The sequence below is a fragment of the Chrysemys picta genome, chromosome 6 (assembly GCF_011386835.1).
Source record: "Chrysemys picta bellii isolate R12L10 chromosome 6, ASM1138683v2, whole genome shotgun sequence".
In the NCBI taxonomy this organism is placed as follows: domain Eukaryota; kingdom Metazoa; phylum Chordata; order Testudines; family Emydidae; genus Chrysemys; species Chrysemys picta.
Genome location: NC_088796.1, coordinates 92,506,208 through 92,578,296, shown reverse-complemented (window position 1 = coordinate 92,578,296; position 72,089 = coordinate 92,506,208). Strand labels below are relative to the sequence as shown.

General features: G+C 42.1%; 1 protein-coding gene and 1 long non-coding RNA gene across 5 annotated transcripts; one reads left to right on the top strand and one right to left on the bottom strand.

The window, feature by feature from the left end:
• Positions 1-39,859: 39,859 nt before the first annotated feature.
• Positions 39,860-46,458, bottom strand: LOC101947947 (uncharacterized). The gene is made up of 2 exons (XR_255964.4): positions 46,319-46,458; positions 39,860-43,126 (listed from the first exon to the last, which is right to left on the bottom strand). It is a non-coding gene; the product is annotated as an uncharacterized LOC101947947 (long non-coding RNA).
• Positions 46,333-70,219, top strand: VLDLR (very low density lipoprotein receptor). 4 transcript variants are annotated; one of them, XM_005296773.4, is made up of 19 exons: positions 46,333-46,851; positions 53,477-53,596; positions 55,805-55,927; positions 56,947-57,069; positions 58,270-58,641; positions 60,805-60,927; positions 61,031-61,153; positions 61,701-61,820; positions 61,899-62,024; positions 62,652-62,823; positions 63,342-63,566; positions 63,876-63,994; positions 64,660-64,799; positions 65,178-65,319; positions 65,696-65,842; positions 67,369-67,458; positions 67,917-67,994; positions 68,575-68,747; positions 69,596-70,219. In XM_005296773.4, the coding sequence occupies exons 1-19, from the start codon at positions 46,773-46,775 to the stop codon at positions 69,629-69,631; spliced, it is 2,631 nt and encodes an 876-aa protein (XP_005296830.2). In that variant the 5' UTR covers positions 46,333-46,772; the 3' UTR covers positions 69,632-70,219. The 4 variants fall into 4 exon arrangements, with proteins under 4 accessions (XP_005296830.2, XP_005296831.2, XP_023959112.2 ...); XM_024103344.3 differs by lacking the exon at positions 46,333-46,851 and adding an exon at positions 47,194-47,410; XM_005296774.4 differs by lacking the exon at positions 67,369-67,458 and having other exon boundaries at positions 46,343-46,851.
• The last annotated feature ends 1,870 nt before the right edge of the window (positions 70,220-72,089 follow it).

Sequence of the window (72,089 nt, the reverse complement as noted above, 5' to 3'; positions counted from 1 at the left end):
TGTATTGCAAATGTGGTTACACCTGGGTGACACCCACTAAGTAAGATGCTTCCAATCTAGACAGCTGGTTGTGAAGGGCCTATTCAAGGCAATGGGCCATTAAGGAAACAAAAGGCCTTAGGAGAAGCTTCCCCCACCTGGTAAGCCTTCCCGAGAATGCTCCAGACAGCCAGGGCCAGCTCCAGGCACCAGCTTAACAAGCAGGTGCTTGGGGTGGCCAAGGGAGAGGGGCGGCACCTGCAGCAATTTGGGGGCAGCAGGTCCCTCACTCCCTCTAGGAGCGAAGGACCTGCCGCTGAACTGCCGATCGCGGCTTTTTTTTTTTCCCCAATTGCCGCCGCCGATCGCAATCGCGGCTTTTTTTTTTTTTTTTGCTTGGGGCAGCAGAAATGCTGGAGCCGGTCCTGCAGACAGCCTATAGATAATGGCTGCTATGACTCAGCAAGACAGGAAAGGGCATGTGACCAGACCACATGACCCTGAACTCCATTTTGGTACCTGCATTTTCCCATTAACTGGTCTGGGAATTTAGCTTGGAACAAAGTGTGACCACCGTATGAAAACACTATATAAGGTGGGGAGTGACATCATCTCTTGACCTCACTCCCCAAACAAGAGAATGAACTTCTGAGACAGCCGCATTTCTCTAGGACAATGCAGATCACTAAGGCCAGGACAAAGTGTGTGAGAGCTGGGGGGAAAGCATTCTCAGCGGAGGAGATCTGGCTATGGAATAAATTGCCAGAAGAAGGTAGGTGAATCCAGAGACTGACTGCTTTTAGGCAACATTGCAAAACCTTTACTCCTAAGTGGTATAAAATGCACTTAGTGTAAATGAGAATCAGGCCTAATATATTTATATAGCATCTTTCATTCAAAAACATCCCAAAGCCCTTTACATCCCAAAATACCGTCACCTCTGAAATGGAAAGTGGCAGCTATTTTGTACTAGTAATACTACAAGGTTTTTTCAGGAAGGAAACCTGACTAGTTGAAACTTCATGGACAATTTTAGAAGGGCTGAACAAATATAGGTGGGTAGAATATAATTATCTACATTGGGATACATCCAGGGCATTGTTACAGTCTCCTTGCCCCGATAACTCAGTGGTATGAACATCCAGGGCTAGCCAATATATGGGCCAAGCCTCTGAGATATTATGCCTTGAAGGCACTCAGTATCATGCAGGATCAGCCTTATGATGCAGACTAAAACTTTGAGACACCCACAACAGCACCCCGTGCTACAGTTTCTTGAGACCAAAGGTTTAGCTATGTGCCAGGATCTATGACTCAACTATGTTACTATCTGCACAGCTGGGGATGAACCAGAAAATACAGGTTGTTTCTTGGCTAATGTGCCTCTAGGGCTAGGAGATGCTCTGAGTGGATACACCCTTCCAATGGGTGCATTTGCAACACACGGGCTATTCTTCACAAAAAGAATTGGGATTCTTAGAGATCCTAGCCTGAGGAGTTTGTAGTGTGCAAGGTGTTAGAGAAAATTTTGAAGGAGAAACTAGTTGAGGACCTGGAGGGTAGTGGCAATTGCGATAATTTACAACATGGTTTTACGAAGGGCAGATCGTGCCAAACGAATCTGATCTCCTTCTTTGAGAAAGTAACGGATTTATTAGATAAGGGAAATGCGGTGGACCTAATATACCTGGATTTTAGTAAAGCGTTTGATACTGTACCCCATGAGGAATTATTGGTTAAACTGAAAAACATGGGGATCGATATGAAAATCCAGAGATGGATAAGGAATTGGTTAATGGGGAGAATGCAGCGGGTCATATTGAAGGGTGAACTGTCAGGTTGGAGGGAGGTTACCAGTGGAGTTCCCCAAGGTTCGGTTTTGGGACCCATTTTATTTAATCTATTTATAACTGACCTCGGAACCGACTGCAGGAGTAGGCTGGTAAAGTTTGCGGATGATACGAAGGTGGGAGGCGTTGTAAATTCGGAAGAGGATAGGGATATCCTGCAGGGAGACTTGAATGAGCTTGTGAATTGGAGTGTCAGAAATAGGATGAAATTTAATAGTGAAAAGTGTAAGGTGATGCATTTGGGGATGACCAATAACAATTTTAGTTACAAGATGGGGACGCATTGGTTAGAAGTAACGGAAGAGGAGAAGGACCTAGGGGTCCTTGTAGACCGCAGGATGACTATGAGTCGACAGTGTGACGTGGCGGTGAAAAAAGCCAATGCTGTCTTGGGATGCATTAGGCGAGGGATATCTAGTAGGGATAAGGAGGTCCTGCTTCCGTTGTACAAGGCGCTGGTGAGACCTCATTTGGAGTACTGTGTGCAGTTCTGGTCTCCCATGTTTAAAAAAGATGAACTTAAACTGGAACGGGTGCAGAGAAGGGCCACTAGGATGATCAGAGGAATGGAAAACCTGTCGTATGAAAGGAGACTAGAGGAGCTTGGGTTGTTTAGTCTGACAAAGCGAAGGCTGAGGGGGGATATGATTGCTATCTTTAAATATATTAGAGGGATTAATACAAGGGAGGGAGATGAATTATTCCAGCTTAGTACTAACGTGGATACGAGAACGAATGGATATAAACTGGCCGTGGGGAAGTTCAGGCTTGAAATTAGACGAAGGTTTCTGACCGTTAGAGGGGTGAAATATTGGAACAGCCTTCCGAGGGAAACGGTGGGGGCGAGGGATTTGTCTGGCTTTAAGATTAAGTTAGATAAGTTTATGGAGGGAATGGTTTAATGGTAAAACATAGTTGTCAAGGAAAACCAAGCAATGGTAGGTAAATAGCATAATGGCTAAAAGGGGTCAGGATGGAGACTCTTGCCTATATGCTCGGGGTCTTACTGATCGCCATATTTGGGGTCGGGAAGGAATTTTCCTCCAGGGCAGATTGGCTGAGCCTCTGGAGGTTTTTCGCCTTCCTCCGCAGCATGGGGCAGGGATCTCTAGCAGGAGGGTCTCTGCCGATTGAGGTCACTAATAACAGGATTGGGGACTTCAGCAGCAGAGTCCAGGGAAGGGGCGGGGACGGTTTTATGGCCTGCAGCGTGCAGGGGGTCAGACCAGATGATCATAATGGTCCCTTCTGACCTTAAAGTCTATGAGTCTATGAGTCTATGAGTTTGCAGACATGCAGAAGTCTGTGTGAGTAACTCACAGTGACTGACTCTGACCCTTTTATCTCACTGTGACAGGGGTGGTCCATCCCCTTTAAGGGCAGTGTGGACTAAGGGTCAGCCAACCCCTGTTCCATGGCATGGCCCTTTAAGGTTTCGCGGGTTTGGATATACATGAATTGTAGGAAGGGGCAGAGGCAGATACTGGGAGAGAGGAAGTGGTCCCAGGGGAATAATTAGTGCTTGGGGGGGGAAAACCCATGATACTGTCTGTTTAAGGGTCTAGAACCAGGATCTTTTTAGTGCCGAGTGGGTGCAGTACTCCTCTCTCTCCCAGACAGCTGGGACAAATCCTGAAGTGGAAGACAGCATATATGCTGCCTCCTCCCTTATAAAAGAGACACACCAGCAACAGGAGGAAGCCGGGGTCTGGCTAAACTGGTAGGTGAAAGGACTGAGTTAAAAGGAAGAACAGGAGTACTTGTGGCACCTTAGAGACTAACAAATTTATTAGAGCATAAGCTTTCGTGGACTACAGCCCACTTCTTCGGCTGCTACTCTGAAACCTGAGTTAAAAGGGGCAAGCTGGGGTACAGCTGGCCTGAATTATAGCCCAGCTCCAGAGTGTAGGCTCCAGATGTCAGGAATTGAGTCTTTTGAACTATAACACAGCTCCAGGAGGAAGCTTCTGCACTCCTGATCTAAGGAGAATGAGATTGTTTGTTTGTATTATAGTGGTGGCGGGAGGCTGGGGACTGCTGAACTTGGGAGAAGATAGTTGTCAGCCTAACGAGGAGCATTTTTTGTACTCCATATAAAGAGTTAATAAATGGGACCCCACCAAGAGTATCTTGCTCTCAGTATGTGGGTCTGAGTAAACGACTGTAAGCATCCAGTGGGAGCTCAGGACTGTGAATCTGCAGGGCCACGAAGGGGTATGTTCAAGGATGGTGGCCTGTCCCACTCACATTCCTAACTCTACAAAGCTATTCGCTATGCTCTCTCGAGGATAAGATTGTCCAAACCCCTGACTGCCTGTCCTAGCAGACTTTACATTCCTCAGCTGGCATTTACAGCTTTATGAGGGAGTCTGTAGATACCTTTTCCACGGGCTTCAGGAAAGTTACATCATAAGCCAGTCTCCTCCTTCCATCCAAGAACTCTACAAAGAATTTTCATCTCAAGCCCCAGACAGGGACCTGTCATTAAGGGAGTTCTTGCCCTTCTGTCTGCAGGTTACAAACGCAGTGCTACACAACAGTTAGAGGCTGAGATAATGTCAGACTTCTTGAGAGCACTATCTTCTTGGTCAGATGTCTGTGGAGGTGGTACCTGAAACCCCTTCCCAACAGTGGAGCCAAACCTCCCCTGCCAAAGCCTATGCCCAGCCTTTCATCTCTTTGTCTGAGATCAGAAACCAAATTAGATGTAAAATTTAATTTCTCAATCTAGATATAATTAAAAAGAAAAAACTCACAAAAGCATTTCATATTGCTTCAGACTTCTGTTCTTGCAAACTGTAGCATCTTTGATGGCCATGAGTTGTCAGGACCTTGGTTTTACGTCTCGTGTGAACGACGGCACATCTAGAAGCAGAGTGCTCAGGAGCTGAATGTTTTACTTTTCTTTCTGCCTTTCACTCCTCGGTTAACACTGTTTCCTTTTGCCTTTTTAACTCCCTTTTTGTGTGTCCGCATTCCTCGGTGCTTGGCCTATATCTAGTCCTTCCAATCTCCCCTCTCTTCTATTTCCAATTTAATTTTTCTTTGTTTCAATTCTTTCAAGTTGCCCTGCCTTCAGCACAAATTTTTTAAAGGTTTCCTTATATTTTGACTTTGTGCTGTCTTTTTCCTTGTCTTAAGCCTTTAGGCTTCCATTATTGTGTTTTATAAACTCTCCCATCCTGCCCATCTCCTATTCTAACAAGTGCTGTAGCCCATACAGTGTATTACATCAATGCATAGCACATTGCACAGCCAGCAAGATGTTAATACGCATAGAATAAATAATGTCATGAAAAAGTCACAGTGCCTGCAGGCTCTAATTTTCACAGCTTGCTAGCAAAGTTCTTTTAAATACTTTTAATATTTTAATTTTAAAGATTACTTCTAACTAAAAGCAAAATAAAACAAAAACCACCATACCAAACTGACTTAAAGAAAATTAAAATCAAAATTCTGGAGCTAAAACTTGCAGGACCAATAACTTCCAAGCTGAAATATATACCTTGGTATGTATATATTGTCTTGTCTGGTATATAACCCCCTGAAAGCAGTTTATAATGGATGGCTGCAATAGCACCATTATTATATATTCACAAACATGCAGAGTAATATATTTAATACAGTGTGAAGAGTCTAGGCCTGATTCTCCTTTCAGACAAAGTAAATTCATGCCACTCCAACTCAGTTGATATACATCAGGGGTCGGCAACGTTCGGCACGCGGCTCGCCAGGGTAAGCACCAGTTTTATTTACCTTCTGACGCAGCAGGATTTGTCCGATCGCGGCCCCCACTGGCTGCGGTTCGCTGTCGCGGGCCAATGGGGGCGGTGAGAAGCCACGGCCAGCACATCGCTTGCCTGCGCTGCTTCTCGCCACCCCCATTGGCCCGGGACGGCAAACCTGCCGTGTCAGCAGGTAAATAAAACTGGCCCGGCCTGCCAGGGTGCTTACCCTGGCGAGCCGCGTGCCGAACGTTGCCGATCCCTGATATATATGAACTTAACTCTGGATTTAGCCCAGTAGATGCAGGAGAATCAGGCCCTATGGACCAGATCCTCAGATGCACCCGTGCTCCACTGGGAGCACCTAAGGAGAGAGTATAGCTGGTTTTTCCCCAACTCTCCTCCAGCTCCCTATCCTGAGGGCAGCGGGGGCCCACTTTTTACCTCCACCCCAATGCAAATTAAAGCACCCTGAAGGCTTCCCTAATTTGTGATCTTCTGCTGGCCCAGGATACCTAGAGTGCAGCATGTTCTGGCCATGCCCCCTCCTACCTGTGGCAAACCAAGAACACCCTATAGTCCAGGGAGGCTAAAAGTGTGGCGTGTAGAGTCCGGTACATCAGCCATACCCCATCCAGAGATTCTCCCATGCAAGAAGAGTCCCTACTTCTATCTGGTCATCTCTCTATAACTCTTGCATCATAGGAGCAGTACAAAGGGTATGGAGCTGGGGTGAGGAACTGGCCCAAAATGTTCCGATATACAGCAGGCACATTAACAATGTGAATCTGCAAAGAAAGAATGATCTCTAGCTAATGGCCTAGGTGAGTGCTGTGTATATTTTCACTCTTGACCAACTGTTTTAGATGGTTCTCTTCCAGGTTTTTAACATGCTTAGTGCTGAACTCTTGCAGAGGGTTGTCTGATGGAGATAAGAATATTTAAGCCAACAGATTAGGAGGGGTGCATTCTCTTCTTCAGTTAATAGTTTGAAAAAAAAATGGCCAGTTTGCTCTCAGCAACCTGCTACAGTTGTAACCAATATTAAAACAGAAAAATCAATGGCTGAGATAACCCAGCATGTTCAATGACTTTAGAGCAGTCCTATCCCGCCTCTAGGATCACCCGCCACAATACATTCTCCAACCAACTCTGGCTTCACCACAACCTCTACAAAGGTCCAACCTCTTCTGCCTTCTCTCATTTTAGAAAGAGCCTGAGTCTTCAGTCAGGGCCAAATCCTAGTCTTTGCACACAAGCTGAACAAATGCACTATGTGCATTTCAAACAGCGGAAGATGGGCAAGTTTTGATCAAGGAGGTTGGGGCTCGGTTCAGCAGAGCTGTTCTGCAACTGCTAATACAACCAACTAGCTTCTGCAGTTGTGGCATCCCTTTCTCCTTAGTGAGAGATGTGCATGGATGATCCAGTTTTAAAAGCGGGGTGATTTCACAGTCTTGGGCTGAGGAGCAATAATGCAGTTTTACAGCACTCCTAAAAACATCAGCAAGTTCGGAAGAAACATTTAGTCTGTAGCCAATATGACCAAACTGGATATGCAGGAAGCCTATGTTTATAGTCTGAAATGCAGGGTAAAATGGCATTGGTGCAGGTTCCTTTGCTCTGGTTTGAGGTAGGTATACCATAACCCTTCTCAGCCATGTTGTGGCCACAATACCAGTTCTTTAAGTACCTCTTCTGTAAAATTTAATTAGAATCTTTGCTTTCTTCCTCACTATTTGCACTTCTTCTTGAACAAAGAATTGTTGAACTTTTAACTTTGAGCTAGCTGAAGTCTAGCATGTGCAATGAATACCAGTGTGTGCCTCCATACCAAGTCCTCTGACTAAGTTGAAAGCCTTAAGAACCTTATTCCAAAAGTATCAACTTCACATATTAAAGTTTATTTACTACAAATTAAAAAAAGGAAAAGAAAGAGTTCTCCTTTGGGTTGACAGCAAGCATGCAAACTTCCAGCCAGGAAGGAGAATTTTTCAAAAAGTTATGATGTGAAAAGAGAAGGCTGTAATGAAACACCTGGGTTAGCTGAGACAGGCATTATCAGGCACTCACTGTAATGATGTACTGTTCTCGAGATTATGGGTAAAATAATTTAAAACAATTTGGCCACTGCTTCCCAAGGAAATATTCAAAGCCATTAGAGTACATTATAATCACTTGCCAACATTTATATTTCAAATCAAGGGGCAGTTTCTGGAACTACATGAAAAGGTGCTCAAAACGGGCACACAAACAGTATATAGTGAAAACAGCATTAGTATGTGTCCCGTATCCTAGCCAACAGCAGCCCCACACATAGCCCATCCTTTTCACACCAACACACAGGAATAATCTATGCCTGGATGCATTCTCAGAGACGGGTGCTTAGTCCAAAGACATTCCCTTAAGAACCTCACCCAATGCCCCCAAGAATCATAGACTCATAGAATCGTAGGACTGGAAGGGACCTTGAGAGCTAATAATAATAATAATAATAATTAATTAATAATAGCTCTTCTAGTCCAGTCCCCTGCTCTCGTGGCAGGACCAAGTATTAACATTTCATTAGAATTTAGAATTAGAACCAAGAATCTAGAATTAGAACGTGTTCAGAGTGGCTTTTCTGTAAGCCAAACTGATCTCAATGATACCAGTGTAACTGAGAGCAGAATTTGGCCCCACGTGCTTTGGAATAGGAAGCCAGTTTCCACCATGTGCTCAGCAAAAGCTTTTGGGTGGCACCTAGCTCTGGCCCTTTCACAGCACATGGAATGACTGTCAACTTATTTTTTAACCCTTATTGAATGCAATTATTAGTGTATGTTGCTAATTTATTACAAATTTAGTTCAGTTTAATTTTAAAAATATCTTAGATTCTTATTATTATCCAGCTCATGTCTGCTGGGAGGGTAGCATGTGTCATGTGTATAGGAGGGTGCTTGGAACCTCCCATTTTTGTATATTCTGCACCCAGGCTAGTCACAATTGCAGTGTCTGACCCAGAGAGCACAGGGACAGTTCCCTACCTGTGCCCTAAGTCATCCCAATGAGGTTTAGGAGGCAGAACCATGGCCCCATTCAACATGAAAGTGGTTCAGCCTGCACAACCATTCTGTGCCCCAGGGGTTTCATGGAAGAATCACGTCCCCTGAAAGATTTTACTCAATGCTGAGCCTGAGACAAAGAGCTGTGAGAAAGGCACATATGGTATTACATCTGCATGTACAAAAGATCAGCTTGGTGCATACAAACAAGCATTATGCATGCAGTGAACTGTTCTATGGGTATGGTTATTGCAGGTGGAGTTTAGGAGAGTCTTTTGACATTTTAGGCCCAGATTATGAAAGGTATTTAGGCCCCTAACTCCCAGTGATTTACATGAGAGTTAGGTATCTAAATACCTTTGAGGCTCTGGGCTTTAGTCTATAGTGTTTTGGATCAGGACACACAATACTAAACATTCTGCAAGTAATGAGTACTTCTTTTTGAAATGGTATTTATTTAATGATTTATCAAAATGTACACATTGTAAGGTCTCTAGCTCATGTACAAAACAGCGCAATCTCTAAATGAGGCATGCATGTGAGGTTTAAAGGAGACCTCAATGGTAAATAAATATACCAAAGTACCTAGACACTGTTATGGTAAAGGATGTTATCTCTGCCCTTTCTCTCTTGTACCAGTGTGCACTTTGGCCATTGATCTGTAATACTTGAAGAGATCTAAGGTTTTGAAGTTCTATATTACATGAAGCCTTTGTTTCCCATCCGCCCCATGAACGTATTTCCCATAGAATGCTGACTTGTAAAAGTTTTACCCCACCTTGTCTCCATCCCTGATAATGGGCAATAGGTTCAGTTAGGGATGGAAGCTGCAGATGGAATGGGAACTGAAGGAATTTCAGGGCAAGGAAGGAACAAAACAATGAAAGCCTGAAGTAATGGAAGCCATCAGAGTTTTATGATATGGATAGAATGTTACAGAAGAAACAGAGAGCAGGATCAGTTGAGGAACTTCTGCACCAAGTGGGAGTAGCACTGGCAATGGGCTCCATTGAGAAATTGTGAGGGGAGGAAAAGAAATGGGAAGGGAACAGCGGGATCTGGTGACATAAGACACCTCATGTCCAGCTTTTTTTTTTCTGTAATGTCTACTCGCCAACAGGGCTGGAGAATGGGAGGTGTTGCAAATACGGTAGTTGAGTGAAGATTTGGCTCTCTCTACTGGTAGGGTTTTCATTTTGTTATCCTTATCACTAATTATTGATGGGACCACTGTATTGTATTTTTAGGAGTAAATTGTAGGCAAATAGAGGGGGGTGTTGACAATGTTTTTGTGTGCAGGTAGTGTGTATTATTTGTCAAATACTGCCTTTTCCTGAAGCAGGCTTTTCCCCAAAGACAAGAAAATTACTAAGTGATGTGTGTATATGTTGGACCAGTGGGTGGTAAAGTTGTCTTCTACATATCTCACAGGCAGCAAGGTATCCCCTTGAAAAATATCTTCACCAATAGGACAGCTCCTCCTCTCAGGAAATTCCCATTATAGCGTTCAACCTTTTGAGCACTTTTGCCTACAGGCTCTTTTCACCTCATGGATGGAAAAAACAAAATATTTTGGCAGTGTGTTGGAAATATGAATAAGATTAAAAAAAAGTCTTATTTACTGTGATAACACACGAAGGTCATTTTGATGCTGCTGTTTCATCAGTGATTGACACTATTCCATGGATCACATTAACAGCACTGAAACAGAGCAATAAATAGTGCTTGAGGCTCATTAAACATTGAAGCAAAGATCAGATGTTTGATGAACTGCAAAAACTGTTTATTTCAAGCACAGTATAGCCCTGTTTTTCCTAAGGGTTTCAGAGGCATGAGAAACCTTTAGGAAAAAAAAGGTTTAGGATAGAGAAGCATGACTGATCCTTAGTTCACCAGGAATTTTGGCTAACTGAAGGTTGATTAAGTGAGGTTTATATAAATGCCATAAACAGCGTTGCTGTGATACAACAGTATAAGCAATGGCTGTGAGGGAAACTTTCTCTATTTTAATTAAATAATATGGATATTTAGCCAATGTTGTTCTTCGGTTAGGGCTTCAATATGTTGTGGCTACTGTTGCCATCAATAACCAGACAGAGAATGAGAAGAAGGGGTAACAAAGGCTGCCTCTCCTATCATTCCTGAAGATCTGCACGATAGCATTATTGAGCATCCCGCCCTGCAGTGAGTTATATAAGCAGCTACTGAGTGGCATGAGATCACAAGCCCTACACCTCTCCAGAACTTGCAGGCAACCCTCTGGCCTTGAGCTAAATGGAGGTGACGCTCTGTCCTTGCTCAAAAAGAACTTAGCTGGCTGGCCCTACAGAATTCTGCTGCCTGGAGTTGTACACTTCCCTATAAGGGTGTGTAATTCACATGATCATGCCCTGAATTCAAAGCCATGTGACTCTCTTAGAAGTCAGGGGAAGCTGCAGATGTTCAGTCCCTCTCAGGACCATCCCCTAACTCTCATGCATGTGTATACATTTTTAACAGCTCATGTGGTGAATGAATAGTGTCAGTACCCATTTTAGTTTAATTCATAAAAGGATAATAATAACATAAGAACAGCCATACTGGGTCAGACAAAAGGTCCATCAAGCCCAGTATCCTGTCCTCTGACAGTGGCCCCAAAGGGACTGAACAGACAGTTTCTCACCAAGTGATCCATGCCCTGTCACCCAATCCCAGCTTCTGGCAAACAGAGGCTAGGGACACCATACAAATGTAGGGCTGGGAGGGACCTCAAGAGATCATGTAGTCCGACCACTGTGCTGAGGCAGGACCAAGTAAACTTAGACCATCCCTAAGAGATGTTTATTCAACTTGTTCTTATAAACCTTCAATGATGGGGATTTCACAACTCCCTTGTAAGCTTATTTCAGAGTTTAACTACCCTTATCATTAGAAAGTTTTTCCTAATATCTAACCTAAATCTCCCTTGGCGCAGATGAAGTCCATCGTTTCTTGTCTTACATACAGTGGACATGGAGAACCATTGATCACAGTCCTCTATATAACAGCCTTTAACATATTTGACAATTATTTTCATTTCGCCTCCGTCTTCTTTTCTCAAGACTAAACATGCCCAGTTTATTTAACTTTTGCTCATAGATCAGGTTTTCTAAACTTTTATCGTTTTTGTTTCTCTCCTCTGGACTCTCTCCAGTATCCACATCTTTCCTGAAGTATGGCACCCAGAATCGGGGCCTGTACTCCAGCTGAGGCCTCTCCAGTGCCAAGCAGTGCAGGACAATTACCTCCCAGGTCTTACATATGACACTCCTGTTAATACACCACAGAATGATATTAGCCTATTAGAGAACTGCATCTCATTGTTGGCTCATATTCAGTTTGTGATCCACTATAACCCCCAGATCCTTTTCAGCAATACTAACACCTAGCCAGTTTCTCTATGTGGTAGCTGGGCATTTGATTTTTCTTTCCTTAGTACTTTGCACTTGTCTTTACTTAATTTCATCATATTGATTTCAGACCAATTATCTAATTTGTCATGGTCATTTTGAATTCTCATGTTGTCCTCCAAAGTATATGCAAACTGTCCTCCAAAGATACATAGACATCTAAAATGTTGAGGCGATTCCTCCACTGATTTCTCTCGTTGCTCCTACGACCCTGCTGTAATTTTCCGTGTCCTCCCCAATATTTAGCACTCTGTTAAGGTCATCTTTTTTTTATGCTTACCTATGGACTTTTGTCACCTGCCCCCCTTTGATCCTGGTTTAAAAGACTCCTCACTAGGTTGGTGAGTCGGTACGTGAAGATGCTCTTCTCTTTTGTGGTGAGGTGGACACCATCTCTTTTAAGCTGTCCTCCTTCCCAGAACAGCATCCCATGGTTGAGGAAGCTCACCTGTCGACATGGTCTGCACAATCATACATTCATCCCCAGGATGCACATGTTGTAATACTATTATTCATTTGAATTTATATAAAATGTTAAACACCTCCATGCCTTTGCCAGATATTAAAAAATACAATCACACTCAAACATATAACAAATGCAGCAGCCTTCCCAATTCCAGGATGGGGGAAAAAAAGACATCCAAACCACCAATCCTAGCCTCTATGCATCCTAAACTGCCAAAAAGCATAGGAATAGATGTGGTCTTTATAATGTCAATGGATTAAAGGTCAATGGATATGGGCTATTTCAGATCAAGGTGCAGGGACAGAAGACCAAAGTACAGGGCCCAGATCCTCAAAGGTATTTAGACAACTAACTCCTCTTGATTTCAATGGGAGATAAGTGCCTGGCTATCTTTGAGAATGTGGGTTTGGGTTCCTAGCGGAGAGGATGAAGAAAAATGTCTGCTTCTTATGCAATGCTAGCAGCTGAAAGCAACCTCTTGTCATTCAGACAGACACATTCTTTCATGAACTAAACTTAGTTCTGAGGTATCTGCTGAACTTGAAGATGAGACATAGCAACAAGTCAGATTCTCTTGAAACGTTGGGCTTCTTGGCCTTGCAATGTAAATGACATTGTGGTATGAATACCTGGATTTATGAATACCTGTAAGTTTTGGCTCAAAACATCCAGTTTCAACCACATGCTTCCACAGCATTAGGCAAAGTTTTTCTGTTCTTTCCCATTTTCAGCATCAACTCTGGGGGACTCTTTATTAAAAACTATTTCAGTAATGCATCCATTTCCTGTGTAAATTTGCTTTGAGTTGCAGGAAAAAAAAGTTAAATTTGAAATTAGTCCTCTAATTTAGATTTTGTACATAAACAAACAAAAATAAGTATCTAGTAAACACTGAAATTTTTTAACTGGGCGAAAACCCTGTGTTCCCTTACTCAGTCTATTTGAGTAAAAAACTGAGATGGGACCTCAGGATCTGGACTACTGAAAAGAGTTTTTGGACTTGTTTGGTTTGGCTGGCTGTTTGCCGGGGTGGGTGGAGGGACCAAGGGTTTAAAGTTCTCCTGCATCGTTTGCAACCCAAATATCATACCATTGTGCTGAGGTAATATAAGAGAACCAGAAAGTTTCACCAGCTAAAAACACACCAGTTTCGTTCTTTTTTCTATTAATTTTTCATTTTTGCCACTGTAATAATGGAATTTCTAAATGCAATGCCATTCTTGTAATGATGACAACTCCCCATCCATTCCACCTATAAAACTTCTCAGAGTTGCAATGAAAACATGGCAGGGAGCTAATTAGAAATAGTAAGAGTTTTAATTGAAGGGCGCCTGGCCGTTAGAGCATTTTCAATTTCCAGCAGCATCCCAGGTGACATTGTTGTAGGAAGGCATAAATGAAAAGAAACAGAGACTAATTGGAACAATTAATTGAAACAACACACAGTTAATTTCAATTATGGCAATCCTGATGACTCTCCTATCCCTTGTTGTGGGGGCCTGTTGCCTGGGGATTCTATCCCTGTGGAATGCTTCAGCTAGAGCACCTATTAATTATTATTTTTAATATTTATTTATTATTTTTATTACCCTAGTGTCTAGGAGCCCTAGTCATGGAGCATGGCCCTATTGTGCTAGGTGCTGTACAAACACAGAACAAAAATGCAGCCATGGCCCCAAAGACCTTATAATCTAAGTAAATTAAGACATATGCATGACTTCAAGCATTTGAGTAATCTCATCCCTATTCAACAAAGGTAAAAGTTAAGTCTGTGTTTAAGCGCTTTGCTGAATTGGGCCTAAATGAGGGAGATGTGAACATCAAGTACCCCTCTAAATATGAAGTCACTTACTGAATATGCAACTGTCTCAGCTACTCACCAAATCCTGGCAATATCCCACAAAGCCTGTTTGGTGCAGGCAGCAACATGTACTTTGCTTTTGTATTCGCTATATCCAGTGCAATAGAAATCCTGTTGTCATAGGCCAAGATCACATAAGTTGGGCTGGCTCAGAGTCATCACATCACTCAGCACGATGCAAGTTCCTGCAGCTACTCTCATGGCAGCTTGCATGTGGTTAGTGTGGCTGCTGGTCATTTTTAGGGTAATTTTTCCCCTTTCCCATGTGACCAAATGTGAAATCCTGGCCCTATTGAAGTTGATGGCAAAGCTCCCATTGACTTCCATGGGGGCCAGGATTTCACCTTATGTCTTTAAGCCCATGCATAAATGTTTCTGCAGAGTAAACAAACCTATATTCACCCAAACACCATGTACACTGCTATCGGAGAATTACATTTAAGTAATATACATTTGCTTTCAACTTGCATAGGCCTGGGCTGGATTTAGTGCCAAGATTTAACCATGCTGTAAAAACTTTGATTTTGTTACCAGCTTTCACTTCATAGGTCATAATGGCACCAAAGTCTGCTAGGTGGATGGTATATACACTGCCTAGTCCGTGAGCCTGGGACATGAGTAATTATAATTTTCCATCATTGAATGAACCAGGGATGGTATCCTTCAGGAAAGGGTTGACTAGAGTCACATGCATTCATTACATGCACCGATATTTTATCTTGCTTTGTCATGCACTGTGTTCAATGTAGCTTGTGACAGAAACTATTACTACTCACTTGCAATGAGAGCTCTCAATTTCTCTCCTGGATGGTTACGCTCTCCCTCTCCCTTCTCTTCAGGGGCTTTCACAATGCCCTACTACTAGGCAGATGCAGGGGATAGATTCTGAGGCTGAGTCCATTAGTAGCCCCCCCCCCCCCCCCCTACTGATGGAACCGCACCATGACTGTGGCAAATAAGTAAAAGTTTGCAAGCCTTTTTTAGTGTCAACTGCTTTAACAGCTTCTGGATCTTTGAGACACGGTGAAGACAGGATCTGTGTAAGAAAAAATTCAGAGACTTCAAGTTACAGGTAATAAACAGTACTGATAGTATCTTAAATGTACATAGTATCCTTTACCCTAAAAATAACAAGCATTTTACAAACCATGAACCAAGTTTCAGCCTAATGCATCAATGCCACCATATACTGCAAAAGTAGCCATAAGGTGTGAATGTATTCTGGGCAGATAGGAATACTCTGAGGACCTGCCCTGAGACGGAATCATCCCGCTTGCGTGGCAGTATGCATCGGTTCTATTGCCAGGCCAGGGGAAGTACATACACCAACATGTGGACAACACACTCTAAATCTTAGAACCGTGCCAGATATGCCCTTCCTTAGTTCGTGTGTTAGACGACATTTAGAGCAGCCTCGCTGTAGGTTTTTGATGGGAGTCATAAATGGGATGGAAACCTTTACCCTAATCTTTCCCCAAAGTATGTGGATTTTCAGGCAGTCATCCTGCCAGAATTTGGTCCTTTGTATACATAGAGAAAACACTGCATTACTAAAATGAAGCCACCTTTGGGATTGAGAAAGGCAGATGGATGGATGGACACCCAGTGCCCACCAAGATGAACAGACAATAAGTTGAAAGGGAAATTCTTGAGTAAGGACATCAGGATAAGCTACTGCTTTTACTAAAATACCTCAGAGTCTTTAATGTCCAAAGACAGCAGGCAAAACCCCATTTCATAAAGTCTTGTCCAAAAGACTCAACTAAGTAAGCTTTGTGATATCAATTTATCACCTTGGGAGAATGAAAGATTATGGAACATTCAAATCTAGGGTTTCTTTAAATGCAAGTATTTCATACTTGATGCTTAGGCCACTAAGCCAACCACCCAATTAACTGTGGGCTCCCTCTAGCAAGATAGTCACCACAGTGCAAGTTCAAAGCCAAAGTAAGGAAACCAGCATTTGTTTTCACTCCTTTGTTTCCTAGTTTTAATAATCATTCTACATGACAGTGGTTCAGCCTGCATAACCACTCTGTGCCCCAGGGGTTTCGTGGAAGAATCACGTCCCCTGAAAATAATATGGAATCAGCTTGTAACAAAGGAGAAAAAGGGGATCATGAATTAAAAACAACAGACAGGAGAAAATTCTCTGTATTTTTCCTGTTTGAGAGAGGTAGTGAAGGTGGTGGTAGGAGGAGACCATGTGGAGTTCTTAAGTACAAAAAGTATGTATTTTACATTTGTCTATTAAAATATTATTAATTATTTTAGTTATCCAGCTCAATCTAATTGTCTGTTCCAGAGATGGTGGAACATTTAATGCCTCCTGGTGGAACATTTAATATGGTGTTTCAATGGAAAGACTCCCATTAACTTTAACTCAACTTGAATTAGGCCCCTTATTTAGTGTTTGTTTTTTTTCTATTTCTATACAGATACTAAAGAATAATAATAAAGCTAATTATAGGTTTTATTTAGCTTACTCTTCTCCTTCCAGGGAGATAACACCAAATTGCAATCTCTAAATTGTTCATGCAAGCTAAAATGATAAGTGTGATAAAAATTTTTGCTTCACGGAATAAATTGATCATGTGGCTCAGGAAGGAATTTTTCCTCCTATCTACAAATATTGCACAATTAACTATGCATTTTTGTAGGCCAGTGTGGTTACCTTTCTCAAAAGCATCAGACATTGAGTATTGCTAAATGCTGGACACTAGATTTGAACCAATATTCTAATGTGGAACATCAAACCATCTGTTCTTATATTTCAAACGTTACATTAGATTTTGAAGACCACACTATGAATGACATGCCTACATATATGCTAGTAAGATGATATATCGTGTGCTTATTCTAAATAGTTATTTTTCAAAGCTTTTAGTAATCTAAAATTTTTGTTGTGTATTCTCTGAGTTTAGTCACCAATGCCTTTTCCTGCCTAGCAGTCATCACATCAGAATGTGATCTCTGGAGTTATATATATTTACAAAATCATTTTATAGGGTCTAGTTCCTCATCATCATTCATAATGGTCTTTCGTAACTCCCATTAATCTTAATAGAAATTGTGTATGTTCAGCCAGTGGAGAGTGTCAGCATTTTGACCTTTAATCATTATTTTTCTAATCAAATGTGTAGACTTAGACATATTTTCAACACTGCTTGTGTAGGAAGCATAGCCTGCACTTTAGGTAGGCACAAAATATTTTCTGATTAATCCATACTAGAACAAAATGTTGTGACAATAAAAGAACATTGCACTTAAACTAATAACAAAGCTTAACACTATAGAATCGGACCTTTAGGTTTTGTTTTTTTTTAAAGTCTTCTACATTCCCCCTTCTGATTTTTCAGTAGTGTTTGATACTAGAATTAAGGTTTACACTTTGTGAGACTGTGTTTAGTTCAATTTGATAGGAGCTCACTATTGGTCAGTATGCAACTTAATGCAGTCCATGTTCCAAGTGTTAACCAAATGTCTAATTGCTAAATTACTCAGTGTTTTAGTTGCTGTGGGCAATTGCTAATATCCCTCCCATTCTCCACCCCTTTCTTTGGGGCATTTTATTTCTTCTCCGTGAGCCTTAGGGTACATCTACACTACAGGGGGGAGTCGATTTAAGATACGCAAATTCAGCTACGTGAATAGCGTAGCTGAATTCGACGTATCGCAGCCGATTTACCCCGCTGTGAGGACGGCGGCAAAATCGACTTCTGTGGCTTTCTGTCGACGGTGCTTACTCCCACCTCCGCTGGTGGAGTAAGAGCATCGATTCGGGGATCGATTGTCGCGTCCCAACGGGACGCGATAAATCGATCCCCGAGAGGTCGATTTCTACCCGCCGATTCAGGTGGGTAGTGTAGACCTAACCTTATTCTTCTTCTAACCAAGACCTCTTTACACTGCTCTGGCAACATAAATGTGCCTTAAAATGGGTGTAAATGTAATTTAATTAACTTTAAATGAGGGCTGTCAATTAATTGCGGTTAACTCATGCGATTAACTCAAAAAGTAATCACGATTAAAAAATTAATCATGATTAATCGCACTGTTAAATTTCAATTGGTATTTTATTGTTTATTAAATATTTTTGGATTTTTTTTTACATTTTCAAATATATTGATTTCTATTACAACACAGAATACAAAGTGTACAGTGCTCACTTTATATTATTGTTTTTACTACAAATATTTGCACTGTAAAAATGATTTTAAAATAGTATTTTTCAATTCACCTCATACAAGTACTGTAGTGCAATCTCTTTATCATGAAAGCATAACTTACAAATGTAGATTTTTTTTATTACATGACTGCATTCAAAAACAAAACAATGTAGGCTCTAAAGTTTTACAAGTCCACTCAGTCCTACTTCTTGTTCAGCCAATCGCTAAGACAAATAAGTTTGTTTATATTTACCGGAGATAATGCAGCCTGCTTATTGTTTACAATGTCACCTGAAAGTGAGAATAGGCATTTGCATGGTACTTTTGTGGCATTGCAAGGTATGTATATGCCAGATACGCTAAACATTCATATGCCCCTTCATGCTTCGGCCACCATTCCAGAGGACGTGCTTTCATGATGATGATGCTCATTAAAAAAATAATGCATTAATTAAATTTGTGACTGAACTCCTGGGAGGAGAACTGTATGTCCCCTGCTCCGTTTTACCCACTTTCTGCCATATATTTCATGTTATAGCTGTCTCAGATGATGACTCAGCACATGTTCATTTTAAGAACACTTTCACAGCAGATTTGACAAAAGGCAAAGAAGGTAGCAATATGAAATTTCTAAAAATATCTTCAGCAGTCAACCCAAGGTTTAAGAATCTGAAGTTCCGTCCAAAATCTGAGCGGGATGAGGTGTGGAGCATGCTTTCAGAAGTCTTAAAACAGCAACACTCAGATACAGAAACTAAAGAACCCAAACCACCAAAAAAGAAAATCAACCTTCTGCTGGAGGCATCTGACTCAGATAATGAAAATGAACATGCATCGGTCCACTCCGCTTTGGATTGTTATCGAGCAGAACCCGTCATCAGCATGGACACATGTTCTCTGGAATGGTGGTAGAAGCATGAAGGGACATATGAATCTTTAGCGCATCTGGCACAGAAATATCTTGTGATGCTGGCTACAACAGTCCCATGAGAACGCCTGTTCTCATTTTCAGGTGACATTGTAAACAAGAAACAGGCAGCATTATCCCCTGAAAATTGTAACCAACCTTGTTTGTCTGAGTGATTGGCTGAACAAGAAGTAGGACTGAGTAGACTTGTAGGCTCCAAAGTTTGACGTTTATTTTTGAATGCAGGTTTTTTTTGGGTTTTTTTGTACATAAGACTACATTTGTAAGTTCAACTTCATGATAAAGAGATTGCACTACAATAGTTGTATTAGGTGAATTGAAAAATACTTTTTTTACAGTGCAAATAGTTGTAATCCAAAATAAAGTGAGCACTGTACACTTTGTATTCTGTGTTTTAATTGAAATCAATATATTTGAAAATGTAGAAAACATCCAAAATATTTAAATAAATGATATTCTATTATTGTTTAACAGCACAATGAATCACAATTAATTTTTTAAATCGCTAGACAGCCTTACTTTTAATGTAATGTACACACACTTTACACTGTCCCAGTGGTGTAAAGGGGCCTAAAGGTATGTCTACACCACAAAGAAAAATCCACAGCACTGTGTCCCAGAGCTTGCGCTCCAGCCTGAGCAGGAACATCTACATTGCTATTTTTAGCCCCTCAGCCTGAGCCACAGGAGCCCAAGTCAATTGACCCAGGCTCTGAGACATGGTACCATGGATTTTTCTTTGCATTCCAGACCTACCCTTATGTAAATGAAAATCAGGCCCCATGTATTTTTATGTATGAGGGCATGTCATGGGTTAGAATCATAGAATCATAGAATATCAGAGTTGGAAGGGACCTCAAGAGGTCATCTAGTCCAACCCCCTGCTCAAAGCAGGACCAATTCCCAGCTAAATCATCCCAGCCAGGGCTTTGTCAAGCCGGGCCTTAAAAACCTCCAAGTAAGGAGACTCCACCACCTCCCTAGGTAACGCATTCCAGTGTTTCACCACCCTCCTAGTGAAATAGTTTTTCCTGATATCCAACCTGGACCTCCCCCACTGCAACTTGAGACCATTGCTCCTTGTTCTGTCATCTGCCACCACTGAGAACAGCCGAGCTCCATCCTCTTTGCAACCCCCCTTCAGGTAGTTGAAGGCTGCTATCAAATCCCCCCTCATTCTTCTCTTCTGGAGACTAAACAATCCCAGTTTCCTCAGCCTCTCCTCATAAGTCATGTGCTCCAGACCCCTAATCATTTTTGTTGCCCTCCGCTGGACTCTTTCCAATTTTTCCACATCCTTCTTGTAGTGTGGGGCCCAAAACTGGACACAGTATTCCAGATGAGGCCTCACCAATGTCGAATAAAGGGGAACGATCACGTTCCTCGATCTGCTGGCAATGCCCCTACTTATACAGCCCAAAATGCCGTTAGCCTTCTTGGCAACAAGAGCACACTGTTGACTCATATCCAGCTTCTCGTCCACTGTGACCCCTAGGTCCTTTTCTGCAGAACTGCTACCTAGCCATTCGGTCCCTAGTCTGTAGCAGTGCATGGGATTCTTCCGTCCTAAGTGCAGGACTCTGCACTTGTCCTTGTTGAACCTCATCAGGTTTTTTTCGGCCCAATCCTCTAATTTGTCTAGGTCCCTCTGTATCCGATCCCTACCCTCTAGTGTATCTAGAGGTTGTCAGAGTCAGTCCGATTCGCTACTTGAGACAAATCAATATCCATATACACATGACTAATCATGCCTTTTTGCTTCCATGTACTATAAATATACATGACATTAGACTGAGAATCACAGTAGAAACTCAAACCTAGTTAGAAAAAGAACCTGATGTGGAATCTGGGGCACTGATGCTGATATGGAATGTGGGACACTACTCTGAGGCTACTGTGTGTTGCAACTTTCATTCTTCTTGAGTTTATACAGAACTATGATCCATTTCTGTTCCCACTGACATCGACAGCAGATTTAATAGGTGCTTTTCCCCCCCATTTTAATCAGTAGCCTATTTATAGATAAATTATAGCTAAAAACTACAAAAATTCTAGTTTTGCTTCATCTCCTACTTCTCAAGGGATATTTTTATTTAACTAAATCCTAGTCTGTCAATTGTAATAGTAATTGTAACAGTATATGGTGCCTGATTTGCATATCATTTAGTATACCCATGAACTAGGGAACAAGCTTAAACAGAAGTCTCTAGGCATTTTTGATGTCACAGAAGTAGCTCACAGGTAAAGCTGTAACTGATATTGACAAACATTCCCTTTTCTTCAGAACAAAATCCAGCTGACTGATATTTCTCAAACTTGGTCTTCTGCCAAAGGAATTTGGGGGGGCGGGGGGAGTTTGAGGATTATCAGAAAAGGCATTCATGAGACATGGGAGTTAGGAAATGTAGAGAATGTGAAATGCTTCTAACCTTTTTTAAGAATGTCATATGTCAAAAATGGATTGGTCGACTCCAAGTTTAGTTTTTTCAGATGTTCTGAGTGATAACATATTCTCCTCTGAGCATATTTTGGGAAAGTAGAGATGGGTAATTCTGGAGTTACTTGACACCATTTATTTGAATCCTTGACAATCTGTGACTCCCTTATGGAGTGCCTGGAAGATTAGAAGAACCTTAAACATGTATTACAATAGTTTCTAGTATATATTTTTAAAACTTAATTCTCAACATAGAGTTTCTTGGCCTTCAAGACTTTAATGGTATTTTTATTACTTATATTTCTTTATGTATGATTGGAATTTAACTTCCCTGTCTCTCTACCTCCCAGCACTATTGATAAGGCCTTATTCTTCACTGCCTCCTTAGTCATTTGTACTTGTGCAAGCTGAGAGCAACATGGGTGCAAAACATTTTACACATACTGTGCACAGGTGTTAAATGACTACAGAAGATGCAAGGCCGTGACAAACTAGGCCCATTGTTTTTATAGGTTGGGTACAAACCTGAAAATGGATTCACCAATGTAGCATCTGTCTATGAATACAATATCTTACAACTAAATAGGTGTTCTTGTTAACTCGTGTCTATCTGGCAAGTCCCATGTATGATATATTTGGTTTTGAGTGCAAAGTATATTTAACAGATACATATCCAATATGCCCTCATGAAGTTCAACAACTTTTCCACTTGATTTATGGAACTATGCTATACATATACTATACAGTATCTATACAATATTAAGAGATGCTTACTTTTTAATGTGATGCCAATTATTTTAAATTGAGTTAGAAAGTGTGACTCATAAACCAGATATACTAAGCAAAAACTCTTTATTTTAAGAGATGCCAGTACTAATGTATCCTTAAACAGCTGGAACAATTCTACTGGCACAATAAATGTATTTAAGCATTTGAATGGACACAATGAAATTGGAAACCTTCAACTGATTTAATTAAGCAGTGAAATTAATGAGTAAATGTGGTTTCCCTGCAGTGAAGGAGACAGCTCAGTTATCCAGGATCCAGTAGAGGAAAGGAAACAATCAATATATTTTTCTCTCTGACAGTGGAACTAACATATGAGCTAGCAGCAGTTGATACATTAAATTAGCAAGAAAAGGTATTAAGTTTTCACTAAAACAGACAAGGGGTACATTTTTTAAAGTGCCTAAGTGACTTACGAGCCTATACTGATTTCAACGGGAGCTAAGCTAACCTGCCTAGAGACTTTTGAAAATCCTACTACATATCTATCTGCATCTTTAGGCACCTAAATACCTTTGAAAATTTGGCTGTAAAGGGGCAATGAGAGAAGGATCAAGCCTTAAGCCAGTGTGGACCTAATCCAAGACCCACTGAAATCAATGGACTCCAGATCAGGTCCTGAGTGTGTATGTATGTTACATCATATCCTTTATATTGCTTGCAAGGTTCACACAGTACCATTGCATTTTTTACTAAGAGGCACTCTTAGGCCTTGTCTATGTTAAGGAAATTCACATCAGTGCAAGTACATCAATATAGTTACACCTGTGAAAATCCCTAATGTAAATGCACTGCATTAGCACGAAGCAGGATTTATGGAAGTATAGTTCATCTGGTAACAAACCGGAATAAACTGCATCGATGTAAACCCTGCTGGGTGCCATTTTGCCTACATCATTGACAGAGGAAGGATAGTCGAGCGGTTAGGGCACTAGCCTGGGACTTAGGAGGCTCAGATTCGATGCCTTGCTCTGCCACAGACTTCCTGTATGACCTTGGCCAAGTCAGCCTCTTGGTGCTTTAGTTCCCCATATGTGAATAATAGCATTTCCCTACTTCAGAGGAGAGGATAAATACATTAAAGATTGTGATGTGCTCTGATGCCCCAGTAATGGGGCGGAGGGGCACTGACCATTGTAGTCACACCAAATTTCCTTAACATAAATAGGGTGTTACTAATATGTCATAAGACTTGTCCTCAATGTTCAAAGGAGTGGGGGGGATATTCTGTAACTGGCTAGTTTAAAAGCTAAGCAATGCAAGTAAAAAAAAAATTGAGTAAGATACTGAAACTCTATGCTAATTAGAAATGGCAATATAAATACTATTAGAATTCAATTACTTTTTAAAAGAAAGAGGTCACAGATCACAGTTTCTGGTATTACAGAAATTAATTCAACTCTAATTCAGCCATTTCACTGTGCTGCATTTACTATACAAGTTTTTTTTTTTTAAACTCAAACTAGATTAGCATGTTAGTAGGTCATAATGGAGCTATTGTTCTCATATCACATACATTCCAGTGCAATTCTATTACTGATAACAACACAGTCTGTGCAATTCAGGTTGAAAGAGAATGCTATACTGTTACATCCAATTATCTCATAAATGAAATGTAAATACAACACACGTTTTAAAAATGTCAAGTGCTGACAGAAATATTTCCTTCTTAGTATAAAAATATTAACAGTAACGGTGGAATCTACTGTCTTGAGGATGAATTTGGTAACCAAAATTTTGGGCAGGCATGTGTACATCCAGGACCTAACTCACCACGCCTACCACAACTAGCTATCCAAAGTAAAGACTCGGTATTCCTTCAGGGTTGGGGGTGGGGGGCGAGAGAACTTATTGGACTACATTTTAGTGACCTCCATATCTAGCCTTTAAAACTGTGCAGCCAAGTAGCTGCACATGCAGTTTTGGATACTCAAGTTTGAGCAAGCTCAAGAACTCTAACAGAAAATCTTGTCCCCACAAGGACCTTGAACCACTTGGAACTGGAGCAGTTCCACTGATTGTGGAGGGAAGGATTTGGGGAAGTCCTGAAGAGGTTCTGCACCTCACCTGGGGGTGTCCTGTGCAGCAGGAGATTTGTGGTAAAACAGGATGCGGGTAGTATATCTGTGACTATGTAGGTACCACCCAGCTCCCCCAAAATGGTGATGTAGCAGCTGATGAGTTGCCTGCAACAACAACTATTATATGACTTCACTGTCGCTGCTGCTAGAATTGCACAGGTGTAATGGAATGGAGAATTTTGCCCTGTAATTGAAACCTGTAAACAATTAATAGAATTCAGTTCACTCTCCCCCAGCTGTGTTGGGAGCTGCAGGTAGAGCAAGTCTGGAGAGGGGACTAATACCATGCAGGCATACACAGCATGGACCGACAGATGCTGCTATTCCAGCCTATAAGCCAGACTGCGATCACAGAAGCACTGCACCCTGGCCCCAGGTTGGGTGTGGGTGGTAGATTTCACACCCATCTGCGCCCTGTGAATTTTACCGGTATGATGCAGTGTATTTCACCCGGAGGGAGTAGATCTGTTGCGTTAAAATGTGACACATTTTGCATAGTCACTTTTCAGAGAAGAAATGCACTTTAATGCATAAGAGGAATCTGTGTATAATCCTTGTATTTCTTCTGCCTCACACAACAGCTGAGACTGAAGATTTGAACTCTGTTAAGTGTCCTTGAAAATATTCCATACACAAAGATAAGAGCTTTAAGCAGCAGCAGGCTTGTTTAGCCATGAATAGAACTGCAATTTAAATTTGTCAACTACACCCAGTGCATCCTGTCAAGGTTGTATCTTGTGCTTATACAACTAATAGATACAATTTTTGTTGTATCATATACACCTCTACCTCGATATAACGTGACCCGATATAACACGAATTCTGATATAACGCGGTAAAGCAGTGCTCCAGGGAGCCGGGGCCGCGCACTCCAGTGGATCAAAGCAAGTTCGATAGAACGCGGTTTCACCTATAACATGGTAAGATTTTTTGGCTCCCAAGAACAGCATTCTATCGAGGTAGAGGTGTACTGTTAATTTCAACAGAGCCCACAATGTGTTCACACATGGGGGGGGATAGAGTCTGTGTCCCAAAGAGCTCAACTCAGGCTGCACTGAGACAAGAGTCCAAATGTAAGGACAAGTTCTGGAGTCAACATCAGTTTCTACTCATTTCTCACTCTGGTAAAACTGCCAAGGGAGTTGACTAAAAATGGAGTGAAGACCTTAGAATCTGTCCTATAATCTACAGTTAAGAATGATTCATACAAAAGGGGCAAATTGGTGCTACTAAAATGTGAATCTTCACCCTAATTTGTAACAATATGCCCCAAATAAACTTTTGGGTGGGGACGGGGGGTGTCAAAAAGTTTCAATAGCTTTTTTTAATATTTCATGTGTTTCCGTGCTTCCTGATTTCAGGCATAAAAATGAAGCAGAAATTCCGAATCACAATGAGAAAAGTTATTGTTGTGGACCAAGCTATTCTTGTGAACCATTCAAACTCAGAAACTTTCAGGAGAAAATCTGTAATTGCAAAATTTCCAGTCTGTTTTCATGACTAAAGAAGTTTAGATATTTGCCCATCTCCAGTGATATTGTTGCTAAATCCTACCTATTTTTCCCCTCCAATATCTCCAAAGTCTGCCCCAAAATCCTTGCTCAGGCCCTGATCATCTTGAGGTTTGACTACTGCAAACGCCTCAGCTCTGACTTCACTGCCTCTCACCTTGCTCACACCTTTGCCTTACCCCTGTCAAAATGCTGCTGTGAAAATAATCTACCTTGCTCGCCTCCTCTGTCAATGTCCAATCCCTCTTTAGTGCCTTCACTGGCTTTCCTTGTTTTCTGTGCCTTATCCTTAACGCCAAAGCCATCCACTTTAGCTCCTGCATACCTATCTATCTGCTCCATCACTTCACCTTCCTTTTGCTCTCTCCACTCTGCCCAAGCTGCATGACTAACCAGTCTTTTTAGTTCCTTCTCCAATTCTCCTTTTTGTGTGCTCTTCCATTCCACAAAGATCCCTCTCCTAACCAAATCTGTTCCTTAGAGACAGTGAGTGAGTTCTTGAGTGTGTTTGTGTGCTTGCTGGTTTGTTTTCATTTGCAAAGTCTGGTAGGGCCAGCATGTTGTAAGAGAAGTAGAGCCTTTGGTCACAGTTGAACCTTGATTAGGGAGTGAGGTTTCCCTAGGCAGCACCCAGATAAAGACAGTAGCAGTCCAGCCAGTGGCACAGGAGCACGAGCCATCAAACAGCTGAAAAAGGGAAGTTTGAGTGGGAGTTTAGGAGACAGGGTGTGTGTGTGTGTGTGTGTGTGTGTGTAGGGGGGTTGTTTGTTTTTTGTTTTCTTCTGGATAGGAGTTTAGGAGGAAAGGCTATGACAGCTACAGATTCCTGAAGAATGGAAGAGACAATGAAGATGACTGGAGGTGGAGCTGTGGGATGTACGTTATTCTGGAGAGGGTACATGAAAGGGGTTTCATTTATGCAAAGTGCTGCCTGACAGATCCGATGAAAGAGAAGATTCAGGGTTCAGAGATGCAGCTAGAAACTATGGTTGAGTTTCAAAGGGGATTTGAGTGAATGATGGAGGGAAGGAGAGAAGAGATTGAAGGGAAAACTCAAGACTTGCAGATCTATGCTGGACAAGAAACTGCTGGATGAAGAAAGTGGTCATGGAAGCATGTAACTATGAGAACAAAATGGAGGAAAAGATGGGCCTATGAAGAAGAAACACAGCTGAGGAACAGGTTCGCTGAGTTGGAAAATGAAGGGGAGAGGCAGGCAATAACAAAAGATGGGAGAGCAAGGAAGACGAGAAGGGCAAGAGACAATGGAAATAGCCAGAGTTCGGAACCCCAGGAGGATAGAGGATGACTCTCAGAAGTTTGCAAGAGAGAACAGAAGACAAGACAAATTTGCAGCCAGAAAGAACAGAAGGTGGAAGGTCAGAGAATAGCACGAAGAGCTGGAAGAGACATGTCTACAAGACTGGGGACTACCTACTAAGAAGAAGCTGATCCAGAGAACAGAAGGGTGTGTTGTCTGCCAGGAGCTAAGATACAGAATGTAGACCTGAGGTTGCAGAGGATCTTAATAGGAGCAGGAAAGAATCCACTGATTGTCCTTCATGTGGGAACAAATAATAGTGCTAGATTCTTGCTGGGATGCATCAAGGAAGACTACGCCAGGTTGGGGAAGATGCTTGAAAAATGGAGGCTCAGGCGATTTTCAGTGGGATTCTACCTGTCCCTAGTGGAGGAGAGCAAAGGCAAGACAAGACTATGATGATCCACAGATGGCTCGGGCAATGGTGCGATAGGGAGGGCTTTGGGATGTTTGACCACTAGGATATAGTCACTGTTCTCATGAGATGGATTCCACCTGACTAGGGTGGGGAATAGACTTCTGGAATGGAGGTTGGCTCAGCTGATTAAAAGAGTTTAAACTAGGAATTGAGTGTAAGGACCCAGGGAGGGAGAGGAGTTATTTAAGTTAAGGGCCAATGTTGGCACAAAGAGAAATGGATATAAACTGACTATCACCAAGTTTAGGCTTGAAATGAGATGAAGGTTTCTAACCATCAGAGGAGTGAAGTTCTGGGACAGTTTTCCAAGGGGAGCAGCGGGGGCGGGCAGAGGAAAGTAAATTGTTTCAAGACTGAGGTTGATAAGTTTATGAAGGGGATGGTATGATGGGGTTGTCTGCAACTGCTATTAGCGAATGTCTCTAATGGCCAGCTATGGAACACTAGCTGGGGAGGGCTCCGAATTACTACAGAGAATTCTTTCCCGGGTGTCTGGCTTGTGCATCTTGCCCACATGTTCAGTGTCTAACTGATCACCATATTTGAGGTTGGGAAGGAATTTTCCCCCAGGTGAGATTAGGCAGAGACCCTTGGGGGTTTTCGCCTTCCCCTGCCACGTGGGGCCACTGTCACTTGCTGGTTTGAACTAGAGTAAATGCTGGATTCTCTGTAATTTTAAGTCTTTAAATCATGATTTGAGGACTTCAGTAACTCAGCTAGAGGTTATGGGCCTACTACAAGAGTGGTGGGTGAGGTTCTGTGGCCTGCGATGTGCAGGAGGTCTGATTAGATGATCATGACGGTCCCCTCTGGCCTCAAGGTCTATGAGTCTCTGGTTCATCTCCTCATTTAACTCTTACTTAAAACACACATCTTCCACAGGGCCTACAAACTTTTGTTTTCCTTTCTTAGGTCCCACTTCAGGAAGGCACTTCAGTGCATGCCTATTAATTGTGTGAGTAGTGACACTGACTTCACTAGGACTACTCACATCTTTAAAGTTAGGCATGTGCAGCTTGCTGAACTGGGGCCTTTGTAACAAAATCATGTAAAAGGTGTAAGGGGGTCTACAAACGCCATACTGAGCACAGATAGAGTGGGAAGGAGAGTCTCTCCTGTTCACAAGCAAGCAGCTCGATCACACCACAATGCAACTGCCGGAGTTGCCAATCATGGAGGCAGGCAGGGCCAGATTACCTCTTCTGGGCCCGGGGCTATTAGATTTTGTGGGGCCCCTGTATAAAAGTCTTTTTCCTAATTTAAAACAAAATGATCACAATTATGGCATCGAGGCTATTAATGCTATACTAAACTTGCCTTTTAATTAGCATAAAGCTGTTCTGTGGTTACATTTCAGTCTTAAAACATGTAGAATATAGTTAAGTTAATTCAAAATAGCCTACTTCTTACCTTAGAATAGCTGTTATATTAGTTTCTTTCTGGGAGGGAGTTTGGGTGCAGGAGGGGGCTCCAGGCTGGGGCAGAGTGTTGGGGTGCAGGAGAGGGTGAAGGGTGTGGGGTTGGGGAGGGAGTTTGGGTACAGGAGGGGATTCTGACCTGTGGCAGTAGGTTGGAGTGCAGGAGGGGAGTGCGAGGTACAAGCTCCATCTTGGAGGCGCTTACCACAGGTGGCTCCTGGCCAGCGGCGCAGCAGGGTTCAGGCAGGTTGCCTGCCTGCGAGCCATAGCCCCACACCTCTCCCAGAAGCGGCCGGCTTCTGACATGTCTCTACGTGCCCCTGCGGGGAGGAGGATAGGGTGTCTCCATGCACTGCCCATGCCCACAAGCGCCACCTCCGCAGTTCCCATTGGCCGGTTCCTGCCGGGGCCACAGAGATGTGCCAGCAGCCGACTGCTTCCAGGAGCTGTGTGGAGCCACAGTATGCAGGCAGCCCCTAAAGCCCCTGTGTTAATCCAGCCCTGCAGGCAGGCACCCACTGCTGCAGCCAATAGAGGAAACAAGCCCTGCTATAAAGGGGAGAGTAGAGACGGAAGGGGAGGTAGAAAAGTCTGGGACAGCAAAGGGGTGACATCCTTGCACCAGGTTCCCTCCAGGATCAGAGCCAGGAGACTGAAGCAGATGGCTAGACTTAATTAAAGGTGAGTGTCCAAGAACTGCCCTGACTGAGAGCGAACTAAGGAGGACCAGTCAAGAGAAGTAGAGACCCCCTCAAAAGACCATTCCAGGAGAAGGTGACAAAAGGGTATTTAAATACCTTCATAAAAATGTCTGATGCAAATAGATAATTTGTGTGCAAATTTCCATTATTTATAAGAATGTTAATTTTTGTGCGGAGACCTGAGTTTCACTTTTGAACCAATATGTTTTGTACTTTGCCACTACAGAGACAACAAATAAATAAGCAAATACAAATAAATAACATAATATACTCATTTCCTTATTTATTTTTCAGGTCCATTGAAAGAAAACACAAGAAATAATGTTTTCCAAATGCAAACAACAAAATTAGTATGGGGAATGTAGTCACTAAGAAGTACTGCAAACAATGAAGAAAAAAATGATATAAACTAGCAGTGTTCCCTTTAAAAATGGAGGAGTCAGTCTAGCTGATTCATCTCCTGATAATACAGCAGTTGATATTATATCATTTGAAGAGAATTTTACCAACCAACTGTTGGCTTTACTCCTACACAAAGAGTCAATTTACTGATACTTACAAGTTTTTTGTTAAAATAATGGTCTGAAGCCATTGCTAACCTAGGGTTACCATATTTTGTGCCTCCAAATGGAGGACACTCCACGGGGCCCCAGCCCCACCCCCAGCCCCGCCCACGCCCCCTCCCCCTCCCCCTCCCCAAAGTCTCCGCCCACTCCCCTGCTTCCCGCGAACATTTAATTCGCGGGAAGCCTGAAGCAGGTAAGGGGGGGGGGATGGGGGGAGGAGGTGCGGCCCAGCCTGGCCCCCCCGGCGGCTCCAGCCTGGGTCGGCTCGGGCCCTGGGGTGCCGGCCCCGGCCGACCACCCCCGGCCCGCCCAGCACTGGCGGCCCCCGGCGGCCCGGCGCACCCCCCGGCCCCGCGACCCCGGACCGGCTCCCGGACCGGCCCCCCGGCCCGGCGCACCCCCACGGCTCCCGGCCCGGCGCACCCCCGCGGCTCCGCGGCCCGGCGCACCCCCGCGGCCCGGCACACCCCCCCGGCCCCGGACCGGCCCCCCGGACCGGCGCACCCCCGCGGCCCGGCGCACCCCCCGGCCCCGCGACCCCGGACCGGCCCCCCGGCTCAGCGCACCCCCGCGGCTCCCGGCCCGGCGCACCCCCGCGGCTCCGCGACCCCGGACCAGCCCCCCGGCCCGGCGCACCCCCCCGGCTCCCGGCCCGGCGCACCCCCCCGGCTCCGCGGCCCGGCGCACCCCCGCGGCCCCGGACCGGCTCCGCGGCCCGGCGCACCCCCGCGGCCCCTCCCAGCGGCCCGGCCCGGCGCACCCCCCAGCAGCCCGGCCCCGCGGTCCCGGCCCGGCTCCCGGCACCGCGCCCCCTGTTCCCCGTCCGGCCCCGCGCCCAGCCCGGCCCGGCACTGCGACCCCGGCCAAAGAGGCCCCGACCGAGCCCTCCCTCCCGATTTTCCCGGACATGCCCGGCTTTTGGGGATTTCCCCCCGGACGGGGATTTGAGCCCCCAAAAGCCGGACATGTCCGGGAAAATCCGGACGTATGGTAACCCTAGCTAACCCCCTTTTAAGTTTATTGTAAAATTGTAATCGGCTAACAAAATGACAACTTGATTATTTCCCCAGTTACTAACTCGGAGTTGAACATAATGCCTTTGGCAAATAACTAAAGCTTCCCAGAGAAGAAAGCCTTTAGCCATTTCAACCTTGTCCAGTCTGGGACCAGAACCATGCTTGCAAGCTATATTCAGTTGCCAAGCACGAGTCTGGAAAAATAGTATTTGACAATCAAATCTGAACAGAGTTGTCGCTAGCTGAGTTACTGTCATGGTGGGTAGGGAATATGGACACATTTGTCAAACCAGAATTAGGTTCCTAAACCTATTTAGCCTTCATTGTGAGCCACAGGACACTTTTTTATTTAGAATTCTAAATATGAAGTTCGAAGCTTAACTTTAAGCATCTAGGTTTGAAAATTTTGACCAGTTTGGGGGTTTGTGTGTTTTTTGTTTTTATGTTTGTTGTTAACAAACATGCCAGCAGCAAAAATCATGCTGTTGACTGTCTATAGCATGGTTTCTTAACAAGGTTATAAGCTAGGGCCAGGAAATATTTACATAAGGGATTAACTCTCACAGTTTCCTTCATATTGTCCCATCAGTGGGTGGAGTTTACAACCTCACCCCCTCACAAAGCAGGCATGAGGCTTGGTCCTCAAAACCCATAGATACCCTGAGATTGGCAGGGAAGAATCACAAATTTCAGGGTGTCCATAGCGACCTGGGGCACTTGTAAAAAGGCCCATTTCTTCATTCTGCTTCCCAGGCCTGCTCCCTAAGGAGTCCCTGCTAGCAGCTGCCCCAACTTCACCCTAAAGAGGTTTCCAGAATGTGAGAGGGGAGGGAACACATAAGATAATGCTAGGCAGTTTGAGAGGCAGTGATGCAGCAGAAAGTGGCCACCCCTCACCCCAGGCTAGCGCCAATATCCTGTTGTTTTAGAACCAACACCCCTTAAGTAACATGTCTGCTCCTCAGTTCCTTATCTAGACACGCTACTCTGGTCCACAGGAGGCTTGTGAGGCTTAATTAACTAACACTGGTGAGGTATAGTATGGTCATGAGCACCACCAAAATGTCTCCACATAAGATTAATAACAAAGCAGCATCCAACAGACACTAACTGCCATCCTTCTCAGCAGGGAGCCCAAGGACTGAGTGGCATTGCACTACTCTTCACCCCTGGATGTGGTCCTTACAGATCATGCAGTAGTACAGTGTGCCGGAAGTATGCAGTGTCACTACCTGTGATGTACCTAATCTGTAGTTAAGTAGACAGCTTCCATCATCAGGGCTGTCAATCTGCCACCTTTTACCATCAATCAATTCACGTTAAAATTAAAAAACAAATAAATCAGAGGAGGAAAAATATTATGAAAACATCATGACCTGTTATTCAATTACAGTAAATCACACACACTAGAATCACTACCATCCACAACATGATGAAGGTAACTAATATCACACTTTCCCTGCACTGCCCAGTGGTAGTATGGGGGCCGTTGTGTGCATGTGCAATGCCCCTCTGGATTGACAGCTTGGAGAGCACAGTGTACCAGACCGTCAGAATGGACTCGGCCTAGTGAGAAATAGGAAATCAATGCTTTTGTAATAAGTTATGCACATTAGGCAAACAGCACTCTAAAAACTGAAACTTTTGAAATATTCCAGAGTTATGTAAGCATAATTCCAATGAATCTTTGCAGACTATCAAAATTCAGCTGTAAGGATTTATTTCAGAGAATAGCTTCAATTAACAATGACAGTTTGCTGAGGCTGTCTGGCAATTAAAAGAAGAGCAATCTCAGTAGTTCAGGTAATATTTTGTAAAACATTCTGGCATTTCAGAAATATAAAATGTTATTTATTGTACTATACATTCTCTGTTTGCAGCCTTTACTGGCTATTTCCCATTAGTAAATTACAGTAATGCCTATATAACGAAAATGTCATTAATAAAAGTAAGAACACAAATTACAGCTGCATTTCTTGTTGTAATAAAAAAATAAGTAGAGAAACTTACATAAATGCTATACTTTATAGCAGTTAGGGACAACAAATATTGTTATTTTCTCAAAAATAGCTAATATTCTTCCTTGGGATATTATTATGCCACAAGTGGTCTTTGTATGCAGCACCCAAATTAAATATTAGTTTGCTACATCTTTAATATCTTGCTCTATATATAATCTATTTTATTATATAAAGCAGCATGTCAGACACCTATCAATGGAATAATGTAACAAGTTACAATTTGAATGTATCTCCTAACGAAAGGATATTGAGCATTCTTTGGCAACCCTCACCCCCAACTTCTATTAGAGTTATTAGATAAGCACTAACAATGCACCTGGTGCTGTACAAGACACAGGGATAAAGATGATCCCTGCCCCCAAAGAGCTTACAAAAAGGCAGAGAGAGAGGAGAGAGAGCGAGAAGACAGGACATACTGGAAAATCCAGAGGAGAGAATAGCTGTTATTATGAAGTCATTTCTGATTACTACTGGGCAAATTATCTATCTAAAGCAAAGAAAAATGTACGTAAATGGAAAATGCAAAGGGCTTGATCCTCCTACTGAAGTTACTGGGAATTCTGCTCCTGAGAACAGGAGTGATTCCAAGATGTTTTTCTGTTACAAAAACATGAATGGTATTTGAGGGAGCATATGAGAGGTGCTGAGGATGATGTACTGAGCTTGGGCTGGAGTGACATTTGTAAGTTCATAAAATCATAGACAGATGGAAAAGGCCACATAGGTCATCTAGCCTGAGACCAACTGCACTTTGCAAGAATACTCAACTATATTATGCTCATTAACATCATATCTGCAGTGATGGTTACTCAACAGTCTATTTCACTACCCAATTGCTCTGATAGTTAAGAACTCTTTCCTAACGACTAACATTTTCCTTCTTTAGCTTCAGGCCATTGCACCTTGTCCTTCCATCTTCCAAGAGTGTGAATAATTCCCTTCCTTCATTTATACCATTCCCTTGAAAGTATGTATACTCTGTGATCATAAATCCACTGTGTCTTCTCTTTAATACTGTTGCTTCTGTTTCTCTTCATACCATATCTCTTCATCTTCATTCATTACCTGTTACCAGTTTTGTATCATCTCTAGTCTTTTTATATCCCTAAATTGTGAAACCCAGAACTGCGTCCAATATTTCATGTGTGACTACATCAGGGCGGCACAAAACAGAATTACTACCTCCCTGGTTTTGTATTATTAACCAGGTGAATAAAAATCAATTATTTTTTTAAAAAATCAGAGATTCTTAAATTGGATTTTTGTTATTTAAAAACACTTCTATTTTTAAATAGGTTTATTTTTAAAAAGAAGACAAATTTTAAGGCCTACACTTAACTATAATCTATTGAAATACTTTAAATTAAATTAAAAATAACATTAAGCAATACATGTTTGCTGCCAACGTTTTAACGAAATTCAAACCACTGAACTGGAACCAGAGCAGTTGAAGTGCTAATCAACTTTTGACTACAGTTGCTTTTTCAGAAGGTACAGAGAGAATATTTTCTTTGTTTATTCAACTAGGCTCCTAAACCCAGTTTATTCAACTAGGTCAGTTCAATGACTAGTTAACTCAAAGTTAAGAAACTGATTGGGAGTTAGAAAAAAAAAGAAAAAAGCTCGTTTTCCTATTTCAATCTCTGAATAAAAACAAAATGAGAAAGGAGGAGATCTACTAGTTCTAAAGCTTGAATAACATGGTGACCGGACTATTAGGTTAATTCTATAACCACAGATTATTATTATTTGTATTATTGTAGCACCTAGGAGCTTGGTTCATAGCCAGTATATAATACTTTTTTTTTTAGTAATCAGTTTTATATGCAAAACATGTTTTTATAAACATTTAAGGTAGTTTTATTTAATGAAAAAATATAAATGCTTTTTTTTGCATTTTTAATTAAATTCCAATTTCCATCCAAACAGAGCTTGACATAAATCATGAGTAAAAAATTAATCTAGTAGATCACAAATGCATCATTTACCATTTTCTATCATAACAAAAAACCCTAAAAATTAAGAATCTGAATAAATGTAAGTTAAGCCACATAATAGCTTAAAGAAATGTGTACCGATATAGTACCAAAATTTAGTGTAAAACCTATATTTAGTTGCAAATCAACTTATTTTAATGGTTACCAACCAATAAGAATCAACCTTTCTTTAGGAAAATAGCTAAGAAGTACAAATTCAAAACAAGATTAAAATTGATTATTTAAATAAAACATTCCTGCTTGCTGATATAAATCATGATTAAAACCAATTATTTAAATCCATCAATGCACCCTGATTATAACTTAGCCAAATTTAGGTGGCTTTTTATGGGAACAGTAAAAAGCAAATTCCAACACCAAAACAATCCGCAGGCAGATTTCAAGTCTCTGTTCCAAAGTGTGGGGGCGCTAGAAACTTGCACTTCAACAGGTTTAAGAAATTTTTAACATGGGCAAAACAATATATTTTTTCCCTAACCTTGTTTCCCTAAACCTTGTTTTAGCTGAAACTTTGGAGAGAGAGAAGGAAGGAAATCCGGCACTCAGAATAGAAAACTTAGAAAAATAGAATGCCCAAATGGTTAAAGTTTGGAAAAGTTATAAGCAATTGAAAACAGGGTTTTATAATGAAAAGTGTGAGGCAACGTTAACTGTAGGCATCACCAGCTCCACCTATAAAGATGTGCTTTGCACCATACACATCCATAGTTAGTTTATAACCTCGTGCATATTTCTCTGAAAGATGCAAATTCAACTTGAATAAATAAATTTAAAAATGAAAATATTAGGAATGTCATGGCTGGAGGTGGCTGAGTAATAAACAAAATACCGTAATTTGCCTATTCCCTGGAAGATGCATAATTAATATGAATATTTTTAAAGGAAAACATTAGGAATGACATGGTTAGAGCTGGCTGAATAATACAAAAAATGGTTTGCAACTATTTTCATGAATAAACATGCTAAGTTTGCTCTGCTGTGATCTGTGGAGTAATGGTATTCATTAATGACTGCTAGCTTATTCATAAAAATGTTTGCCAATCCCAAAAGTTTAACAAAATTTTAGCATCAACAATTATGTGCCCAACATCCCATACTGAAAGTGCACTATTCCTAAACCTCTATTTGTGCGCAGGTGAATCAGTATGTCTACAGAGAAACTAGACACCCATGGCTGGCCTGTGCCAGCCAACTCGGGCTCACGCTGCAGGGCTGTTTCATTGCTGTGTAGACTTTTGGATCGGACTGGAGCTCAGGCTCTAGGATCCTGCGAGGTGGGAGGATCTCAGAGCTCAGGCTCCAGCCCGTACCCGGAAGTCTACGCTACAGTGCAACAGTCCCATGGCCAGAGCCCTACAAACCGAAGTCGGCTGGCACAGGCCAGCTGCGGATATCTGTTGCTGTGTAGATGTATCCTTATATGAGAATGTGAAAGTAGAAGGCAGCCTGGGTGAAAGTGATCATGAAATCATAGAGTTTGCAATTCTAAGGAAGGGTAGAAGGGAGAACAGCAAAATAGAGACAATGGATTTCAGGAAGGAAGATTTTGGGAAGCTCAGAGAGCTGATAGGTAAGGTCCCATGGGAATCAAGACTGAGGGGAAAAACAACTGAGGAGAGTTGGCAGTTTTTCAAAGGGACACTATTAAGGGCCCAAAAACAAGCTATTCCGCTGGTTAGGAAAGATAGAAAATGTGGCAAAAGACCACCTTGGCTTAACCACAAGATCTTGCACAATCTAAAAAATAAAAAGGAGTCATATAAAAAATGGAAACTAGGACAGATTACAAAGGATGAATATAGGCAAACAACACAGGAATGCAGGGGCAAGATTAGAAAGGCAAAGGCACAAAATGAGCTCAAACTAGCTATGGGAATAAAAGGAAACAAGAAGACTTTTTATCAATACATTAGAAGCAAGAGGAAGACCAAAGACAGGGTAGGCCCACTGCTTAGTGAAGAGGGAGAAACAGTAACAGGAAACTTGGAAATGGCAGAGATGCTTAATGACTTCTTTGTTTCGGTCTTCACCGAGAAGTCTGAAGGAATGCCTAACATAGTGAATACTAATGGGAAGGGGGTAGGTTTAGCGGATAAAATAAAAAAAGAACAAGTTAAAAATCACTTAGAAAAGTTAGATGCCTGCAAGTCACCCGGGCCTGATGAAATGCATCCAAGAATACTCAAGGAGCTAATAGAGGAGGTATCTGAGCCTCTAGCTATTATCTTTGGAAAGTCATGGGAGACGGGAGAGATTCCAGAAGACTGGAAAAGGGCAAATATAGTGCCCATCTATAAAAAGGGAAATAAAAACAACCCAGGTAACTACAGACCAGTTAGTTTAACTTCTGTGCCAGGGAAGATAATGGAGCAAGTAATTAAGGAAATCATCTGCAAACACTTGGAAGGTGGTAAGGTGATAGGGAACAGCCAGCATGGATTTGTGAAGAACAAATCATGTCAAACCAATCTGATAGCTTTCTTTGATAGGATAACGAGCCTTGTGGATAGGGGTGAAGCGGTGGATGTGGTATACCTAGACTTTAGTAAGGCATTTGATACGGTCTCGCATGATATTCTTATCGATAAACTAGGCAAATACAAATTAGATGGGGCTACTATAAGGTGGGTGCATAACTGGCTGGATAACCGTACTCAGAGAGTTGTTATTAATGGTTCCCAATCCTGCTGGAAAGGCGTAACGAGTGGGGTACCGCAGGGGTCTGTTTTGGGACCGGCTCTGTTCAATATCTTCATCAACGACTTAGATATTGGCATAGAAAGTACGCTTATTAAGTTTGCGGATGATACCAAACTGGGAGGGATTGCAAGTACTTTGGAGGACAGGGTCATAATTCAAAATGATCTGGACAAATTGGAGAAATGGTCTGAGTTAAACAGGATGAAGTTTAACAAAGACAAATGCAAAGTGCTCCACTTAGGAAGGAAAAATCAATTTCACACATACAGAATGGGAAAAGACTGTCTAGGAAGGAGTACGGCAGAAAGGGATCTAGGGGTTATAGTGGACCACAAGCTAAATATGAGTCAACAGTGTGATGCTGTTGCAAAAAAAGCAAACATGATTCTGGGATGCATTAACAGGTGTGTTGTGAGCAAGACACGAGAAGTCATTCTTCCGCTCTACTCTGCTCTGGTTAGGCCTCAGCTGGAGTATTGTGTCCAGTTCTGGGCGCCGCATTTTAAAAAAGATGTGGAGAAATTGGAAAGGGTCCAAAGAAGAGCAACAAGAATGATTAAAGGTCTTGAGAACATGACCTATGAAGGAAGGCTGAAAGAACTGGGTTTGTTTAGTTTGGAAAAGAGAAGACTGAGAGGGGACATGATAGCAGTTTTCAGGTATCTAAAAGGGTGTCATAAGGAGGAGGGAGAGAACTTGTTCACCTTAGCCTCTAAGGATAGAACCAGAAACAATGGGTTTAAACTGCAGCAAGGGAGGTCTAGGTTGGACATTAGGAAAAAGTTCCTAACTGTCAGGGTGGTTAAACACTGGAACAAATTGCCTAGGGAGGTTGTGGAATCTCCGTCTCTGGAGATATTTAAGAGTAGGTTAGATAAATGTCTATCAGGGATGGTCTAGACAGTATTTGGTCCTGCCATGCGGGCAGGGGACTGGACTCGATGACCTCTCGAGGTCCCTTCCAGTCCTATAATCTATGCATCTATGACCAATCCCACAACACAGAAATTCTCCAAGCAAAAGGGACAGTGAATAATTTGCAAACAACCCATAGCATGAAATTTGTTTGTGTAATGTTAGGATTGGTTTGTGAATTATTTATGAATAATATAAAAGTCAAAATGTGTCAAATAATTTGTTTTTAATTAAACCAAATCTAATTATGGGTTATATACTTCCTATATAGCTTATACAACACCAATCACTGAAGTATTTGAGCATTTAATACTCGTTAATATAAAGTAGGGAAATATTATTACCCTGACTGGACAGGGAACTGAAGCTTAGAAAAATTAAGTGACTTGCCCAAGAATGCGCTGAAAGTCTTTGGGGGAGCCATGAAGTGAACCTAGATCTCCTGAACCCTTGTCTAGTATAGTAAATGTAAAACCATCCTTCCCCACTACAAGCCCATCCTTTCACGTGAAGACATACTATTTGTCTGTTTAGTACACAATTTATTATAACTGCATGTATATTTGTAGAACTTAAAGCATTACTCATAATGTACAAATTAGATTGATCTACTTGCCTCAAGGTGCTGAATAAGCAGTTAAACAAGTAATATTAACAAGTGCCACAACAAGATACCCTTCTCCATGAAAACTCAGAGAGAGAAAAATATTGCAGCATTCTAAGAACAAAATTCTATTTATATCTACAGCATATATGTATAGTTCAAAACTTCCCAAACCTTAGACAAGCTTATTTTATACATCAGAAAAATGAAATGTTGGAGCTGTGTGGTTAGTTTAAATAAATAGCTGGGTTTTTTTGTTATGTACATGAAAACAGATAAAGGAATTGAATTTTATGAGGTTATTTTATCCTACCCAGAGGAATTCCTTTGTAAGCAAAGCATAACAGCACTTCAGTTATAACACCCATAAAAAAGAGCATCAGCACTGATCAATTTTAATGTAATTTAAAAGTTAAAAGAAGTGCTGTTCAATTTCATTACCCAGGTATGTAAATCTGCCTATTGTTTCTTTCAAAACGTCACCTGCATCAAACAATAGCTTTATGATTCCTCTGCCAAATTCTTTTAGAGTAGACCTTCATTTACTTTCACTGAGCAATATACGGGGAAAGAATGTGCAGCCCAAGTAAACTGGATGTGAGCTTATGAACATGGCAGAAATGTCCTGGGACTCAGAGATTGGAATACCTATCTCAAATATGCAGTAAATGACATGACCAAGCCACAGTCACTGCAGGGAGTGAGGGGGACAGCAAGCACAGTCCACTGTTCCTTCATATGGCAGGTTGGCCCAGTACATCTAGACCGTGCACAATTCCACTGGCCACAACCCCATTTGACCACATTCTACCACTCTCTGGTACCATGCATGGACCCACTGAAAACCTCTGTGCTCTAGAACATACAGAAAGGGGTACAGTCCAACTGTTTTGGTTCTCTGCTGCTTAGCCCTCTTGCACAGCAGAAACATGATTTTCCACTGCATTTGTGGCCTTACATGGATGCAGCAGGCTATTCTGAATTTTCAGCATCTTGACTAATGTAATTGTTACAACTTCTCTGCTCACTCATTCATATTAACTGGAACATACCACTCTCTTCACATAAATCTTCAGTGGCTCTCTGTCCATTTCAGCATGAAATATCACATCTCTCTCCTGACCTATCTATAAAGAACTTTATGGATGCTTCCTAATTTCTCCACCACATTTCTCTCTATTCTCCAACATGCTCCCTGTATTCTACTATCACACTAGCCTAGTCTTTGACCTTTTAACATTTTTAATTAATAATTTTTCAACAACAAAACAAGTCTTACATTATTGCAGGTGAATGAAACACATTATTATACATACAATTTTGGGTACATGGTCTCAGATTTTCCAAAGTGTGTCCATGCACTTTTGCATAGACCTAATCTGCACACAGACAGCCATGAACTTTTGAAAATTTGAGACAAAGTCCCTTCTTTTTCACTGGTTCAAGAGGTGTGTGTGCATGTGTGTGTGTGTGGTGGGGAGGCGGGGTGTGTGTGTGAGAGAGAGAGAGAGACAGACAGACAGACACACACAGCATCCACTTGAAATTTACTAAGCTAAAAAAAATGAATTAAAAATATTTTCAGGTTATACACTTTCCCCAGAGTCCCCCTTCCAATTATTGTGGTTTCTTCACATTTTTCTGTTTTTTCTTAAAAAAAAAAATGTTTGTGTGGTTCTCTCAAGCAGTGACAAGAGAGAGCCAAACAGTGGAAACTGATTAAGTAACTGACTAGACAGAAGAAACCATGACAATCTGATCTATGCACAAAAGGGTGAAATCCTGGCCTCGCTGAAGTCAATGACAAAATTCCCATTGAATTCAGTGGGGCCAAAATGTCCTTTTCAATTCTCTCTTCTCCATCTGTAAAATGAAGATAACACGTATCCCACAGAGATTTTGTGAGGCTTAATTAACTGTTTGTAAAGTATTTTGAGAACCTTATATGAAAGGTGCTGAATGTGTACCGGGCATGATTAATTATTTGTATACTAAAAGATGTCTAGAAAGCAAATTAGGGCAGTATGAGTGTGTGAATCATACTGCATGCTTCAACGAATATAGAAACTTCCAAACAATCTGAAGGGGAAAGCTTTTAAAGCAAGTCACATATTTTTCAGAGCAAAAGGTCTAAGGGACAAATTCATCCCTCAGATACACATATACATTCCACTGACTTCAGTAGTTGTTGCACACATACGTAATTATTCTAAAGGGACAAATTCTGTTCTGACTCATGCACTGTGAAACTCCACTGAAGTCAATGGTATTTCACTGGGTTAAGTCAGAGTACAATATGGCCCTAAATCTTCAATGGACAGCATCTGAATCTGCCTCTTTCACCTACTCTGTTAATTCAGCCATACACTGATCTACGAAATGATTAATATCAGCCACAGGTCCAAATAAACATTTGTTGCAACCATGGGGACCCCTCAGTTTTGCAGGTGACAATAAGGCAAAATGCTGTGCAGTTTTTTTCTTCACAGCCACAAAGGCGTTTGTTTTCTTTACTGGATTAGTGGCATGCTATGGATATAACCTTGCTTTCTTTCCTTAACACCTTACTTCACTCAAGATTCTGGAGGCTTTCAAAATCCTACTTCTTGTGTTAAGCGCAGAACGGGTAATGAGAATTATCCTCACAGCAGGTTGTCAGTGGTACAAGAGAAGCAAAAATCTCACTGATTCTAGAAGAAAGATCTCAGAGGGAGTCAATCCCAGTACCGCTGGCACCACTTTGGAAAAGGATGCTATAGGATCTTTCAAGACAAAAGAACTCAGGAACACCAACCCTACTAAGCTTTCTTGTGCATTGCTTGTACTCCAAAAGGTCCATCCTGTTCTTTACTTCTTTATTTTCTTTTGTAACTTCAGTAAATACTAAATCAAGCCTCTAATGCTGAGACTTTATCCTCCAAAACAGACATTCTAAGAGTAACAGTCTTAAACTTTTGTTCAGGTAAATTGTTAAAAACCTCATTGTCGGGTCTGAAGTGATCTGAAAGCCTCTTCAGCCCAGGGTCCACCACAAATCCAGGTGGCAAAGTTAATGGTGAGGTTATGTCCCTGGTGATGCCATTTGTTTTTCCCCGAGTCACTTTCCAAGACAGGGACTGTGGATGGCAGATTCAACTTGCTTCTTGGAACTTCCATCTCTTCCAGGTTCTCCAATAGAATTTCACTAAACATTCAAAACAAAAACCCAAATATCCATCAGTTTTAGGGCTGAAAACATATGTAAAACAGGATTTCACTTGGAGAGTTCACTAATAATAAAAATAAGTAATACATAATTATAGTACTAATTATTATTTCATATTTTACACTATATCATCACAACAGCCATATGAGCAAGGTAAGTATCTTCAGACCCAATTTACAGAGGAGGAATCTAAAACACAGAGAGTCAAATGCATGTAACTACTCTGCAAGTTCTGACCTATCCAATAAAACAGAATGCGTCCGTGTTAGAACCAGGATTAGAATTCATTTCCCCAGGTGTCTAATCTTGTGAGATCTCAGAAACCAAGCAAGGTTAATGTCCAGATGCTACAAGAAATAGCAGCTCAGCACTCCACACATTCTATATATTTTATGGTTTACATATAATATTAATATTTTAATGCAGAAGACAGATGGGTCAGATCATAACCCCTAGTTCTGCGTGCACAGGGAACCCTTTGCTTGTGGATCTCCCCACTTCCACATGAAATGAGGTCAACAGAGACCAGAGCTGGTGCAAAGGCACAAGAATCCCATGCAGATGGCCCTGGACTCCCATGGACCTCCAAGAAACCCAATTTTGGGGGCATGCCACACCACCTTTTTCATAAAGTGCAAACCCCAACAGGATAATGTTCAGGTGATGGAGGAGTCTGGGACATACGCATGAAGATTTTCTCTCTCCAGGACTTCTTCCTGTGGGTCTCAGCACAGAAGGGGATGATCATTCTAGACTAATATTATTGTAATTGTTTTCTGTGTTTAGTCTAGGTGAACTACTGTTGTTTTGTTTGTGTGTTTAAACTGAAGATACATTTTGGAGTCTAAGGCTGTTTAAATTCATACACGTGAGCAGGCCCATTGGCTTCAAAGGGACTACTCACATAAATAAAATTGTGCACATTCTTGAGTCTTTGCAGGATCAGTGTCTAACATTGTGTCACTGCATTGAGTGTATGGTATATAACATGTGCCTATAAAGAGAATAAAATATTTACATGGTTGTTCAATTTTAATAAAGCAGACCATGCATATAACCCAAGGAAATACTGCATACTTAAAATCTACAGGAAGCAGCAATGTTTTTACTATAGCCACTTAAACTGTCGGTGACTAATCAGCCATTCTGAAAACCCTAATCCTCGCTTCCCACACATATACCTTTTTTCTTATTTGAAATGGTGTGAATTTGCCAATACAATCTTATGAAAACCCCAATAAAATGTATATGTATCCAAGAGATCAGACTGTTCTGTAGCATCTGTTGATGCAGCATATGAGCTGTGTTGGGCGCACAGAACCCCAAAAGGCATGAGGTAGTGTAACCCACACACCTCCTGGGTGTGGTGTTCTGTCCTAGTGGTACTGAGAAGAGAGAGAGAGGGAGAGAAAAGAATGAGTCTGCTCTACAGCCTTAGTTAACAGGAGGGATAGCTCAGTGGTTTGAGCATTGGCCTGCTAAATCTAGGCTTGTGAGTTCAATACTTGAGGGGGCCACTTAGTGATCTGGGGCAAAATCAGTACTTGGTCCTGCCTAGTTAAGGCAGGGGGCTGAACTCAATGACCTTTCAAGGTCCCTTCCAGTTCTAGGAGATAGAATATCTCTATTTTATTTATTTATTTAAACAGGTAGTTGGCTTTTAGCTTATGTGGTAGCTCATGCACTAAGCTCCAGAGGTCCCAGGTTCAATCCTGCCTGCTGACAACTGGGGTCTGTTGGCATTACAGTAGCATAGGTGTTGAGTAGTGGACAATATATGCTCATTCCTCATACATACATTGGTATTAGAGATGTGATCTCTAGATTCATTCCAGATATATGAAATTAAACATTGCTTCTTATAGCTAGCACTAAGCCCAGTGACTACTGCCCATTTGGGGCCTTGAGATATGTTCACTACATCAATTGAAAGAACATTCCATTCCAATGTGGTAGTACAATATGTCTTTCACGGGATCATGTAAGATGGCACAACTTGATAAGATCCAAGAAGAGCATCACTCTGAAAACAGCATCCAGGGAAATGTTACAATATCCAAGAAGTCTAGAAACTAAGAGATACTGTTTCATCAATGGACTCATAGGCACAGCTCTAAAAACATGTATTTTTTAAATGGAGGCTAAGAAAGATTTAGCATGGCATTTAATGTCAAAAGACTGAAATAGCAACCACCTCTTTCCATTGTCTTTAGGATTCAGCAGCTTGAGGTGCTTTCTGCCCTCACCAAGGTATTAATAGCCTGGTATATAATATTAACATAAAATAACAGATCTACTAAAATATGTGGATGAGAAAACAGAGGCGCACTAACACTTAACTATAAATTCTAAAAGTACCATAAAAAATATGTTTTATACAGATCTCTCTTTTCTTTCACAAAGACTTATAATTGAATGTTAGAAAGTCAACAAAAGAAGAATAAAACTACCCATTCTTCCCCTTAAATAAAAGGTTAAGATTTTAATTCTAGGACCTCAACATATAATTTTGTATAATTAGCAATTAACTATAATCTTTGATGAGAGAATGCAGAAGTAGCAATTTTCTTCCTCAGTAGTAGGGATGTGTTATTTTAAGTCATATTCTATTACAGAAGGAAAACCACATGTATGCGTACATGCATGCATGAATAGAAGTCTAAAAGACAGTTATTTGGAGAAAAATCAATGTGCAAAGTGAATTTCAATATACTCTGTTATTAATATGCAAACTAGAATGATGGCTGAGAGAACCCAGAAGAAGGAAATTTCCTCTGAAATATGTTATTTTGGGTGGCTTGCTGTCGCAGAGGATAAACTACATGCATGCAACAAAAAATCAAAGGGAACTGTATTTTCAGAAAATACTCAGTTTTCACTAGAGTGAGTCCATGTTTATATGCAAGCTTTTAAATATACCAACTAGAAACCTGGATGAGCGATCTCTACTGATGCTTATTGTTAATAATAACATAACAGTCATTAACCATCATAACTCTAGATCAGTCCCTGTCACAGAGGGCAAGGCACAGACATATCCAAAAATCATCCCGGCCGGGGCATACATTCCCCGCCCATCAAGTCTATGTTAATATGCAGAAGCACAGGTGCCCCCGACGCTTTCCCCCGGCCGCCCCCCAGGAAGCCCCTTGGCGGGAAGTCACTACTTACTGCGGCAGCCGCTCGCGCACAGGTGATGCCAGCAGCTCGCAGCAGCTTCACCTGTGCGGCCGTGCCCCTGCCTTGCCCAGCAGCAGCGCCCGGCGGGATGGAGGAGCGAGCACAGCTGCCATCGGCAGGTTGCGTGGATCAGGAAATTAGGGCAGGCGGCAGGGATTGGAGGCGCTCGAGAGCCAACCAGCGGCTGGCGGGGGCCCCCGTGAGTCACCGGGCGGCCGCCGCACACAGGAGCTGGGCGGTTCGTATAAGAGCGTCGCGGGGACACCCTCCCCCTTGTGCATGTCTCCGGCTCGCTACTCCCCACTAGCCCGGGCCGGTGCGCGCGCTCCCCTCCTTCCTGCCGGAGCTGCCTTCCCTGCAGGCGGCCGGGCAAGGTGCCGAAAACCGGGGAGCTCCCCCCGCCCAGACTGCTAACTTGTTGTGCGCGCAGCAGCTGCTACACACGATGGGCACGTCCCCGCTCCGGGGGCTCTGGCTCCTGGCGGCGCTCTGCTGGCTGCTGGGCGAGCGCGGCTGTGTGCGCGGTGAGTAGCGATCGTGGGGCTCGGGGCGTTTTTATTTGGTGTCCCTTTTCCCTCCCCGCCTCCCCTGTGTGTCTCGGCCCTGCAGCCGGGGCGGGTAGGGGGCGGGCGCGTGCTGTTGAATTGACACTGAGCCCGTTTTCACGTGAGGCACCTCTGCGGGGACAATGGGGATTGAGTTCCTTTCCCACCCCCGGCGCGTGCTGGGGAATCACGCCTTCAATGAAACTGCATGTAGGTTACTGAGCTGCTGCATCCAGAGGGTCCCACCGGAGGAGAGCAGGGCGCGCGAGCCCTCTCAGGCAGGCTCGTGACTAGCCGTGTTTGGGAGGTGGGGAGGGCCACGCAGGGAAAGAGTGGAGGAGGAACTGCTCCTCCTCCATAGCTCAGCAGCTGAGTAACAAGCACACGGATCTTGTCGCTGCTGAGCGTGCAGGAGCATGGGAAAGTCGGAGCCCTGTGGCCTGAAGACATCGGCAGAGGACTAGCTTCTGGAGGGAAGTACCCCTCCCTCACTCCCTACGTGGGAGGGGAATGCTTCCCCACTTGCAGTGGATCAGTGGTAGGTGGGCCCCAATCCCTATGGCTTTATTAGCTTGCCATCCAAACAATAGACGTTGAGGAAATGACTTGAGTTTTGTAAGAGCCCATTACAGGATTTCACTCTATTTCCAATCCCTGCAAGAAGCATGGTAAGGTTCATAGTACTTGTCACCCAATAATTGGGGCCAATTATACTTGTCTGCCTCCTTATTCCAGCTGTAGGATGATGTTTGGGTGTGGGGAAAGAGGCTGGCTGGCTTGCATAAGGGGGGGGGGGAGGGGGAAGAAGACTGTAGTGTGTACTTATGAGCTATCTAATACTATATAGCCAAATACTGAATGGGTATCTTTCAGGAGTTGTCTGGTGGTTCCTGTGTTGCTCTAGTAGCTAGTGACACTGGCCCCAGCTCAGGCCAACTGCAGTTTCTAATTTTGTGTAAATGCTCTTTTGGTTGGCATTGTGGGGGAGGGGTGAACTTTGACTTTATAGTCACAAACCTGAAAGAACAACTTGGGTTTAATTATCCTGAGTCTTTAAGCCCATATGTAGGTGTCTTTTTTTTTTTAATTTGCCTACAGCTGTTTAACCAAAAAGTTAACATTTGCGATGACACCTTAGCTATTGTTTTGATTTGATGTCTAGTTGGCAACCAACCGTCAATTAGGGTTCACCAGACCTGTTATGATGACTACAGTTGCCAGACAGCAACAAATGCAAGAATGTACTAGTTAACTTGAGAGATTTTTAGGATTGGGAAATGGTGGGTTAGTTGGGGGAGAATGCACTCTAGAAAATGCCACTCTGAGGCCTTGCTGACACTGGCAGTAAACTACTTCTTTCTTCAGGAAAGGGACAGAGTCAACCCCTCCAAGCAGATCTCCTTAGTCAGTATCAGCACTTGAGATGACACTCAAACACTCTGCCAAAGAGAAAACATGAAGTAGCTAGAACTGCTCCCAGGGATAAAGGGAAGAGCATGTAATACTCCCTCCACCATATACAAAGTAGTAATGAACATCTGTTGTTTTCCAATCTTGAGTGGTGTAACAGTGATATCATGGACCAAGCATGACCTTCCCAAAAGTATTGGGAGCCTGCTGCGAGCAGAAGGGCTCAACTGGGGTGTGTGTGGGAGGGAGACTTGGGAGGGTCACAGTTTCCCCTACAGAAATGGGAGTGCCTGACAATCACAGGGGATAATCAATATAGTAATTGAAGACTTCTGCTCCATGTAGGCCTCCTAAATGCTGCAGCAACAGGTCCTGGGTGGGAAGCAGGTTCTGGAAACAATCTTGCTTGCCCACCGTGCAAAGGAAGCAGATGGGAATGTGCCGAATGTCAGAAAAGAAACAGATGGTTGGGTGGGACCCTTCAGCTCAGCCCTCTCAGCTTCCCCTGCCTGGGGCTGTGCTGAAGGTCTGGGGTCAGAAAGGGTTGCTGTCTGGTTGTGGGGGAGCAGTATTTAATGGGTCCAGGCTTTGGCTCTCTGCAGGCTTGTTGCTGCAGCAGTCACTCACTTGCCAGGACCCAGCTCCTTGCCCATTTCACTCCCCTGCTGTCTGCAGAAGAAACAGACATGCTGAAGTCTTGTGGGAAGGCTGGGTCCTAGAAAAGACAATCTGGGTGAAAATCAGTTAAGTGTTAAAAGTAGCTTTTTTTTTAAAAAAAAAATCTGAATTTCAGAAAACTAGTAAATACCAAAAATGAAGGGGCATAGCTATGCACAACTACAACTGAAGTGGCTTAGGCTGAAACCAGCTAAAGCAATTGGGTAAGAACTACCCTGAAGGGAATTACCCATTACTTTTTTAAAAGCCTACTTTGACAGATCCCCAATTCTGGTTCTTACTGTAATCAGGTTATTTGGACCTCATAACTGTCACTTCGAAGAACAGACTCTTCTTCCAGACTGATACTTGACAGTCCTCAGGGAAAACCAACTAAGCTGACCACTACAGCAATATCACAGCCTCAGTTTGGAAAAGCAGAGCTAATTTCATCTATCTGAAAAATCAGACTACTTGATCTCAAGTAATCAGCCCCTTAAATAGGAACCAAGGCAGTGATTTGCCCAGAAGAGCTTATGCTACTACTTCACTGTTTTTGAAACAAGTAACACATCTCCTGTGAGTGGAGGTATAGGACTAGACATTGCCAACAGTCTAACTTGAGTGATTTTCTAATATGTACATGGTGCAAGTAAGTCTCCTTTGCCTAGTTTAAGGAAAAGGCAAATCAACAGTAATATTTCTCATTGAGCTTCCTGCTACAGGGGTGTAGACTTGTGGGAATGTGTTCGATATAGACATACTGTATGAACAAACTTTAAGGTAAAGGGGCTCATGCATCCAGGTTCAGAGTCAAATGGTAATGATCTGTAATCTCTAAGAACTTAAACTCAAACTCAAAACACTAAAGATGTGATCTTGCCCTTTCATACCTATGTGTCCCAATATAATCAGCAACTTCTGCTTCTAGGTTACTGTTGCTAACTACTTGCTTGTTGCACTTCACAGAACCCATTCTCAAAGTACTATGCAAACTCTAAGCATTAGCTAGCAGTATCTAGTGACCTCCTGAGGTCCCTTCCAACCCTGATATTCTATGTAACAAATCAGGGAGGGGAGGAAGACATCCAAGGTAAAGGATAGCTCTGCCACTGCCCCAGTGTTTGGCAAAGGACAAGTACTTCTGAGTCTAAAGACAGAAATACAGACTGGTGCTTAATTTGGGGTGTAGACCATTCCTATTCTAGTGCCAAAATAACTATAAATCAAGTTATTTGAAGAGCAGCTGTTTAGTGTAGCTGGTTCAGAGCCCTAAAACTGGAAGTCTTTTGGAACAAAACACATCCTTAAAGTAAAGTTTAACTACTCTAACTTGTTCCTACAGATTAGTAGTACTATTAATCAAATGAACTTGCAATCCTGAACTTAATCACTGCAGCAGTAGTGATTAAACTGAAGTATCAAGTGATTAAATTTCCCTTGGAGTTAAATGCTTAAATGCAGACTTATGTAGAATAATGCAGATGTCACTAGAGTTGCAGTAATGTGATCTATGTAGATGCTGCATCTACAACTAGGCATGCTTTCTGAATGTAGTATTTAAAACTTTGTTTTTGTTTTTTCTCCTTGAATGATCCCATGTCAAAATGGGAATGAAGGGTCCCAAAACACTAGAGACCTATCTCCTGCTAGATTAGGACCTGTTGCTATTGTTTGGGGCAGATGAAGATAGTATGTTTGCTTCTGACTACCTGCCCCCTTCACTGGCTGAACTTCTGCATGACATGCAAGGCTGTAGTGGATAATCATAGCAAAAGATCTGACTATTAAATAAGTTCAGTTTAACTGGTATTTCACTACTGTAACACATCCTATAAAATGAGACATTGTCTTGACAGATCTAATCAAAAATTGATCTTGTTTCGTCTGCTTGTCAGACATTGTAGCAGTGAAAGATATTTAAACTGTTAAAGACAACTTGCATACAAAACTTGAAATACATTGGCTTCCTAATATAGGCTGACATTTGGAAGCACAGCATGTATTGACAACATTAGATGTTCTGCAGGTGAGATTGCCCTCACCCAATTTGTTCTGCCAGTACTTTTGGGACCACCTGGTGGCAAGTTGATGGCCACCCATGTTATGCAGTGGACTTCCTGCAAACTAAGTCAGCAAGTTGACTGCTCTTGTGGTATAATTGAAGAGACTTGGTATACTGGCTTGCATTTTACTCTTGCTAGAATAGATTGCAAACAAATGGTGTGGCTTTTTTTGTAAAAGCTAAAAATAGATGCCTTCTAGCCTTGATTCCAAGAAAATAACTCCTCAAATGATGCAACAAATGAGGGAGAAGCAGGAGTCTTGCATCATGCTATAGTCACTCCTCTAGACTTTAAAACCTAAATGTAATGCATGTAAGCACACAAGACAAGGCTTGTGCAACTGCTAGAGAGACTGCTGCTGTACTGAAGCTGATACTGGTTTGATCTCAAACAGTGTGTGTCATATGACTCTCCTATGAGGAATAGGGTCACTCAGCTTCACTTGAACAAGTTGTATTGGGGAAAACCTACTTATGAAACATGTACAGAAAGCTGTAGTGATTCCAGCTTTCAAACAGAATACATAATCATAACTGATACCCATAGTGCAACAGAGCTGTAAACATTTGTACCCATCTTTCTCTAACTCAAACACTTGGCAAACAATTCTAGTACAGAAAATAAAACTAATGGCTTTGGATTTTTGAAGGACTGCCTTCAAATCTATTACTACACACTTCTAACTAAAACCAATGCCAAATAAAGGCAATCTAACTGAGCTGCCCATGCACAGACCGGGTCTGCATGAGGCACAACACTTACTTGAACTTGTCATGATTAAAACTTAAGTGCTGTAACTTAATACTAAGATCCTATGTCCCCTCCCCACCCTAAGCATGAGTCTTCTTGGGGAGAAGGATGTGCACCTATTCCTTAGCCATAAACACATGCTAAAACTGAACTTGGTTTCAGAGCTGTAGTCTTTGATACTGGGGTGATGTCCCCATAGTAAGGATGTGGTAGCCCTGTAAACATGTAACTTACAGGGACCTGTTAGAAAGGTGAGCTTTTATCTGGTGTTAACACCATATCTGGCTTTCACTAAAGCATCATGGGGGTTGCCTTTGGCTCAACAGTTGGGAGACCTAGTGGATTTTTTTTTTAAAGACTTTGTTCTGCTGCCCTGGATTTGAAGCTCTATTGACCAGCAGAGTATGTAACCTACATACTATTGCCAGACTCTTCAATTTCCATATAGTAGGAAACTCTTCTAAAAGCTTCCACAATAGAGCTGAAACCTAGCCTTCCTCCATATGCTGTCACAGATTTAAAATAGGCTGGGCTCCTTTCTAAAGCACCTAACTGAGGAACACACGTGTATGAATTGCCACAGCTGTCAGCCTTGTTGCAAGGGCAAATGTGTTGTGTTGGAAACCGTGTCTATTTCTGCCATAGTGAGGTAACATGAGATACTGGCATGGAAAACATAACTGGATGTGACAAGTCATCCCTGAAACTTCCTAGGCTTAGTGGATTTCAACCCAGTAAACCTGACCATACCACACTTGGCCAAACAGTCTACTTAATAAATATTGTCCAAACTGTCAGAAGAACTCTTGTATAGTTCAGAGATGCAGAGTGAGACACTCTTACATTTGAAGTCAGAGCAGGTAATCTTTCCCACACTCTACCTACTTTTGCTTCTAAGTAAAAAAGGCCCATGAAAAGAGGCTTTCTTACATCTGTATGTAAATGTCCTGGATCTAAAAAAATCCCTGAAACAAGTATTGTCTTGCAAACTTCAAGACAAAGACTGTAGTCCTTTAGCAATGGCATCCTTCTAAATCTCTGGCCTTTTGGCATCTCAGCTGAACTTCAGTGAACTTCTCCACTAAATTCCTGATTCAAATGTGGTGTCAATAACCTTGTCTCATGACACTTCACTGGCCTGAAATATAACTACAGTAACAGACATGAATGATGCACTATTAGTGATTAAAGTCAGTAGCTTGCAACCTTTTCAGTCTGTTGTACCCCTTCCAGGTATCTGTCTTGCATACTTCCAAGTTTACCTTCCTTAAACTACTTGCTTACAAAATCAGACATAATACAAGTGTCACAGCACACTATTACTGACAAATTGCTTTTTGCCATTTAATTATAAAATCAATTGGAATATAAATATTGTACTTGCATTTCAGTGTACAGCACCTAGAGCAATAGAAACAAGTTATTGTCTGTGAAATCTTAGTTTGCACTGACTTTGCTAGTGCTTTTATGTAGCCTGCTGTAAAGTAAGCAAATATCTAGATGAGTTGATGTGCCCCTGGGGGTATATGTACCCTTGGTTGAGAACCACTGATCTAGTTGCTAACGAACATCATATAAGCATTCTTAATGACCTCTGCAGTCTTTGTGAAACAAGGGATTCAGTTCTTGTCCCACTGTCTTGAGCAAAAGCTTCCAATGCTAAACTGATATCAGTAAAATGTAGCTATAGTAGCTTGACTAACTGACCTTCTTAATTCAAGGTGCAAGAGCAAAATGTGAAGAATCTCAATTCCAGTGCAGTAATGGACGCTGTATAACTCTGTTATGGAAGTGTGATGGAGATGAAGACTGTTCTGATGGCAGTGATGAGAGCTCCTGTGGTAAGCCTTTGTGCAACTGCAGTATGTTCCTTGAGTAAACTCCATTGGTGGGGCATAACAAAGTGTCTCTTAGGAGAAGAGTTCCACTAATGCTAATATCTGGTTAGTAGTGAGTGAGCCAGGCAGAGGGAGGCAGTAGTCAACAGGCTCATAAACCAGGGTTTTATAGGATATCCAAATCTAATGCCGTCTTGGTCTTGTTCAAGAATATTGCATTCTCACACAGGTGTAGCTTTAAAACTTGCATTCAGGCTTCTGCAGGATTGAGTCCAGGCAGCTATAGTGCCCTTCTAGCTAAACCTCAAAGCAACCTGTTCTGTCTAGTCAAGGTAATTGACCCCCCTCCCATGGCTATAAAGACATCACTTAAGATGGTGACAAACTTGAGCAGAGAGCTGTCAGTCTCTGATATGACTGGAACACCTACCCTAGATGGTTGGACAGCTTAAAATATATCAACAAGCCAAGTACTTCATTGGCTGCCCCATAAGGCTATCTTTAGGGGTACCCCTCTTTCCAAATGTCTGTCTGCAGTGGTGTTCCATAGCTCTCTTGCTTTGTCCTGGGACAATCTCACCCTCTTAGAGGGTTGTACAAGGAAACTGACAACTAGTCAGCTGCTTCTGTCCTGAGCGCCTTACAGCTGCCTGTGCAGTCCTAGACCATTTTGTCACAATCCCTTGACACACATGGAGCTGAAAAGGGGAAAACTAGCTAGAATGCTGTTTCTTGCTTTCTCCTGCAGTGTCCCTCTGAACTAGCTAAATATTTCTACTTAAAACCAGTTTACTACTGCAATGCAACTCTGCCTTCAAGAATCTGTTAAACCTAACTCTTGAGTTCTCTTCTAAAATAACAAATCATAGTAGATTAATATTAGTGAAATAATCATTATGGATTACAGCCTCCATTTCCTTTCCTCTAGCACAACAGGTAGTATTAAATTCCCCTGGTATCCAATTTCCACCATGTCTAATCATGTTGGCTAATCACTAATTAAATACAATACTTGCATTTGTTAAAGGACTGAATTGAATTTCCTGTGCAAAAGAGGAACACTGTAATCTATTGCAGACTGAGCTCTTCAAAAGCAAGAGTTGACAGTTAAAATTTCATCCACCTGCAAACATGTAGCCTACAGTGATGTATACCTATATCATAGAGCTGGAAGGGACCCTGAAAGGTCATCCCATCCAGCCCCCTGCCTTCACTAGCAGAACAAAGTACTGACTTTTTTTTTTTTTTTTTGCCCCAGATCCCTAAGTGGCCCTCTCAAGGATTGAACTCACAATCCTGGGTTTAGCAGGCCAATGCTCAAATCACTGAGGTATCGCTCCCAGTGACTGTACATCTCTGCTACACCTACTGTTTTTCAGCAAACATCTTGGTCAGATTATTCTGACTGTCAATGCCATATTCTCACTTGAAACAAATATTGACAGATTGTAACTTCCTTCACCTTCCCCTAACTTGAAATGAGAACTGATGTTCAAAGGTAACAACTTCACTAACAAACTAGACTTCTCTTGCAGGGCTGAGGCTGGCCTCTTGAAAGCAAAGAGTTGAAGTGCAAGAAAGACCAAAAGCTGTTTCTTTCCACCCAAGCTACTAAGTACTTGTATATACATTTTAAACTGTAATGCAGATGTGAAAACCACTCTAATTCAGTCTGACTTTATTGAAGTCCCTCTTGTGTGCAACTTAGAATTCTTGCCTGTTAATACCTCAACCTAATCTAGACTCTAAAATTTGACTTAAATCTAAGATGTCCACTGATGAGCAACTCATGACTTGTTGGCCACAAATATTGGCAGGATTGCTGTATCTGTGCATTCCATTACAAATGGATACAAGCAGGTGTCAGTCTTGCAATCTTTTAATAGCTTAATTCTTTGAAAAGACCACTTGCTTTGCATCCAATACACTCAAACTATTAGTGCTTTATAAAGCAGCTTTGGGTGGGAGGAGTGAAGATAATGCTCAGAGTGGCAATTCTTTAAAGACTGTAAACCATAATATCTCATTGCTCATAGCCAACATTAATTGGTACAACTCTCTAGAAGTTCATGCCATAACACAGGAGATGAGTATCCTAAACATCCATTAGGCTTGCAGTAAAATGCTTGTGGCATCCTAGGTTCTTGATCTTAGGAGATTGGCTGTTAAGATATAATTGTACTTAAACATACTGGAACTCTTCCTTTGCAGTGAAGAAGACCTGCGCTGAATCTGACTTTGTGTGCAACAGTGGTCAGTGTGTCCCTAACAGGTGGCAGTGTGATGGGGACCCAGACTGTGAAGATGGATCTGATGAAAGCCCTGAACTGTGCCGTAAGTGAGCCAATCATTGTGCTGACAAGCAAATTAAATCTCTCAACCAAAAACTGTCCATCTTGTAGCCTGTCATCATAACTCCTAAATTTTAAAACTAGCTTCTTATTATAAGCAATCAGTTGCATATACCCACTACTTGAGCTCTTCAGGCTACTAGGGTATTGTCCTTTCTACTTGAAAGCCCCTTCAAAGAACAGTCTTCAGAGTTAGAGATTATCTCATCAGGAACAAGGGAGAGACTTCAGTATCTGATCAATTAATCTATTTATCTGCATAAAGCCCCCATTACCTCTTTGTAATCTTAGCCAGACCTGTGGGCTATTAAAAGGGAATCTTGAGCAGCCTTATGTGGAAACATAACAGGGATGTCTGTAATAGAATGTCTGAAGATCTTTGAGCATGTCCTGGAATTGTCTTGTCCTCCTGCCCTTGATGCATTCTGTAGATTCCAATTCTATTATGAGAACCAGAATAGAAGACCTTGACTCAGTTTCTAGCCCTCTTGATTGTGAATACAGCACTCTAAAGGGTATCTCATGGCCCTGGCTGCACCTGAAAGTCAGTTCATGCACCCACTGCTACAGTATTAATGAAGGGAAAGACTAAATTTCAAACACTTGCATGGGACTGCACAGGCAGACTTAACTGCCTTCTTAACTAACTTAACCCTACCCTGTATCACTCCTTCTCTGAGAATGAAACTAACTCTAAAATAACATGTGCCATACAGATAGACATCAGCATAATTCATAAGGTAACCTCCATAGCCCAGATAAAACAGTTCTTCCTCTCCTAGAATGACCTGAGGACCTTTCTAATGGTTAAAGTATTAGAACTGACTCTACATTTCACTTGGGATGAACAGTGAAAACAGCAGTGAACTTACTGCAGCTTTACACTTTCACAAAGAGCAATATCTGAATTTAAACACTTTCAGTGGAATCTTTAAAACCTAAACTCGAGACCTCCTAAGTAGCTCTTGAAACTGACCCCGTCTCTCAATCATTTCTCAATAGACATGAGAACATGCCGGGTAAATGAAATCAGCTGTGGTCCTCGATCAACTCAGTGTATCCCTCTGTCCTGGAAATGTGATGGTGAAAATGACTGTGACAGTGGTGAAGATGAAGAGAATTGTGGTAAGGGAAGAAACAAATGGTAGCCTGTATAGCTTTTTTTTCAAATGTATTTGGCCTGAAGATGAACTAGCTATGTAAAATAGCCAACTGGTGCTCTTAGAATTATAACTTCAACTGGAGTGACTGTTAGTAGTCACATCATACAATCAAATGCTACTCTTCTAGTCCTATTCAGTTGAACTTGCCAAAGGTGACTTTAAAACTTGTTCGTTTGTATGGTGGGGACTACACTTGTAAGTGCTACTATGGGTCTAATATCAGACAAATTTAAAAGGCTAAAATAAGTGCCTCTAAGCAAGGACACTGCCTCCTAACATGAAATCTGAATTATAGTTTGAGTACCAACTACCAGGCTCTCAGCAGTGGTTAAGTAGTAATCCATTCTCTCTCCAAATGGATTCACTCCAAGCAATGAAAAGAAATAGCAATGATTCTTTTCAAGACTCAAAGCAAAACTAACTTGTTGGACCATCCTAACTATTATACAGTTCATTAGTTTTGCTCTCTAATGTCATTTGCTTAGTGGTGATCCACTTAGTACTATAATACTCATGTGGCTAGTCCCCTGTCATTTGGATTTCATAAAGCTGCTGTTCTGTAAAGCCTCATAGCAGATGGCATTAGCTGCTACACTAACAAATTCCCCACCTCCTAAACATGTACTAAAAGGGGCTCTATCTCTAGATTTAGATAGCAGCTTATTTTCTAACATAGATGTTACCGATCTAGCTTCCCCTAGCCTGTACTTTCAGAGTGTGCAGAGCTTCCTCCCTACTCTTCCCCACTGCCCTCCAGTCACAGATGTTCAAGAACCATCCCAACAAAATGCACAGAGGAGGTGTAAGAAGCTCACATTCTAAAACAAATGTCCTCTGAGTTGATGCTGTAAAAGTGTCTCTAAGACTTAGACACTATACCCAGCTTCAGAGTAAAGGCTTGCATAGATCTAGAGGAATAGAATTTCCAAATATGGGACATGAACCTAACAAACAGAATGGCAATAGTTTTAATGACTGCAGTGGCTAACTAGAATTTTCTGAAATATTTGCATAAGTGATCTTCACCACTACCCCTTTGTAGAAGATTAACTTTTGAGTTAGGTCAATTAAGTTAAGAACCTGCTGTAGAAAACCAGATGGTGCAGTCCTAGTTCATAGTTCTAAAATCCTGACACTAATTGAATTCCCTCTCTATTACCAGGCAATGTAACTTGTAGCCCTGCCGAGTTCACTTGTTCCAGTGGGCAGTGCATCTCCAAAAACTTTGTCTGTAATGGCCAGGATGACTGCGGTGATGGTAGTGATGAACTGGACTGCACACCACCTACTTGTGGAGCACATGAATTTCAATGTAAAAGTTCTAGTTGTATCCCTATTAGCTGGGTATGTGATGATGACGCAGACTGTTCAGACCAGTCAGATGAATCTCTAGAGCAATGTGGCCGCCAGCCTGCCCATCCTGTGAAGTGTTCTCCTAGTGAAGTACAATGTGGCTCAGGAGAATGTATTCACAAGAAGTGGCGGTGTGATGGAGACTCAGACTGCAAGGATGGAAGTGATGAAACAAACTGCCGTAAGTAACTGTTGTACAGTCATAGACTTTAAGGTCAGAAGGGACCATTATGATCATCTAGTCTGACCTCCTGCACAACACAGGCCACAGACTCTCACCCACCCACTCCTGTATCCAACCCCTAACCTATGTCTGGACTATTGAAGTCCTCAAATCATGGTTTAAAGACTTCAAGGTGCAGAGAATCCTCCAGCAACTGACCTGTGCCCCATGCTGCAGAGAAAGGGGGGGGGGGGAGGGTGGAACCCAGGGCCTTGGCCCATCTGCCATATTTGGTGTCAGGAAGGAATTTTCCTCCAGGGCAATCAGCTAAACCCTGAGCATGTGGGCAAGACTCACCAGCCAGACACCCAAGAAAGGTGGGATCTGTTACCACACAGAATTCTAATCTAACATCCCATCACAGGCCATTGGACATATTTACTGCTAATAGTCAAATACCAATCAATTACCAATATTAGGCTATCCCATCATACCATCCCCTCCATAAACTTATCAAGCTTAGTCTTGAAGCCAGATATGTCTTGTTTTTGCTCCCTTTGGAAGGCTGTTCCAGAACTTCACTCCTCTGGTTAGAAACCTTCATCTAATTTCAAGTCTAAACTTACTGATGGCCAGTTTATATCCATTTGTTCTTGTGTCCACATTGGTACTGAGATTAAATAATTCCTTTCCCTCCCTGGTATTTATTCCTTTGATGTATTTATAGAGCAATCCTATCTCCCCTCAGTTGCCTTTAGCTTAGGCTAAACAAGCCAAGCTCTTTGCGTCTCCTTTCATAAGACAGGTTTTCCATTCCCCAGATCATCCTAGTAGCCCCTCTCTGTATCTGTTCCAGTTTCAATTCATCCTCAAACATGGAAGACCAGAACTGCACAGTATTCGAGATGAGGTCTCACCAGTGCCTTGTATAATGGTACTAACACCACCTTATCTCTACTGGAAATACCTCACCTGATACATCCCAAGACCACATTAGCTTTTTTCACAGCCATATCACATTGGCAGCTCATACTCCTCCTGTGATCAACCAATACTCCAAGGTCCTGGTCCTCCTCCTCTGTTACTCCAACTGATGCGTCCCCTGCTTATAACACATTCTTGTTTATTACCTAAATACATGACCTTGCACTTTTCACTAGTAAATTTCATCCTATTACTCCAGTTTACAAGGTCATCCAGATCTTCCTGTATGATATCCTGGTCCTTCTCTGTATTGGCAATACCTCCCAGCTTTGCAGATGACAAACTTTATTAGCACATTCCCACTTTTTGTGCCAAGGTCAGTAATAAGGCTGGTCCCAAAACCAATCCCTGGGGAACGCCACTAGTAACCTCCCTCAGCCTGACATTTCACCTTTCAGTACAACCTGTTGTAGTCCCCAATTTAACCAGTTCCTTATTCACCTTTCAATTTTCATATTGATTCCCATCTTTCCAATTTAGCTAATTCCCCATGTGGAACCATATCAAATGCCTTACTGAAATCAAGTAAATTAGATCCACTGGATTTCCTGTGTCTAAAAATCTGTCCTTCTCAAAGGGGATCAGGTTTGTGCCAAACCATCTAACTTTTGTAAAACCATGTTGTATTTTGTCCCAATTACCATTGAGATCAATGTCCTTAACTTTTTCCAAGACCTTGCATACTATAGATGTCAAACTAACAGGCCTGTAGTTACCCAGGTAACATTTTTCCTTTATTAAAAATAGGAACTGTTAGCAGTTCTCCAGTCATATGGTACAACCCCTGAGTTTGCAGATTCATTAAAAATTCTTGCTAATGGGCTTGTGATTTCATGTGCCAGTTCCTTAGTCCCATTAAGTTGTTCAAGTTTGTCTTCTAATTCAGATGTGGTAATATCTACCTCCATATCCTCATTCCCATTTGTCATCCTACCATTATCCCTAGTCTCTTCATTAAAGACTGAGGCAAAGTATTTGTTTAGATATTGGGCCATGCCTAGATTATCCTTAACCTCCACTCCATTCTCCATGTTTAGCAGTCCCACTTCTTTCTATTAAAGGGGAGAAATTCCAACTCATTACCTCTTCCCTAGTTCAATCACTGGCTCTCCCAAAACATCTTAAGGCTTCAATTACTTCTGTAACTGAGTCACCAAGACCTTCAGGATTCTAACTCTGCAGCATTTCTCTCTCCAGCTTCCCGGACTTGTAGACCAGACCAGTTTAAATGTGAAGATGGAAATTGTATCCATGGTAGCAGGCAATGTAATGGTGTAAGAGACTGTCTAGATGGAACTGATGAAGTCAACTGTAAAAATGGTAAGAACAGAACTAAGTGGTGAAACTCTTCTTGTTTATAACAGGCTTTCTAAATTAGACTTTTTTTAATCTAATGCCCCTTTCCCTCCCATTACCTTGACAGTCAATCAGTGCTCTGGATCTGGCAAATTCAAGTGCAGAAGTGGGGAATGTATAGACATCAGCAAAGTGTGTAATCAGCAGCAGGACTGCCGGGACTGGAGTGACGAACCCCTCAAGGAATGCAGTAAGTGAGGCACCTACTTGAAATGTCACTCAACAGGCTTGAGATTAGTCTGATTCTTGCAGGCAAGAATCAGTGCAGGTGCCTTTAGTCTAACTTTCCATGGTTGGGAGACTCTCTTTAAAGACTAAAGGATCTTGCTTCTAGTTAGAACTGAACAGTGGCTTGCCTGCATCCTCTAACTTAAGCTTGCACATAACTGAAATGACATAATGTGCTGCTTTATGCTTAGTCATGAACCAGGCTGCAGATAACTGTAAAACCTGGTACAGAAACCCTAGCTCCAAATAGCACTGAGCTTCTCTTAGCTGAAGTCTGCAGTTGGTTCACTTGATGTACTTGCAGAACTAGCTACATGTCAATAACATGAGCCCCAACATGTCCCACAGGACTCTTAACAAGTGTCTGTTGCAAAGGGAATCTTGGCCAGTACTCTAATTTCTCTAGTATTCTAGAACTAGTAGCCTTTCAGTTTAGACAGGCATGGATGGCCTGAGATTTCAATTAAGTTGCCACAACTGTTTTTGGGTCTCTTCTAATTCTACTCCAGACTTGAATGAATGCCTGGTGAACAATGGTGGATGCTCTCATATCTGCAGAGACCTAGTTATTGGGTATGAATGTGACTGCCCAGCTGGGTTTGAACTGATAAACAGGAAGACATGTGGAGGCAAGTATCTACTACCATCTTGACCCCCTAAATGAGTTAATCTTATTGTTTCAATACTAACTTTACAGTTTTTCTTAGATATTGATGAATGCAGGAATCCTGGGATCTGCAGTCAAATCTGTATTAACTTAAAAGGAGGCTACAAATGTGAATGTAGCCGTGGCTATCAAATGGATCTAGCTACTGGAGTGTGCAAGGCAGTAGGTAAGCACAACTAGCAATACTCAATTTATCAGGAGCCCCAAAGCATTAGAAATATAAGCAAAGGTAGCCTCTTCAGAGGCTACGACAAAGGTACACCAGAATTACTGCACCTGGCTGGTCTACAGTACACGGCTCCCCATAGCAAATACACCAGAGGACTGATTAAACTCTGCCCAACAAATTGGGTTCAAAGACTTGCTAAATCAGCCTCTGCTCTCAACAGCACAGAGGTTGAAGACCTCACTGCAACAAGTCACTTGTACCATCATTCTCTGTATGGTACAGGAAATCCTCCAGAGGCATTTAATTGAGCACGGTACTCTTTAATCCTTCAGTAAGCTCAGATATTGAGGACACTGTCTGGGGGTGAAGGAAACACCATTGGCAGCCTTTCAGGTTGAGCTATAAACTGCAGAAGAGACCTGTCCCTCAAAGCACTTAGTGCTGATGGTGTGAAAGCATAGGGGAGCCAAAGGAGGCTGATGCTTTATCTCTGCACATGGTGGCTGCTAGACTCCTGTTCTATCAGCACTGTACTCAAAGCATGTAAATATCTGGGATGACACTAATATAGTAAGAATGACTTGTGTCAACTAAAACAGCAAGTAACTTCTAAATCCTCTTTAGGAAAAGAACCATGTCTGATTTTCACTAATCGTCGGGACATCAGGAAGATTGGTCTGGAAAGGAAAGAATACCTCCAGCTCGTAGAGCAGCTAAGAAACACCATAGCTCTCGATGCTGACATTGCTGAGCATAAACTCTTTTGGGCTGACTTTAGCCAAAAAGCAATTTTCAGGTAAACCTGCCTGCTTCAAACTTTCCTCAGTGTTTGTTCTCATGAAGTTGTAGCTCTTAAAGTGACTGGCTAAAGACTTCTAAAACTCTGACTTAAGTCAGACAAGCATTCTCTTGTGTACAGCTTGAATTATATATATATATATATATATATAAAATATTCAGAATTCCTATAAGAATTCCTAATTTCAGTAACCATAGCCTTGAAGTCAAATACTCCTATTGAGTAGGATACTCCTACTCAAAGCTGTGCATGTACCCTACGGACATTGGAGTTGCAGCCAAAGTATGAGCACAACTTGAGGCCAACTGTTCTGACTTTAAAAGTTTAGTTCAACTAAAGGTTAACAAAGGGAAGCAAACATCTTGAGTCTAGATTAAACAAATCTTTCAATTTTGCAGCTAGCTGCTTCAAGACTTGTACATATGCCTCAGACTGCTACCAGCTCAACTGGAGCATCTCCGTTAGTGTACAGTGATTGAAACAAAGACTAAATCTTACCCTTTTTTCTCTTCCAGTGCCTCACTTGATAGTCGTGATAAGGTGGGCAAACACTTAAAAATCATAAGCAATGTACACAGTCCTGCAGCAATTGCTGTTGACTGGGTCTACAAGAACATCTACTGGACTGATTCAGCTTTGAAGAGTATCTCAGTGGCTAGTCTTGATGGTGCTAAAAGGAAGATCCTGTTTAATACAGGCCTAAGAGAGCCAGCCTCCATAGCTGTGGATCCTCTCTCTGGGTGAGCATTACCCTGTACAACAGACTAATGCCAAGTCATCTTGGTACTATACTAACCTAGACTGGTAAGCAAACTACAAAGCAATAAGATGAAATCTGGTTCACAATAGGCTTGCAAAACATACCCATTTGAAGGTGACAAGTTGAGCACACTGGAGTAGGCTTGGCTTAGCCATAATGTATAGATTAATTCTAGACCTTCCTGTAATGACAACACATACAAGCTAATATTGCTGCTTGCATGTTAAAGTATAATTTAAACTACAATATAGCTAAACTGCAGGATGCCTAATGACTTGACTCTTTACAGCTTTATGTACTGGTCTGACTGGGGTGAACCAGCCAAAATAGAAAAGGCAGGAATGAATGGACTTGGTAGACAGCAACTGGTGACAACAGACATCCAGTGGCCTAATGGAATTGCACTAGGTATTTCATGTTCTTGCAAAATTAACTTCCCTGAGAGCCCAAAATGCCTTTCAGAAATACTGACATCACTAGATCTTTAAGAAATCCCAGTTTGCAAGTCAAGATTCCCTGGAAAACTTGTAGAAGTTTACACTAGCATGGTAACCATGAGAAGGCATTGAACACTAGGAGCAGCCATGGCTATTGGGCAGCCATGGCCTCTAGGCACTATGCAGTCAAGCTTCTTCCAATTCTAAAACTAGCAGCTTTGGTCAAAGCATTGGCAGTCTTTTGAAGTGTCCTCCCCATTGACAGCTTGCTTGTAGCTTGACCTATAGCAGATGCTGGCAGATAAAATGGCACCTCATTCATGAGGTAGCACCAACATAGAGTACCACTGACCAACATTTTGTCCTAATTATAGGACTACAATCTCCACTCAGAACCACAATCCAGGTCCTACTGTGGTAATACCACTGCCCTATGCAAATTAGTGTATCTTTTTTCCTTCATGGGCGGGGAACCTACCAGTGGAAGTCAAATGCATATGCACTGTAGATGGCATTTGTCAGCTCTAACCCAAAGTTAAGTACTCCCAAAGGCAATATGAATAGTGAGGTTTTCCAGGTAAAACAAGTGCTTGTGTTCAGATTCAATGTGCTAAAATGCAACTTCTCTCTTCCTAGATCTTGTAAAAAGCCGTCTCTACTGGCTTGATTCAAAGCTACATATGCTGTCCAGTGTGGATCTGAATGGCCAGGATCGTAGGATTGTGTTAAAATCGCATGAGTTTCTTGCTCATCCTCTTGCTCTAACAATATTTGAGGTAAGTCTCCAAGCATCCAGTAGGGAATTGTGACTGTAGGCTCCCTTTGGAGGGGCAGTGTACAGCAAGAGACTAATAAATGGAAGACTGCAGAAAAGCTGCTGCAATGGGATTACTGTAGCCTCTATACAGAGGCAGAGTAACAAATACAAAAGTGAACATATTCCACTAAGGCTAGTTATCAAATTTAACAGAACCTCACATTGCCTCAACCATAATTTGAGTGATCCTAATCTAGTTGAACTGCATTGATACTTCAGAGTACTTGTGATCACTAAATCAGATTTACCATGCACAGGGGACAACTTAACCATCCCTGGTGATGGACAAACCAAACTGGTCCCAACCATAATAGGCTGCAATAACTCTGCCTTCTAGGACCGTGTCTACTGGATTGATGGAGAGAATGAAGCAGTCTATGGTGCCAATAAATTTACAGGATCTGAATTGGCTACACTAGTGAACAACCTCAACGATGCTCAGGATATCATTGTGTATCACGAGCTTGTTCAACCATCAGGTACCAGATGTAAACTGTGGCAATGTTAATTTCCTTGTAAATGTCTGCCTTGTTACTATTAAATCAAGTAGGTATTAAAGAAGCCTAGAAAATCTCCCTGTAGGGGAGTGACGTGGGAGACCAGCTCAAATCTGACCAAAAAGCACACTAAGCAGAACTATCACTGCAGTAGAGGTGGTAGTACAGAGGGGCTGTTCAGAGGTCCCCTGAAGAGTAAAGCTGTATACTGTGCTGCTGCATGGCTTGATTTCCATGGCCTAGAAACTGTCCAGTCATGTATGGACAGTCAGTATATCCTCTGCCATGTACCAATGCTAAACAATTGTCTGCAAGACTAAAGCACTGGTCTGATTTTAAAATTGACTTGTGCCAACAGGCACAAACTGGTGTGATGAGACCATGAAGAATGGTGGCTGTGAGTATCTGTGCCTGCCTGCTCCCCAGATAAATGAACACTCTCCAAAGTATGCCTGCATATGTCCTACTGGATACAACCTACAAGATGATGGCCTAAGGTGTAAAGGTATAGTGACACAATTGAAAAGTTACTGTAGAGGGGACCTAATGAGGGACTCTTGTGCAATCAAGACTTCTACAGTAATGTTCTAATCTGACAGACTTAAGGCTCCGCTGTTGCTACATGATTAGCATTTATGTTGGGACTTAAACTGTGGTGGTCTAACTGAAATACAAACTCTTGCAATGATTGTTGCATTACCTGCAAGTCTGTGCCTGGCTTCTGCATATTCATCACCATATACTGTGATCAGACCTTGTGCATTCCATCAGAACGAGGGTGGGGAGGTGACCTGAGCTACTAGATAGCTGGAACTTTCAGAGCCATCCACACAGCTTGCCTAACTCAGTGGTTCTCAACCTTTTCCAGTCTACTGTACCCCTTCAAGAGTCATCTTCTTGCATACTGCATGTTTCACCTTACTTAAACTACTTGCCTACAAAATCAGACCTAAAGACAAGAGTCACTGCACTCTATTACTAAAACCTTGCTTGTTTTCTCACTTTTGTCTGTAAAATTTTAGTTTGTATTGACTTTGCTAGTGCTCTTATGAAGCCTGCAAAACTAAGCAACTATCTAGAGGAGTTGATATACTCTGGGGGTATGCAAAGGTCTTTCAGGGAGTACATGTAGTTCTGGTTGAGAACCACTGGCCTAACTTGTAACTTCTCTAACTAATCAAATGTTAATGGATACAGACTTGGGTGGGGGTCTAGCATTCTTAACTGGAGGATTCAGTTATGCTTCAGAGAACAGCAGGTAAGTGCTAAAGTTGAATAGGCTCATGCTCTGTTGGGAGTTAACAATCTCTTGCCCAGTTAGTCTAACTCATTGAGTGGTCCTTAGACTGCAGTTCCATGGCAGGCAAAGCTCTGTATAGTAATAAAATTCCTGTAGGAGCTCCTTAAATAACCAGAGGAACTTTAAGTAGCCATGCACACATTGTACAGTGTGATCTTGAACTAGCTGTTACATTCTGCTGGAGTTCATGATCAGCACTCCAAAAACTCATCCCTGTATGACTGTTTCCACAGTGATTACTGTGGAGTGAGCAAAAACTCTAAATGTCCTATCAAATACAGTGCCTACCTAGCTTGCATCTTACAGCTTTGGATAGCTACCAGCAGGCCCCAGCAAAACTTGAACTTGTTGCACCACTTAGTGAAACACCAGAAATCTGGTTCACTTGTATCAAAGCTTTCTTTTCAGTGAAAACTGATGGATTCTAAAAATATCTAGGAGTATCCAACTTGTGGTGCAAGCTATTGGCTTCTATGTAAAAGGCATATTTAACTGTCCAACCATATTTCCCAAAGGATCAGACTTTGGGGGGGGAGGGGGTAAAAAAAACCAGCAGCTGAGATTGCAACTTCCTAGCAGAGTAAACCTATCACATCCTCAGTCAAGCACTTGGTCCAATAAAATCTAAAAGCTGCATGACCATTTACCATCTGTTAAACACTCACAACCACAGCTTAATAGCAAGCAATTTCAGAACTTCAGGATTAACTGGGTTCTTGATTTATAACCAGTTTCAGGTACTGGAACTACTGTGGCTTACATTGAGACAAAAGATACCAGCACAACAGAAAAACCACCAACTGTTGGACCAGTTCCTGGAGGTATTGGTCCCAATAACTCACTTTCAATCATGCATTACAATGACTGATCAGGGTATACAAACTGGCCTCAGACAACTAGTACAAACATGCTAAACCTGTGCATGCAAACAGGGAACATGTTCAGCGTTCACATATCTCAAATGGCAAGTGAGTAGTGTGGTGTGCTAAGGCTAGTTCTAGCATGTGTCCTCCTGTGATAGCCTAGCATCTCATGTTGGCCATGAAAATTACTAGTGAGACTCTTTTCCTAGGAAATCAACTTTCTGCAGTTGCATGAATTTGCAAGAGTACTTAGTGGGCTACATGCTCTAGAATGCATTCTTTACTTCTCACTAGCTTAACAATGCATAGAGACAAGGTGATTCTTCGCTACAGTCTGAGGAAGCTGCTAGCCTTGGACTAAATTCTGCCAACCTATCAGTAAAGAATACATGAGATTGTATTTATTCCTCTTCTAGGACACAATTTCAGCAGTGCTGTGTCAGAAGTCAGTTCTGCCAAAGGAACTTCAGCTGCCTGGGCTATTCTTCCTCTGGGTAAGTGTACTTGGGTGCAGATAAGTGAGGCCCTACCTTAGAGTGGCTGGGTACAACTCAACATCATTCCAAGGGATTGACAAGTCTGAAAATAAGTCCCTCAAAATAGAGATGGTTCCAAAAGCAGAACATAACATTCTGATGTCAATGCTGGGGCACTCAGTTTTAAGAGGCACTAAATCAACTAGTGTTGAAACTAAGCCCACTTAAAACTACTCCCTGTTCCTGACATCCCATACAAAAGGGAACCATGCACTTGTAAAGATCTAGTCATTCAAGTCTTGAGCATTATCACTTGTTCTCTACCTACTTAATCTATCATATTCCACCAGCCCTAAAACCAACAGTCCATTGCATGGTAACTTTTCTTATTGTAGGGTGGGGATGCAACTAGAACAAATATAGTAGCACAAGCCTGTCCTAAAAATTCAGTTGAGAGAAAACCAAGCTTCTGGCTATCAATGGTTTGCACCCATAGGAAGAACTAAAACTGGACTACCATAGGACTATGAGCTAGGCCAAACTAGAAATCATTCTAGCTGAATGTCAAGCAACTCATGACTTGTCTCCTTTATTGCAGTATTACTGGCACTGGCAGCGGCAGCAGGTGGCTACTTCATGTGGCGTAACTGGCAACACAAGAATATGAAAAGCATGAATTTTGACAATCCTGTCTACTTGAAAACAACTGAAGAGGATCTCACTATTGACATTGGGAGACACAGCAGTTCAGTAGGACACACTTACCCTGCAGTAAGTACAGATATTTGGTTTCTAGGTTCAAAATGGCAGTTGAAGACCATGCTCTTTGTAGTTGAAGTCTCAAGATGGCCAAATATTGTCTTGGTTTCTAAGGTAGTTACTCCTGACAAACTTGGCCAACCTTCCTATAATACAGTTGGAAGGCATGATCTGCACTTCAGACCTGACAATCTCCTTCCTATACTTCAGTAGGAGACCAAAGGAAGACCCATAGCCAAAGCATTGGGCTGAACAAGGCAAGAACTAATGTCACAGCAGTTATGATATGCCACTTTTTAGGCATCAGACAGGCTTGCCACCATGGCCAGGCAGCATGTAGAATTCCTGGCAGATACCCGGTACATAGAGCTGTAAGGCATTGGGCTTGCTATCAAATGAACCTTGAAAAATCGAAGGTTGGCAAACATCCCTGTTGCATACACTTGACTGGCTTGCCAACAAGCTAGCTAAGCAGGGGTCCCTCTACAATGTCCCTTGCACCAGTATTAATTGGCAGGTGAAGTGAGGCCAGTGTCCTACCCATTTTTGGGGTATGGGAGGGCAGGTGGTTCTAGCATGTCTAGTGGTTCTAGTAACATGCAAAGCAGCAAGCCTGGCTTCATCACTTCAGCTACCAAAAACACACAACACTGAAGTGCAATAGGCTTTAGATGTCAGACTTTAAAAAGGAATGTTTTATGTTAATGTAACCTAGCTCTGGCTTGCCTTTTTCCAAAGAAACCTAGAACCTTGCAAAGATACAAATTGTACAAGTCTCTGGACAAGACATCTTGCACAGTATGACTTTTTTCTTGCAACCCAAGACTTGCTTTTAATACACATCTGCTCCTTCCATACAGATATCCGTTGTAAGCACAGATGACGATCTAGCTTGAATACTCAAGCTGGCAATCTACTTGTGTTCTACAGTCTTTTGGATGGTAACAGGCAAGTAGCTGAAGATTCTTCCAAGAGGGAAGAATGAAGAAACCTGTATGTGTGGAGCAAGCTTGTATAAATACTTATACAGGTTACCAGAACTCTGTAAATATCTGTCCACAATTCAGCTTTTGATGGTTACTGTTTATCTGTAACCCTTGAATTTGTCAGTACTACCACTGACCAACTATTTAAAGCACTTTCCATAGAAAGCCATATTCCAGGAACAACTTGTGCTATAGTGTACCACCTGTACATATTTGTATAGGCCACTTGTAAATATTCCTGAACAATCACTATTAAGCACTTTGAAATATTTCAAATGTAAATTATTGTAAACTCTTTTTCAATGGTTGGGTCAATGGCAATAGGAGAAAACGGGTTATTCAGATAAATTGCCAAAAATTTGTAAACACAAGTAATTTTGTATGTGAATGAATTGTGAATCTTTCCTGCCTGGGACACCTTACAGGTGTACAGAGGATGAATGCTCTCTATCAAAACCACTGTAAAGTTAAATGCTGAAATTAAAACAGTCAAAGTGATTAGTCATGTTCAGTGAATCTTATTATACACAATGGAATTGGAACAGTTTTCTGGGGTCCCAGCTAGATATGTCACTTAGATCTTGGCCCCTTTCCTGTGAGCCTAAAGCAAGAGGAAATATTCTTCTTTCTACACTAAAACTCATACTGGAAAATTTAGTTTTTAGACTAGCTTTCCCAATTTACTGCCAAAACAGATACCCCAAATAGCTAAGGCACCTACCAGATCTCTGCAATTTATTGCTTACCTTGCAGCATTAGTAGAGTGCATAGGTCAAAAGGGCACAGTTCAGAATGGAGCTGCTAACTGTAGAACTAATTTCTGGAAAAGTCAAATCTAGTTATCTTAAATCCATCATATTGAGGGCTTTCATTGATGTTTTTAGCATTGCTGATAGCATAAGGCATGGTGCAATCTCTACCTACCCCCACACTGATAGCTTATAGCAGCTAAACTTGTCATCCCAGGCTGCCCATTTCTACTATATTAATGGGGAGGGGGGCACCTCTGGGAGGGTGCTCCAGGCTGGGGCAGAGGATTGGGGTCTGGGAGGGAGTTTGGGTTCAAAAGGGGATTCTGACCTGGTGCAGGAGGGAGTGTGAGGTGTAAGCTCTGGCCAGGAGGTGCTTACCACAGGCAGCTCCTGGCTGGCAGCACAGTGGCCTGCTTAGGCTGCCTGCCATGGTCCCATGCCAATCCCAGAAGCATCCAGCTGCTGGGATGTCACTGCATGACCCTTGGTAGGTGGGGGGGGAAAGCAGGTCTCTAGGCACTGCCAATGTCTGCAAGTACCATTCCTATAGCTCCTACTGGCCAGTTTCCAGCCAATGGGAGCTGTGAGGATGGTGCTGGGGGGGGGGGGGGGGGGGCAGCACATGGAGACCTGCTGCCCCCTCCCCCAAGGGGCACAGACATGCCAGGAGCAACATGGAGCCATGGCAGGCAGCCTGGCTGAGCACCCCATGGTGCCCCAGGAGATTGCAAGGGGCAGCCAAAGAACCTGGCAGGCAACACAGAAATGTTAGGTCACATTTTGCCCACACCTGAGCTAGTGTGGTCATATTGCACTCTGTTGTAGTACATTTTCCTACAACTCAAAAGGCCTGTGGGACTTGTGCCAAGTCGCATTTGCTTCAGAAACTCATTTGGCTTGGGTAAGGCTAGATGAAGGCTTTATTACATAAATTAGACAATGAGGACTACATATAAATACAAAAGCTCAAACTGCTGAACAACTTTTTTGTGCACAAAGCCATCAGCTCGGTGTAATTTGCCCTGTTACCACTTCTGATTCAGGACAAAGCCATTCAAATGATGTAGCCTATGGCAGTATTTAACTTCACTTTTTGGCTGTAGCAAAAGAAATTGCAGCACAAACTTGGACTAAAGTGATATGTGGCAGTTAGATCCTTTTTTTTTTTTTTTCTCTCTGAGGAGATAGATGTGATCAATCCTCTCATAAGAGCAGCTGGAAATACAGGCAAATTTCTAATGTGAAGTTGTTGAACCTGAAATTCTGCCTAAGTAGCCTGCCACCAAAAGGCACTGAATAGCATCCCTTAATTGGCTTCCATGCAGAGATAGCTCAGCAAGGCCACTTAATTGAAATGCAAGTTTCACTAAATAGCTAAGCTTGAAACCTTGCCATAAGGGATATCTAGCACCAGCATGCATGTATAACTAAGGTTGCTAGCCCTAGCTCCATACTGCAAAGTATCTCTAGAAGAGCACACTACTGAGAAAGGTGGCCTCTAGCTGGTATGGCAGTAAGGTGCACATCTTGTTTACTGCACATCTGAGTTAGACCAGACAAGTTGAATGAAAGACTTCCTGTAACAGTATTAAACTAAAATGGTTCCATCCAATGAG

What these genes read in the sequence shown, in the direction of transcription:
- VLDLR (XM_005296773.4), top strand. Translation starts at nt 46,773, where the DNA reads ATGGGCACGTCCCCGCTCCGGGGGCTCTGGCTCCTGGCGGCGCTCTGC. An exon ending in CAGTGATGAGAGCTCCTGTG is followed by an intron (nt 53,597 to 55,804) that starts GTAAGCCTTTGT and finishes CTTCCTTTGCAG; the next exon opens with TGAAGAAGACCTGCGCTGAA. An exon ending in AAACAGGAAGACATGTGGAG is followed by an intron (nt 61,821 to 61,898) that starts GCAAGTATCTAC and finishes AGTTTTTCTTAG; the next exon opens with ATATTGATGAATGCAGGAAT.